This window comes from Mesoplodon densirostris, chromosome 1 (assembly GCF_025265405.1).
Source record: "Mesoplodon densirostris isolate mMesDen1 chromosome 1, mMesDen1 primary haplotype, whole genome shotgun sequence".
Taxonomy (NCBI): Eukaryota; Metazoa; Chordata; class Mammalia; order Artiodactyla; family Ziphiidae; genus Mesoplodon; species Mesoplodon densirostris.
The window spans coordinates 320,566-386,462 of NC_082661.1; the positions used below are offsets into that span (position 1 = coordinate 320,566).

A 65,897-nucleotide genomic window follows, 5' to 3' on the forward strand; every position below is an offset into this window, starting at 1 on the left:
GATACCAGACACTACTGTAGAGTTCTTATACTGTGCACAAAGCAGGATGATATCACTAGAGGTACGTTGTGCTAAACTGAAGATGTATACTGTCAACCCTAAAGTAGCAAAAAAAAAAAAATAATAATAATAATAAAACGTTATAGCTAGGGCTTCCCTGGTGGCGCAGTGGTTGAGAGTCCGCCTACTGATGCAGGGGACACGGGTTTGTGCCCTGGTCTGGGAAGATCCCACATGCCGTGGAGCGGCTAGGCCCGTGAGCCACGGCCGCTGAGCCTGTGCGTCCGGAGCCTGTGCTCCGCAACGGGAGAGGCCACAACAGTGAGAGGCCCGCATACCGCAAAAAAAAAAAAAAAAAAAAAAAGTTATAGCTAATAAGCCAACAAAGGAGATATGCTGGAATACTTTTTAAAATATTCAATTGATCAAAAAAAGAAACAGAACAAAAAACAGATGGGAAGTTATAAAATAATTAGTAAGATGATGGATTTAAACCTAACCTACCAGGACTTCCCTGGTGGTGCAGTGGTTAAGAATATGCCTGACAACGCAGGGGACATGGGTTCGATCCTTGGTCTGGGAAGATCCCACATGCCGTGGACCAACTAAGCCTGCGCGCCACAGCTACTGAGCCTGTGCTCTAGAGCCCACGAGCCACAACTACTGAGCCCATGTGCTGCAGCTACTGAAGCCCACTCACGTAGAGCCCATGCTCCGCAACAGGAGAAGCTACCGTGATGAGAAGCCCACGCACCACAACAAAGAGTATCCCGTGCTTGCCACAACTAGAGAAAAGCCTGCATGCAGCAATGAAGACCCAAAACAGCCCCCCCCAAAAAATGTAATTAAGCTATAAAAAAATTAAAAATAAACCTAACCTATCAATAAGTACACCAAATGTAATTGGTCTAAATACCAAATTAAGAGTCAGAGGCTGACAATGTGGATAAAAGAGCCAGACCCACATGCACGGAGCCTACACAAAGCACTCTTTAAAGATAAATACACAACTATGTTGAAAGTAAAAGCATGGAAAAGTGAAAACCATGCTAACACTAGTCAAAAAAACCCTGGAGTCTTTACACTAACATTAGACAAAGTTGACTTTAGAGCCAAGAAATTACAGAAATGAAAATCATTTCAAATTGATAAAAGCATCAATTTGTCAAAAGCATATAACAATCTTAAACATTTGTGGACCTAATAAGACAGCTTCAAAATAGGTGAAAACTGGTAGAATCACAAAGAGAAATAGACAAACTCACAATCACCACTGAAGTTTTCGATACCCCTTTCTCTATAATTGACCGAACAAGTAGGCAGAATATGAGCCTATAACTCTACAGTACCAAACAATAAATACAGTAGGTAGGTGCTTATCAACCAATTGACTCAATTGATTTTTACTGACCACCCCACCCAGCAACAGAAAAGTTCATATTCTTTTCAGGGACAACAGAAAACATTGACCAAGATAGACCATATTTGGGGCTGTAACACGTCTCAATAAATATAAAAGGACACATGTCAAAGTGTGTTCTACCAAATGAATGTAAAATGAAAACCAATACAGAAACATCCCTAAAAAATCCTGAAATACTTGGAAACTCAGTAACACACTGAGTGACCCTGGGTCAAAGAAGAAATCAAAAGGGAATTATTATTTTGAACTAAGATTGAAAACATATCAAAATTGTAGGATGCACCAAAGCAGTACTTAGAGGAAAATTCATAGCACTGAGGGCTGTATTAGAAAAGAAGAAAGGTTTAAAAAATCAATGACAGCTTCTACATTAAGAAACCTGAAAAAGTAGACCAAAGACAACCCAAACTAAGTAGAAGAAAGGAAACAATGAAGATCACAGTAGAAATCAATGAAATAAAAACCAGGAAACAATAAAGGCAATGAATCTGAGAGCTGGTTGCTAGATATCAGTGGCATTGGTAAGCCTCAGGCTGCCCAAAGAGCTGACACCAAGGGACTCTTGTGGGCTTCTTAGTTCACTTCCGAGCCATGGTCCTACCCTGTCCAGCCTGCCCTAGAGCACAGGCCAGAAGCCCTGGGTCTAATTACTGTCCCGTCTGGGGCCTTGGAGCCGAGGGGCGTCAAGCTTGGAGCGGCTGCTTGGTTCCTCCTGTTTCTAAAACCATCCTACACTCATTCCCGTCTTTTCCTGCATGGTGTCGTTTCCCCTCCCCCACCCCCCGCCTGTTTTTCAAGCATCTCCAAAGAAAAGTTGTTAACCCTCAAAATAAAACAAGTATTTACAACTCAATAATTCCAAAATAGCATTCTCTCTGCAGAGCTTCATGGATTCTTCCAGCTGTCCTACACTCGTGCCCGCACCTGTGGCTGCACGGTGAGCCCTTCTTTAGGACCCCACTGTTTCTGCACATGGTGGCTTCACTGGCCCACTGCTGTCCTGTGCCCACCGAGGCCCCCAGCTCTGCCTGTTCTCTGTAGTCAGACGCCCAACAGCCAGTTCCCCCAGGAGAGAGCGACACCCCCACCGCACACAGGCAGTCTGACTCTCAGCTCTGCCAGCAGAGGGGACTTGAGCACATCCCACCTGGGGGCTTGGAGATGGGCTGGGCAGGCAGAGCGAGGGAGGCAGCAAGGAGGCTCCAGGATGTGCCGGGGGGCCTGGGCTCTGGGAGAGCTGGCACCAGAGCAAAGGTCCCAGGTGCCATGGAGCCCTGGCTCCCTGCTGCCTCTGACCCATGGAGAGTGCTAGGCCCACCACCCCAGGCAGAGCACGGACTTGAGAGTCACTCAGGGCTGGGCCCATCCTGCCTGACCCCCACTGCCAAATCGTCTGTCTCTCTGAGCCTATTTCCTCTCCCACAAAAGCGGGGGTGACAAGAGGTGCCTCAGAGGGGAGACCAGCTCCCTGCTGTTGCCGTAACAACTGACTGCAAACAGCCCAGATTTACTGCTGCACAGTTCTGGGGCCAGAAGCCCAAGTGGGTCTCCCTGGGCTAAATCAAGTGTCAGCGGCCTGGGCTGATCCTGCTGGAGGCTCTGGGGGACCCCAGGCCTTAGAGGCTGCCCACCAAAGCCAGCTATGGCTAGCTCATTCCTTCCCACGCTGCCATGTCTCTGGGCCCTCGAGGACCCTCATGATTAGATTGGGTCTACCTGGATGCGCCAGGATGGTCCATCCCAAGGGCAGCTGATGAACAATCTCAATCCCCTTTGCCACTTACACTGACATATTGCCAGGTCCCAGGGACTAGGCTGCAGACATCCTGGGGGGGTGGGCTCCTGTCCACACAACATGCCTGGCTGGCCTGCTCCTGGGCCGCTGGGAAGCTGGGTCCCTGCAGGCGTCTTCATCCCTCCTGGTGGCTAGAGACGGTGCCCAGGCTCCCCTACACACGGGGTCCAGGTTTCTGCGCCCAAAGCCCCTACGTTGACAGAAGGGGGATCCCTTCCTTCTCACCGCCACCATCCCCTGCCCCATCTCCCATGCCAGGGCCAGCGGGGCTGGAGATGACACAGTGCTGGGGGCCTGCTTGTGCTCGGTGTTGGGGTCTGGGTTTTGATATCCAAGCCCAGGGGCTCTCCCCCAGCCCCACATCCTCCCTCCCTCCTTCCTCTAGCCCCCCTGCTGGAGCCAGTGCCAGTCAGGGGCCTGGTCAGCACTGGCCCAGCCTTGCTGGGAACTAGAGACACCAGTCCAACACCCTCAGGGAGCCGGTCCTGAAGGTCGGCCCCTGCGCCTGGCCCCATGGCCCCATCCCACCCCCAGGCTAGCCAGGCCGCAGCCAGGCCCCCACTTCATCCACCCAGAGGCCACCTCCGGAGTGTCCTATGTGGACATGGGGCAGGCTGAGGCAGCTGGCTGTCATCCTCATTAAAATTCTTTTTCAAACGCTCCCAGGAGTGGCCTGCTAAAGATAAGCTATCAGGAGAGAGGCCTTCAAAAAAAGTGCTCTAATGATGCAATTATCTTCAATCAACTCAGAACATCTTTCTTACATTAGAAAGGGGCAATCCATCTTGGAATGCAGAAAGAACTGATGTAACCACAGACGCAGGCCTGGCCTGGAGGGGTCTGAGGGCCCCTTTCAGTCATGCTTCTAAGTTTGCATGGAGAGAAACTTTCTAATTGAATTTCTCTAGCTGAACTGGATAAAGTGTCACCCAAAGCTAGATTTCATTAAACATCTTTGGTTTTTCAAAAATAAACATGTACGGATTTAGGTTGCTGTTTCCGTGTTCTGGGATATTAATCGGACATAAAGGCGTTACCTGCAAACCAATCTCATGATTTATTCTAAAACGCAGTCGGGGTTTCTTCCGTTCCGGGAGAGGCTGCAGAGCGGTGCCTCGTCTGCAGCACCCCAGAAGGTTTTTAAACCAAAGATTGGTTCAGTTTTGGAAAAATAATCCGAGTAAGTGCAAATCTCTGTCGGGCCTTGGCTCCACCTTCTACGAGCCGGGTCGGGGATCCCTCTCCGCCTGATCCGCGGGGGCCCCGTGGACAGCCCGGCCCCGTCTGGCCGGGTCGGTCGGAAGCCCGCGACGCAGGGCTTTTCCCAGGTCCCAGGTCCCGCGACTCCGGACGATTCGGCCGAGCAAGTGCGGAGCGGGAGAGGCTGACGGTGAATCCAACACCCAGCGACTGACCTCGCACCCCGGGGGCCCGAGGCGCCCTGCCTGTGCCCCAAGCCCTGCGTCGCAGGCGGGTGAGAGGTCGGCCCCTCCACCGTCTCCGCGGCTCCGGGCCCTGCCCGGGGACCTTCGACGTGCCCCGCCAGCCGCTCCTGGGGCCAGGCCGTGGGACGCCAGGGAGAGCGCTCGGCAGCTACAGGTGCCTAAAAAGCCATTCAGCGTCAGGGCACCTGAGGCCCGACTACAAGGCGACAGAAGCAGGGTCCTCGGTCCGGGCGCAGGGTCAGTCAAAAGCAGCCCCCAGGGTTCGGAGGGAACGCCTGGGCCACAGCAGGCACGCGCCGAGGGCTCAGGCTCCGGGCTGGGCGCAGCGGGAAGAGCAGCCGGCGAGCGACAGAGGGATGACACTACGGGAGGCGCCGGCGCCGCCCCTCTGATGGCGCCGAGCTCTCCGCGTCTCAGGATCCGCGCGCGGTCCCGACCTGTGCCCGGACCGCCGCTCAACCAGGTCGCGCCCACTGTGGGCTCCTGCGCGTGGGGAGGCTGGGGCCAGCGCCTCGTGCTCCCCGGGTGTACCAGCCACCTCCCAGCCGGGCCGCAGCACTCTGGGAGAGCACAGCCGGGCTCTGGGAAGCCCACAGGGGTGCGCCAGGCAAGCCCGGGCTGGGGCGCACGAGTCCCAGTCGGCCGTCCCGCCCTCCCGGGTCAGCGAGACCAATGGACGCCTGGGCCCACGCGGCAGCGACAGCGGCGATTGGAGAGCTGGGCATGAAAGGGGCGCCGCCTTTTTATAGGGCTCTGAGGGCGGGGGCGCAGTGGAGCCCCCGGCAGTGTTGCGGCGCGCTGGCCCCACGTCTCGCCTGCTGGGCCGCGCCAGCCCCGCGCCCGCCGGCCAGCGCATGGCCCCGGGGTCGCTCGGCATGAACCCTGCTGGGCTCAGGACGTACAGCGGGGACCGTGCGGGGCCCGGGCCGTTGCCCTTCAGCGTCAAGTCGCTGCTGCAGGCAGAGCACTGGCTGGGCGCGGAGCCCGCGGAACCCCGGGAGGAGAGGCCGCGGGGCGCCGCGGAACCCCGGGCCTGGGTCCCGGCGGCCGCCCCCTTGTCCTCCCCACGTAAGTGCCCTGTCGCACGGTTCTGGGCTGCGAGAGGAGCCCGCCCGGCCCGGGCTCGGAGGACTAGGGCGGGAAGGACGCTGTCTCTCGTAACTTTGGAAAGTAATTAGCCACTAACGCGCCGGCCTGGGCGCAGAGAAAGAAACCAGCCCACACGACCCCACCCGACCCCTCCCGCGCGCGCGCGAACCCCACGGCGGCTCCCCGGCCCCACGCCAAACAGGCTTCTGCTCTACCCTGGGGCGGAGCTCGCAACCCAAGACCCGGGGCTTCTTGTCTCGGAGTCTCTCTGGCCGAGCACCCCTTTTGCCGTCACTCCCCGCGATGGTTGACTTCTGCTTGGCCTCTGCGCTCACCGCTCAGTTCTTGCGGCGGCTTCCCGCCCAAGTTTTTCGCTTCTCCAAGTGGGCAGAGTTCCCCTCCTCCCGAGGGACGCAGGGCCACCGATCTGGGGAGCAGAGCCCGAGTCCACAACGGCCCCCCTCTCCGCGCGCCGTCTCCCCGGTGCCTCGCTTCTATTACCCCGGAGGTTTGGGGGGATCTTGTCTCAACTGAGGTCCGCGGTCTCAGCCGGGACACGCATCCGGAGCCGTCCTTGGCGCGCACTGCTGGCGTCTGAGCGCACGCGTTGTGCTTTCTCTCCCCCTAGGCGCCCCCAGCCCTCCACCCTGCACCCTCAGGAAACACAAGAACAACCGCAAGCCGCGGACGCCCTTCACCACCGCGCAGCTGCTGGCGCTGGAGGGCAAGTTCCGCCAGAAGCAGTACCTGTCCATCGCGGAGCGCGCCGAGTTCTCCAGCAGCCTGAGCCTCTCCGAGACGCAGGTCAAGATCTGGTTTCAGAACCGCCGGGCCAAGGCCAAGCGACTGCAGGAGGCCGAGCTGGAGAAGCTGAAGCTGGCGGCCAAGCCGCTGCTGCCCTCGTTCGCCCTGCCCTTCCCGCTGGGCGCCCACCTTCACGGCTCCCCGGCTGTGTACGGCAGCGCGGCGGGCTCCCTGCCGCAGGTGCGGGGACTCCTCGCCGCGCCCGTGGCCGCCTACGGCATGTATTACCTGTCCTAGGGCTGCGAGGCCGTGGGCCCTGGGGGTCCGCTGGGGAGGAAGGGCACGCGCGGTGGGGGGGTGTTGTCTTCCGCCACAGGGGCCACCCCTTCCCAGGGCCGGAGACGGGTCCCCGCGGGCGAGCGGCGCCCCGGCCGGGTCCTTGCTCCTGGTGCGCAGCGGGCGTCTCGGGGTTCTCTTGTCTCGTTTTTCAGGTTTTTGTTTTTGTTGTTGTTAATACTGTGTTAAACTGGATGCCTCAAGACTATCTGTGGGTATCTTACGGATATTTAAGAACTGTTTTTTAAAAGTTATGTTAGTGCAAACTTTCCTGAAAGACAGTGAACCTAGTTTTATAGTGTCCTCGAAATGGACAAAATAGGGCTTTCCAATGTATACAAAGCAGCCAATAAAGTATTCTGAGGTTTACTCTGTGGACCTATCTCGGTAACCGCGGCGGCTCGGAAGCACTTAGTAGATTGTTTCTGGCTGCGGCGGCAGGAAACTGATTCGGAACAAAGAAACGACAGCAACAGTTTGGTGCCGGAACTGCTAAAGAGAAACTTACCAACTACTTTCACTAACTAGGTTTCTCAGCGTTGTGAGCGAGTGGAAACTTTCACGCTTATTTTAAGGAATTTTTCCCGCGTTCATTTATTTATTTAGTTATTTTACTAGAGAACGTCCGGGAGCCTGAGGCGCAGTGCTCTCTCTGTGGGATCATGTGCGTGAGGGTACGTGTGGTGAGTGTGCGCGGGGCGTCCACGCGTGGGCCCGGCGGCCTCGGAACCGCGGCCTCGTGGAGCGCGGACCGCACCGCGGGCCTGGCGCGGTCGCTTGGCTTCCGCGGGGACAGAGCTGGAGCGGGACAGCGGTCGGCGTTGTCCGGCGGAAAGAGAAGGAATGGCCGCACGCCCACAGCGGGACCAGCGGTGCCGGCGGCCAGCTACGTCCTGCCGACTCGCCGGGGTCGCCGGTGGCCGGGGACCTGCTGCTCACCCTTCCGCTGCCTCCTGACAACGTGCTGACATGACTTAGGAATCTTGCGCCCAGGCGCCAAGACAGAGGACGGTCCGACCCGCTTCCCTCTCCGAGGGTCTGCCCTGCCGCCCCCAGTGCTCCGACTCAGGGCTGGGGCCGTGGCGGGCGATCTTGGGGTTAGCTCACCTCCCCTCCCTCACCCGCCGGGCCGGAGGGGGCACCTGGGCGGCAGACCGCCTCTGCCGCGTGGGCGTAGGGACACGCAGTGACCACGCGAGAGGCCAATTCCCGTCTCTCCCTGTAATGACTGCAGGGCTGGGGGTCCTGCCGCCTGAGAGGGGAAGCACTGACTTTTACCGGGCAGGCAGCGGAGGTGCCGCCCCACGGGAAGCAAGGATAATACTGCGTTAATTTGCATGTCGGAGCCATCATTCTCCCTCGGTTTCCTGGAAAAATGCAAGCTCAGGATGAATTTGAAAGAGAAACTAACGCAGTTCTTGAAGTGCAGCTGCTGAGAACGAAGGCCTGGGGATGGGCAGGGGGAGGAGGCCAGATGCGTCCAGTCCCTCCTGGGGTGTGGGCCAGCGAGTCCTGAGCCTGTGCTGCTTAAGCTCAGAACCCAGCCCCAGTCACGATTTTCAAGGGGCCAGACCCGTCCGTGGTCTGGAAAGTGCCAGAGAAGGCAGGTGGGGGCCACTGCACCAAGGGAGCTGCACGAGGGGCCCAGGGGCCCTGAGAGCGACCACCCGCCTTCTGTGTGTGCCCAGGCACCTGCAGGACCACATTTGCGGCTTTTTAAGGCCCGTCAATACTTTGATCCTCTTCACACCCCAGAGCGCTGGACAGCCCGGGGCTGGCGGAGGAATCGGCTGCATCAATTTGCTACGGGTCTGCATAACCGGTTCTGACCAAGACACCTCCCCAGGGAGCCTCTCCTCTCAGGACCCCACGGAGCAGCTCGACCATCCTTTGTCTGACTCAGGGCTTGGCACCCAGACCACTGGAGGGTGAGCGAGGCTCTGTGGAGGCCCAGAGCCCACCAGCTGGGTGCCCTTGCTGGGAAAGGCGGAAGCAAACTTATCAAGACCAAGACTTTTCCATTGTTCTAGACCAGGCTCCCGCCCAGGGCAGGAGCATTGTGGACTTCTACTGCCTGTCCACCTTCTCATAGACAACTCGAGCCCCTGAATGCCCTGGGCCAGGTCCTGGGGCCGGGGGACACTGCTGGCCATCTCCTCAGCCTCTGTGTCTCCAAGGCCTTGAGGCTGCCCAGCTGGCCGGAGCCAACGCGGGAGGACTCGCCCATCAGGACCCTGCATGGAGGGGTCCGAGCTCCAGAGTCCTGCTCCCCGCAACCCCGCTGGTTCCCAGTCACCTGCCTCATGCTCGGCTGCTGGATTTGGAGACAGAAGCCCTGCCCTTGGGAGACCACCTGGACAGGGGGACAGGAGAGCAGTTCAGGGCAGAACATGCCTCTCTGGAGGTGCAGGGGTCACCTGATCTGGGGACAAGGAGTGGGCCAAGTTATGCAAAGGTGTGGACTGTGGTGACCTCGGTAGTGCCAGAGTGGGGAAGGTGGGACTAAGGAGGACCCTAGACTGTGACCCACCCAGCAAGCCCGGGTCTCAGGAAGACTGCCCTGAGGCTCCCACGTCAGGGTCACCTCTGGTTCCTGGGTGGGGATCAGGCTGGACCCCAGGGTCCCTTCCTGGCACCCAGTCAGCTCTATGGTCCCTGCTGGCCCCCAAACCAACCTTGCCTACTGTGTGTCTGGGGGTGCTGCTCTTGGCTCGCCCCAGGCATGGACCCCAGCCTGCAGGTCTTGCGCCTGTGGACCACTCAGAGGGTTGGGCCAGGTCAGTTCTGCTTCAGTACTTCTGGGGGAGGGACTCCCGCAATCTGACCATAGGTCTTGAACGATCATAAAGAAGCAGTTGCCGGGAGGGTAGAGGCCGTCTCAAGGGACTCCTAAAAGTAAACACTGGGTGCTTCTTAAGCTGGGTTGTGGGGCTGTGGTATCTACTGTCCTTGCCAGAACGTGTGATTTTATTTTTATAAATTTATTTATTTATTATTTTTGGCTGCATTGGGTCCTCGTTGCTGCGCGTGGCTTTCTCTAGTTGCGGTGCGCAGGGGCTACTCTTCGTTGCGGTGCGCAGGCTTCTTATTGCGGTGGCTTCTCTTGTTGCAGAGCACGGGCTCTAGGCGCGCAGGCTTCAGTAGTTGTGGCTCGCGGGCTCAGTAGTTGTGGCTTGCAGGCTCATTAGTTGTGGCGCACAGGCTTAGTTGCTCCACGGCATGTGGGATCTTCCCGGACCAGGGCTCGAACCCGTGTCCCCTGCATTGGCAGGCAGATTCCTAACCACTGCGCCACCAGGGAAGCCCAGACGTGTGATTTTACATTTGCTTTTGTGCGTTTAAAACATTTCATAACAAGAAAACACTACTTAGGCAGTACTTCCTCCCAACAGACTGTAAAGGTAAAATGATTGGCATGTTAAGAAAAATGCCATTTCTGCATCACCAGAGATGCCATGCTTCATGGACACAGCCAGGGGCGGGCAAAGGGCAGGGTTCTCTGCTGGCCTTGCTCGTCCCAAATCTGTGCACGCCCTCAGGAAGTATTTCTGAATCACTGTACTGCACTGTGTTTCCCTGGTGTGATAATGCATAATGCTATCCAGACAGCCTGAAGCTCTGGTACTTTCATTTGACTTTTAAAAAAGTGTTGCCTCATTAACTAAATATACACGGTTTTTGCTATTTCTTTTTTTTTTTTTTTTTCTTTTCTTTTTTTTGCGGTATGCGGGCCTCTCACTGTTGTGGCCTCTCCCGTTGCGGAGCACAAGCTCCGGATGCGCAGGCCCAGCGGCCATGGCTCACGGGCCCAGCCGCTCCGCGGCATATGGGATCCTCCCAGACCGGGGCACGAACCCGTATCCCCTGCATCGGCAGGCGGACTCTTAACCACTGCGCCACCAGGGAGGCCCTGTTTTTGCTATTTCTGATATTCCATACATTATGCTGTATTTCCATTGATTAGACCATTAAGAAAAATAACCATATAGCAAATTAACCAACATGGCCATGATGATAAGATGCTAAATTTCAGAGGCAGTAAAATGTGGGCAGGAAATGTCTCAGCATGTTATGAAGCACCTGTTTTTAAAAACCACACCAAACAGCTGCATTGTTCCTGTACGCATCCAAGGGGTGTTACCGTTCTTCCAGGTTGACTTTGAAAATCTGTAGAACGAGGAGCCAGGTACTCACCCCTACCCTCGGCGAGCCCCTGTTTCCACAACTTGGGGCGGAGAATGCTGCACTCAGAGGCCCAGAGGCAGCACCCCCGGACCCTGCAGAAGGCTGGGGAGGCCTCGGGGGCCAGAGAGGATTGCGTTCCTACCCGTGTGAGCAATTGTTTGGGTTTTCTGTTAAATGGAACTGAAACAAAGCACAGTGGTACCCATCTCTTACCTCTTTCTCCTGTCTTACTGGGCTGGCTAGAGCCTGCAGTGTGAGTGTGGCTAGAAGTTTCCAGAAGGAGCATTTTGTCTTATTCTTGCTTTTTAAAGGAAATACTTTTAACATTTCACCATAAGCATGATAGGTGCAGGGGGGTTTTCAAAATACCTTTTCCAGGTGACCTACATTTCCTTCTGCAACTAGTTAATAGGACGTTTTATCATCAGTGAGTGTTGTACTTTACCAAATGCTTTTTCTGAATATATTGAGATGATCAGTTGATTCCCCTATTCAATCTGTTAACGTGGTAAATTACAGTGGAAAGTTCGAGTTCTCCATATTCTTTCCAACACTTGCTATTATCTGACGTTTTGATTCCAGCCAGCCTAGTGGGTGTGAAGTCTCAGGCTTTAATTTGTGTTTCCCTGATGGCTAGAGATACAGACTATCTTCTCATGTGCTCACTGGCCATTTATATATCTTCTTCAGAGAAACATCTATTTAAGTCCTTTGCCCATTTTTCAGTTGGGTTGTTTTTTGTGTTGAGTTGTAGGAATTCTTTATACATTCAGGATATTTTTTTTTTTTTTTTTTTTTTTTTGCGGTACGCGGGCTTCTCACTGTTGTGGCCTCTCCCGTTGCGGAGCACAGGCTCCGGACGCGCAGGCTCAGCAGCCATGGTTCACGGGCCCAGCCGCTCCGCGGCATGTGGGATCTTCCCGGACCGGGGCACGAACCTGTGTCCCCTGCATCGGCAGGCGGACTCTCAACCACTGCGCCACCAGGGAAGCCCTACATTCAGGATATTAAATCCTCATCAGATACAGGATTTGCAAATATGTTCTTCCATTATGTGGGTTGTCTTTCCACTTTCTTTTTTTTTTTTTTTTTTTTTTTTTCGGTACGCGGGCCTCTCACTGTTATGGCCTCTTCCATTGCGGAGCACAGGCTCCGGACGCACAGGCTCAGCGGCCATGGCTCACGGGCCCAGCCGCTCCGCGGCATGTGGGATCCTCCTGGACCAGGACACGAACCCATGTCCCCTGCATCGGCAGGCGGACTCTCAACCACTGCGCCACCAGGGAAGCCCCTCCACTTTCTTGATTGTGTCATTTGAAGCACAAACTATTTTAATTTTGATGAAATACAATTTATCTATTTTTAATTTTGTCGCTCATGCTTTTGGTGTCATACCTAAGAATCCTTTGCCAAATCCAAGATCATTAAGATTCACTCTATGTTTTTTCCTAAGTGTTTTATAGTTTCGTCTCCTACATTTAGGTCTTTGATGCATTTTGAAATAATTTTTGAATATTTTGTGAGGTAAGGGTCCAACTTGATTCCTTCTCGTGTGGTCATCCAGTTATCCCACACCATTTGTTGAAAAGACTACTCTTTCCCCATTGGATGGTCTTTTTATGCTGTCAAATATCACTTGACTATAGGGGTATGCGTTTATTTCTGGACCCTCAGTTCTATTCCATTGATCTATATATCTATCCTCCTGCCAGTACCACAGTGTCTTGACTACTGTTGCTTTGTAGTAAGTTTTGAAACCTTCTTTTGTTCTTCTTTCAAGAATGTTTAGGCTCTTCTGGGTTCCTTGCAGTTCCATATTAGAATTAGATTGTCGGGCTTCCTTGGTGGCGCAGTGGTTGAAAGTCCGCCTGCCGATGCAGCGGACGCGGGTTCGTGCCCCGGTCCGGGAAGATCCCACATGCCGCGGAGCGACTGGGCCCGTGAGCCATGGCCGCCGAGCCTGCGCGTCCAGAGCCTGTGCTCCGCAACGGGAGAGGCCACAACAGTGAGAGGCCCGTGTACCACACACACACACAAAAAAAAGAATTAGGTTGTCAGTTTCCACAAGGACGTCCACTGGGATTCTGATAGAGATTGCATCGAATCTGTAGATAAGGGACTGTTTCAGGAAATATTGACATTTTAACGATGTTAAGTCTTCCAGTCATGAGCGTGAGATGTTTTTCCAATTATTTAGATCCTCTTTAATTTCTGTGAACAATGTTCTATAGCTTTCAGGGTATAAGTTTTGCATTTTTTTGTTAAATTTATTCCTAAGCATTTTGTTCTTTTTGATACTATTGCAATTGGAATTGTTTTCTTAAGTCCATTTTTGGATTGTTCATTGCAAGGGTATAGAAAGATAATTGATTTTGTACATTGATCTTTTATCCTGCAACCTTGCTGAGTTCTTTTATCAGTTCTTATCATTTTTCAGTGAGCTCCTTAGCATTTTCTACATACAATATCATGTCATCTGTGAATAGAAATAGTTTACTTCTTCCTTTACAATCTGGATGCTCTTCCTTTCTTTCTTTCTTTCCTTTCTTTCATTCTTTTCTTTTTCTTTTTTGCCTAATTACTCTGGCCAGAGCCTCCAGTACAATGTTGGATAGAAGTGGCCAGACAGGTATCCTTGCCTTGTTTCTGAAAGCATCCAGTCTTTCACCATTGAGTATGATGTGAGCTGTGGGGTTACCATAGATGCCATTATCAGATTAAAGAAGTTCCCTTCTATCCTTTGTTGGATTTTGTCAAATGACTTTTCTGCATCAGTTGAGATGATCGTGTGGTTTTTATTTTTTATTCTGTTGATATGATACATTACACTAAATGTTTTTCTGATGTTAAAAACCAACCTAGCATTCCTGGGATAAATCCCACTTAGTCATGGTGTATAATCCCTTTTTAAAAAAAAATATTTATTTATTTATTTGGTTGCACCGGGTCTTAGTTGCAGCAGGTGGGCTCCTCTTAGTTGCGGCTCACAGGCTCCTTAGTTTCGGCAAGTGGGCTCCTTAGTTGTGGCATGTGAACTCTTAGTTGCGGCATGTGGGATCTAGTTCCCTGACCAGGGATCGAACCTGGGCCCCCTGCATTGGGAGCATGGAGTCTTAACCACTGCACCACCAGGGAAGTCCCATGGTGTATAATTCTTTTTATATGTTGCTGGATTTGGTTTGCTAAAGTTTGTTGAGGATTTTTGCATCATAGTCACAAGAGATATTGGACTGTGCCTTCCTTGTGATGTCTTTGGTTCTGGTAACACACTAATACTGGACTATAAAAGGAGTTGGAAAGTGTTCCCTCCTCTTCTGTTTTTAGGAAGTTTTTGAAAATTTTGTATTAATTCTTCTTTAACTATTTGGTAGAATTGGTGAAACTATCTGGTCCTGAACTTGTCTTTAGGGGTAGTTTTGTTTGTGTGTGTGTGTTTTTAACTAATTTAATCTTTTCAGCTGTTATAGGTCTATTCAGATTGTCTGTTTCTTCTCGAGTCAGTTTTATGACTCTGTGTCTTTCTAGAAATGTGCCCATTTCATCTAAGTTATGTAATTTGTTGGGATACAATTGTTTCATAATATTCCTTCATAGTCTTTTTTTTTTTACATCTTTATTGGAGTATAATTGCTTTACAATGGTGTGTTAGTTTCTGCTTTATAACAAAGTGAATCAGTTATACATATACATATGTTCCCATATCTCTTCCCTCTTGCGTCTCCCTCCATAGTCTTTTTTATATCTGTATGGTATGTGGTGATGCCTCCACTTTCATTCTGATTACTGGATGTAGGATTCTTGACAATTTTTTTTTTTCTTTTTGGCTGTGCCTCAAGGCACATGGGATCTTAGTTCCCCAACCAGGGATGACCCATGCTCCCTGTATTGGAAGTGTGGAGTCTTAACCACGGAACTGCCAGGGAAGTCCCCTTGACAGTTTTTTAATAGCATAAGAGCACTTTGAATATGTTATCTCACTTCTTTCTGGCGTTTGTTATGTCTGATGAGAAGTCAGCTGCTACTTTTATTATGATGTGTCTGGACTCCCTTTGCATTTATCCTACTTGGAATTCATTGAGATTCCTAGATGTATAGGTTATTTGTTTTTCAATAAATTTGGGAAGCTTTCAGCCATTATTTCTTCAAGTTTTTTTGCTCCTCTTTCTGTCTTCTCCCCCTGGTACTCCCATTACATGCATGTTGGTGGTATCTCAAGTTCCACTGAGGCTCTCCTCATGTTCCTTATTTTTTCTCAAATGTTTTTTGGCTTACGTAATCTCAATCAATCTATCTTCAAACTCATTATTCTTTCTTCTGCTAGTTCAGCTCTACTGTTGGGTCCCTTTAGTGAGTTTTTAGAATTTTTCAGTTTTTGTACTTTTCAACTCCAGAATTTCCATTTTGTTCTCTTTAAAAAAATATTTTCTATCTCTTTATCCATAGTCCCTATTAGATGAGACATTGTCATCAACCCTTCTTTTCATTCTTTAATCATAGTTTCCTTTAGTCCTGTGAACATGTCTATAACATGCTTATAATGGCTACTTTGAAGACTTTTCTCCCCCTCCCCACCCCGGTTTTCTTATCACTTGTTTCCCTCCTGTGAACCAGCCTCCAACTTAGCCTGTACCTTGACCATCCTCCTGAGTGCCCACCACTACCTCACTGTTCTTGAGAACTTGGGCTTGAACTTCTCCACAGTCTGTTGCAAACAGAGTCAGTTCCTTTGGGAAGAAATTGGGAGTGATCTGTTTTTCCGACTTGCTCATCACACCCCCCCATCCCCCCAATCTCTGCGCCGTGGCTCTGGAACTGAGGTGAGGACAAGGGAAGACTTCTCTCTGTGTGACACCCCTGCTCCAGGAGCTCCACGGGAGGGGCACCAGCCTGGTGTCCTCTCAGCCGCCTCTCCTGGTGAGAACCACTGCCCCACAGCCAGGGAAGGTGACCAGGGCCTCAGCACCCTCAGTGGTGCCAAGGTAGAGCCTCCGCTCCAAGAGCTGGGCTGGGCAGGAGGGAGCCCCTGCTCTCAACCAGCCTCACCCGCACTTAGCCTCAGCAGCAGGCACTGGGCAAATAGAAACACCTAGGCCTGCTGCTCAGGGAAGGAAGCCCTTCCACACGGAGCCAGGGGACAGGAAGTCTTGTGTTCTCAACTGTAGCCTCCGGCGCACGGTCCCTGCATCCCCGAGCTGAGTGGGGAGGAGGGAGTGGTCTTGGGTCAGATACACCACTCTCCTTTCTTACCAAATTTTCATAGATTTTCTTGGATAGATGCTTCTCTATTTGCTGTTTGCCTGTAGGACCATTCCCAGAGGTTGTAGGTATTGTTGTTTTTGTTGTTATAGTTTTCACCAGTTTCATTGGGAATGGGTTGTGGAGCGCCTCACACTGCCTTCATGTAAGTTAACCCGCAGGTAGTCTTGGTTTGGTTTTTTCAGTTTGTTTATTTGAACCTGGATCTCACTAAGGTCCACACACTGCCGTTGACTGGTGTGTGTCTTAGGGATTTGGTGTCTGGGTCTTGCTCCCTGCGTCCTGGTTGTGGCTCATGTGTTCTGTGTCTGGAAGCTTGACCAGGGCCCCGGTGCCTCTGTGCCCGCCTCACATCTCTCAGGCCACCTGAGAAATGAGCAACAACTCCTCCCAAGATGCCTGGGCCTGCCGACAGCATCTCCCACCGGCCGCTCTGAGGCTCCCCGCCCTGCGGCTTCTCTGACCACACTGACCCTTCACACCGCAGACCTGGAAGCGTGAGGGAGTTCATGGCCGTGGGGACGCCGGTGGACGAATCCTCTGCTCTCGGGTCTCCAGTGGGACGGAGCCTCAACTGCCCACAGTGGGGACCACTCCAATAATGCCCCCCTAGGGTGGGCTTTCCCTCTTCCCTTGTTTCACCCTCCCAGCCCCCCACTCCTGTCCCTCAGGATCATCTCTCAAAATAAACCACCTCCATGCAACCCCTTACCTCAGGCTCTGCCTTGATGTTTTGGCAAGACTATGCAATAGGTTGTGTGGTGAACGTCTATCAGGAAACAGCCAGTGTCTGGTTCACCCTTTTTGTTATGTCCGCAGACGCTGACATCAACCTCGTTACCCAGAGGTGTAGTTCTTTCAGAAAAGGTAGGGGAAGTCCTTGACTTTCCCTTGATTTACCAGTTTTCAGAAGATGTCAATTCCTGATATCCTCCCAAAGGTAGTCAATGAGGTTTCGTTTTTAAAGAAAGATTATGAACTCATGGATTTAAGTATATTTCATGTGCTTCATTTAATTGTAGTTATTGATCTCAGTGCCACTCAAGCTGGCCTGTTCTTGGCCAGCAGGACCTTTTTAAGGTGGCTCCTGACTCCCAGCTTGGCATTCCTCAATAACTTCCTTGATTTCAAAAAACTAGTCCAGGCTTTCAGTAAAGTTATTGATTTAATAAGTATGGTATATACATTATGGGTTTATAGCAATACTTCTAATTCAAATTCAGGACTATGGGGGTTTTATTAACTTCAATGATCCTAAACCTGTAACTTCTTTTTCCCAAGCCAAAAAATTTCAGTTCTCAACACTACTCAGATCATTTGGTACTTGGGACATTTGAATTGTTCTCAGTAATTGGCTATTAAAAATTTCACTGAATAGTGAAATACCTTTAGGGTAGATATTTTGAATTTTTGCCAATGTGAGTTCAGGATGTATCCCCAGAGGTAGGACTGCTAGGTCAAAGGGTAAGGGCAGAAGTGATTTTGTTAGGCATTGGTAAACTCCACTTCGTAGGTAGCTGCAGCATTCAGCATCCCACTGACAACGTGTGAGAGTATGAGATGCGTGTCCCCCCACCCCCTGCACAGGGTGTGCCATCAAACCTTTGGGTTTTGTCAACTGGATGTGTAAGAAAGGGTCTGTGTATTTTTATTTCTATTTCTCTTGCTATAAGTGAAATGAGGGGTCTGTTTCTGTTACCCAGGTGTTCTATTTTGGCTAAGGTTGTGTAAAGACAACACAGAAAAGGCATTTGCGGAAAAGTGAATTGGGGGTGAAAACTCATACCTAATAATTTTTATTTATTTATTTATTTTATAAATTTATTTAATTATTTTTGGCTGCGTTGGTCTTCATTGCTGCGCGTGGGCTTTCTCTAGTTGCAGCGAGCGGGGGCTACTGTGTGTTGTGGTGCGCGGGCTTCTCATTGCGGTGGCTTCTCTTGCTGCGGAGCATGGGCTCTAGGCGCGTGGGCTTCAGTAGCTGTGGCACGTGGGCTCAGTAGCCGTGGCTCCCGGGCTCTAGAGCTCAGGCTCAGTAGTTGCGGCGCATGGGCTTAGTTGCACTGTGGCATGTGGGATCTTCCCAGGCCAGGGCTCGAACCTGTGTCCCCTGCATTGGCAGGTGGATTTTTTTTTTTTTTTTTTGCGGTATGTGGGCCTCTCACTGTTCTGGCCTCTCCCATTGCAGAGCACAGGCTCCGGACGCGCAGGCTTAGCGGCCATGGCTCACGGGCCTAGTCTCTCCGCGGCATGTGGGATCTTCCCAGACCGGGGCACGAACCCATGTCCCATGCATCAGCAGGCAGACTCTCAACCACTGCGCCACCAGGGAAGCCCTGGCAGGCGGATTCTTAACCACTGTGCCGCCAGGGAAGACCTTTTATTTTATTTTAAATTTTATTTTCTTTTTTATTTTATTTTTTTTTGGCTGTATCGGGTCTTAGTTGCGGCATGAGGGATCTTCATTGAGGCACGCGGGATCTTTTCGTTGAGGTGCAGGCTCTTCGTTGTGATGCGCAGGCTTTTCTCTAGTTGTGGTGTGGGTTTTTTTTTTTTTCCTCTCTAGTTAAGGTGCATGGGCTCCAGGGCGTGTGGGCTCCGTAGTTTGTGGCGCGCAAGCTCAGTAGTTGTGGCATGTGGGCTTAGTTGCCCCACGGTATGTGGGATCTTAGTTCCCCGACCAGGGATTGAACCCACGTCCCCTGCATTGGAAGGCGGATTCTTTACCACTGGACCACCAGGGAAATCCCTCTTTTTTTTCTAATAATTTATTTTAAAGTTAAAGTGGTCCTAGATCATAGCTCCCCAGTCACATGGCAGAAGCAGATACTAATTTTTTCAGGAAGAACCCAGACATGTCAGAGAAACTCCAGAGGTAAAGTTCCAAGAAGTACAAACTCACAGCCAAAAATCACAGAATTCACCAGGAAACAAGGCACCATGAGTGAGTCAACAGAAAAAATGGACAGAAGAATCAGACCCACAGAGTCTTCAAACATTGATATTATCAATCACAGAATGTACAATAAGGTTAACATGTTAAAAAAGAAAAGAATGAGTTGAAAATGTGATTAAAAAAAAAAGCTATAAAGTCCAGCAAATTAGAAAAACAACATAGAACTTGAAGAATTGAAAATCGTAACTATGGAAATTAAACACTGAATGAGTTCAACAGCACATTTGATACAGCTGATTGGAAAATTAGTGAACTGAAAAGTGGATATTAAGAAATTATCCAGAATGTAGCAAAGACAGATAAGGAACGGGAAATACGGAAGGGCTGTTAGAAGACAGAGGGAGGGTGTCTGACGTACATTTGGTTGGGGTTTTAGCAGGAGAAGGAACAGAGATTGGAGTAAAGACAATATTTGAAGAGATAAAACCCAGATTCAAAACATTCAACAATGAGCAGGTAAGGCAATGAGTACCTTCCCCTGACATCTTAGTGGAACCACAACAGACAACAAGGAGACAAGTAATCTTCCAAAGAACAACTTCAAACTGACAACCACCCGCCCCGACCCGTGTCTGCAGAGCTGTGCACAGGGCTCGGCGGGGGCGGTTGCAGGCCAGCACCCGCTGCCACCACCAGACTGGAGCCCAGAGTGGGAGCAGGCCGGGTGAGATGGGCCGAGCGGGGCCTCGGGCGGGCACGGCAGAGCCGGGCACCACAGGGGGACAGCTGGCTGGTGGGTCCCCACTCCCCAGGTCCAGCCTGGGGGCCCTGATGTCATCAAATCAGAGCCAAGCCAGCTGCCCGCCTAGGTCTGCGCTCCGCCCGCCCCGGCCCGGGTCCCTCCCGGCTCCCCAGCCCCACCCGAGGCTTCTACTCACCTTGCCAAGTGCGGGCGCGAGGACCACGGGCATCTGCCTTGAAGCCCTGATGAGCTGCGCAAGCCAGTCACCCCCTCTGAGAAGCGGCCGCTGAACACAGAGTCCTTGCCAGTAACTACTGCTGATCTCCCGCCCCCAACACAGAACGACCAGAGACCATCAATGATGACCATTTACTCCACGTGCTTCACAAGGACATTGGGGGGCGGGGGCTGCTCCCCACACCCGTCACTGCACGAGGGGGGCCCTTCCCGCAATCCGCGGTTCCCCCACAGCTTCCCGCATAGACACTGGCCTCGTTCAGTCGGTCACAGGCCCGCGACATGAAGGGCGGCACGGGCCAGGGTCCTGGGGCCCCCACGGGGGTGGGGGGGAGGAAAAGCCTGGCAACACCGCCGCAGGGCCACAGAGGAACCGCCATTACTGGTGCTTATTTCTCTTCTTGGCGCTTTTAAATCCTCGTGAGGCACCTTGACCAAAACAGATGGTAGATGGTATCCTGAAATGAAAGATACCTTCAGGCTAAACTGCTACGCTTTTGCTCACAAACAACCCAATTCATGCTGGCAGTCTCGTGGGCTCGCGGGGGTCTGATTCTTGCTCTGGACACTCCCTCTTCCCCTGCGAACCATGCAGGGTGTCCGCTCGCTCTCACCCAGACTCTCCCCTTCCCGGCTGCAGCAGGCCAGCTGCTCCAAACCTGCTTCTGGTGGGAGACGCTCCCCGCCACTGACCACCTGCCGCCCGACCACCTGCCTCCGACCACCCACCCAGGAGAATGTGTCCGGGCTCCAGCTCAGGCTCCCTGTGACCCGCCCTCCAGGTGGCACCTGGGACTCACTCTCAGGCCAAATTCTGGGCAACTGCGCGAGGGCAGCTGAAGGACACGAGTTCATCTCCCTGTCGGTTTGAATTTATTGGCGATTTTTTCCATTTCTCCAACATTTACCCCCAAATTAGATTTGAAATCAACTTTATCCCCGATAAAAGCACAGTTAATACTAGAAACACAGACTCGAAGGTTGTAACTCGAGCAATTACACCCTGGGTCTCTCCATCCCAGCTTAGGCCACAGTCAAAGGGGGTGGTGCTTTGCAGTCCTGTGCTGCTGGGGCTCCAGGTCGTCCGAGGGCAGCAGGATGGTTGGCTTTCACCTCCCTCTGAAGCCAACGCTCCAACCCAGGGGCAGTTCCTCTCAGAGGGAACTGGGCCGGCCCAGGGTCAAACCCAGAATTCTCCAGAAGCACAGATTCAGAACCTGCTTCAGAAAGGTGCCCAGGTACTGACCTGTGGCTGTAGGCCCGCCTCTCTCCCGCGGGTTCTGGTGGGGGCTCCACGTGTTCAGAGCAGACTTCCATGGCGTCGCCTTCCGACGGCACCCCGTCATCCCCCAGGGCTTCTGCCAACACCTGCTCAGCAGCACCAGGCATGACTGGGCTGGGGAAGACAGGTGGTGAGGGCGCTCCCAGGTGTCAGTGCCTGCAGCCCCAGCTTCCCCCAGGACTGAATTCGCAAAGCTATTTTATGACTGTTTTATCAGAGAGTAATTTTCAGGCTACCAGAATGTGGAGAAGTGAATGTTCATATAACGTAAGCCATGTTCTATGAATTTAAGTATGATAGTCACACTCTGTCTTTTAAAAATAGTATTTTTCTGGTGTCACATGGTAAATGACTACTAACGGTGCCAAACGCCTCTCCATTACAATTACTGAGAAATTTACTAAAAGCAACCATCTAATACTGAGCGTCTCCTCCTTAACACCAGTGTCTCAATCCAGCATCGTAGGGTTCTTCTCCTTCAAATGATCCCTTGGAAAGGAAGGAGTTACCTTATACTCAAAGCCTTATAAAAATCTCCCATATTGAAGTCGGTTCTCCAGATTATTCTACTGTGAACAGCAAAGTTCTGTCTGGGGACAACAATTTAGTCTGAAACGACTTCAATCAATGCAACTTTTAGATGGTGATGAAGCTTCACCTGAGGAAATCAGTTAATGAAAAGGCAAGGTAATGTAACCCGCACTTACGGGCTACTCCTAGAGGTACTTCCCACAGTGCGTTCTGAACAGTAACATGTAACACGTGGCTGTGTTGTCAAGTTTGTAAACATATACTGACGGGACAAGGGAAAAACCAGATGGCCCCACGTGAGGTGAGGGGCTCACGGCCTGGGACAAATTCCCCAAGGCCCACATGAGGATGGAAGGGAGGTGATGAGCGGGGTGGAGGTGAAGCGTGAATGCAGAGGGACGCGGTGGTGTTCCTGCACGCCCGGCAGACCCCAAGATGGTACCCCAGCCACTCCCAGCACAGGCCCGGGGAAGACAGGCTCTCCCCTTCCCATCCTCCCTGCAGCTGGGGGGGCCACACACAGAACCACCCCATCTGCTTAACCCCTCTCGGTTAACGACTCCCGACTTGTCAGGGCTTCTGTAACCTGCAGCTAAATGTAACGTTAGCGGCAAGGATGCTGAACGCGGGCATCTGCGCCCTCAAAGTCTATGTGCACAAAGGCTTTCTAGGCTTGGGAGGTGGCTTCGCAGCGCACCGCCACGCACCCTCTGCTCTTCCTTGGTTTATCGAAGCGGAAGTCCGCAGGGTAGAGATGACGCATCACCAGGTGCTCCTTCCGGTCTCTGCTTGTTCTGAACTTCTCCGTGCAGCCCTCCACCAGGCACTGATACTGAAATGGAAAGAGCATCACCCCACCCTGACCCCAGGGCTGCCCAGCTCACCGTACCCTGACCCCAGGGCTGCCCAGCTCACCGCGCCCTGACCCCAGGGCTGCCCGGCTCACTGCGCCCTGACCCCAGGGCTGCCCGGCTCACCGCGCTCTGACCCTAGGCTCTAGCACCACGAGGCACACAGCTCAGGGATGAGCCCCCTTGGCCTCAGCGAGCGAGCCGTCACCCACCATGTCCTGCCGCTCGGCCAGAATCTGGAAGAGGGAGTCATGCCACTCCAGGATGTGGGTGTCCAGCAGGTGTCCAGAAGGGAAGGCCCGCTTGCAAAAGGAGCAGACGTTTCTGTGCAGAGTGTGGTAGTGGTGCTCATAATCCTCCAGGGCGTCGAACACCTGGCAGCAGCCGGCCACCTGACAGGTGAACTCAGGCACCCTGGCAGAGGAACGCCTGGTGGGGATGCCATTCCACGGTGGACAGAACGTCAGGCTCCCTGTCACCACTCCCCTTTAAGTGGACTGATAAAGCTTCGGATTTTCTCTTGCAAGCCCAAATCCTACTTTCACAACAATTACACTTTTACAGACAAGCTAGACGGTGGTGAGGCCACACACGCAGGCTTCGCAGGCTTCCGTGGTGCGGGCACCAGGGGCGGGGCATGCAGAGTGAGGGGCCCAGAGAGGGCAAGAAGGGCCCCTTGCTGGGCCACAGCACTCACCTGGGCCTCTCGGGCGCCCCGCCCACCTGCGTGAGCACATCCTGGAGGTAGAGGTGCCGCTGCACATCCCCGTCCTGCGGGAGACAGCGTCCTGGGTTCTGACCTGGCTCCACCCCGGGCCCCGCCCCTAGGACCCCGGCCCCACCCACCGGGAGTCTGCCCCCGGCCCACCCAGGCCCGGCCCACCCAGGCCCCGCCCCGGGCATTTCCCCCGCCCCATCCAAGCCCTGCCCCCATGGTGCCGGCTCCGCCCCCACCCACAACCGCTCTCTCCTTCCTCCGCTCACGCACCTCGAAGAAGTCGTGTTCCCGTGGGAAGCGCACCAGGCGCGGCGCGAAGCGGAAGGGCGCGGCCCCGGCTGCGGGGTCCCGCTCCACGGGTAGAGGCTCGGCCGACCCGGGTGGCCCCGCCAGGCGTGCGTGCAGCGCGGGTGACAGCTGCATCGCCCTGAGCGCCAGCGGCGCCACGGCCTGTCGGCCACCGTCCGCGAGCCGGCCGGGGCGGGGCCGGACGTGACGTAGAGCGCCATTTCCGCCGCCGGCGGGGCTGCCCTGCGGGCTTGGCGGGCTTGGCGGGCTTGGGCCGGGCGCGCCCCTGCGGTGAGTCCCGGAGCGGAGGGGCCTGAGCCTGGGGGCGGCTTGTATGCGGAGCTGGTCTCGCGCGTCCCGCCGATGGTTCGGGTCCCTTTCCCGGCCCCGAGCAGCGCAGGCTACCGGCTGTAGAGGCTCCCTCCCTCCCTCCTCCCTCCTCCCTCCCGTCCTCTTTGCCATCACCCTCGGCCTCCCCCCCGCCCCCCGCCTTGTCTCCCACCTGAAGGGCTGCCGCGGCCTCTGGACCATCCTTGTCTCCAGACCAGTCCGCAGACTGGAGCCCGAGTGGTCTTCGGGAAATTCGCGATTTGTTGTGCCGGTCCCGCGGCCCCACGGCAGCTCACACTCAGTCACCGGGGTCTGTGGGTCCGTTGGTGGCGACCAGTAGGGTGAAGCCCTCGGGAGCATTAAAAAGATCAGCCGAACTGTTGTAGTTAAATGTTCCTCAGAGTTGTCTTGGGTGCGGACGCCCTTGGCAGTTTTGGTGGGAGGATTGTGTTGGTGTTTCGCTCCCCTGGCCTCTCGCCCCGGGAAGTATCAGGAGCACCATTACAGTGAGGTGACAACCAAAGGTCCTGCACGCATTTCCAGGTCCCCTCAGGGGAGGTGCTACCTGCAGGTTAGAGCCACAGATCTTGCAGGAATTGTTCCCCAAATCCACGTGGAACAGCAGGCTCCGTGTAGAATTAATACTTGTGATGTGGAATGTCTGCTCTCTTGTTTCTACCTCAAATGTCAAGGTTCACGAAGATAGTTTCTAAATAAACATTTACTTAAATGATCTTTCTTCTGAAGAGCCCTGTCCACCCACTTGTGACTGGTGGAGAGATGGCAAATGCAGTGTCCATGCCGTCTAGGTGGCCAAAGTGGTCCTCAGTCCAGCTGTTAGAGAACACCCCGCGGTCCTTGGAAACCTCGTAGAATGTGGGTAAAAGTAGTTGCCCTTGGATGGAAGAGGCCATCAGTGGGAGAGCTCCGTGCTGTCTTTTCTGTTTGGCTTGTAGTTCGCAGTGCCCCATTCAGCGCTCTGTAACTAATTAGAAGGTGATGGTTGAGGATGCTGGCAGTGATTCAGTTCCAGTTTTCCATTTCTCCGGTAACAGCGGGTGTTTCCAGGTGGTTGGCCACGTGTAGCAATAGCAATGTTTGTTTCTGCTTTTCTGATAACAACAGTGCAGGCCCTTAGGTGCTGTATTTAATCTCCGCAACAGCTTCGTGGGCAGGATCTAGTACTCACCCCTTTTCAGAGGAAGCTTACAGAGGACAGGCTCCTTGTCCAGGGCCCTACAGCCTGGAAGCACCAAGTCAGGGCTCAGGCTGCCTGGGATCCCGCAGCCCAGGCCCCGTGCCCATGACTGTGGTCACTGTGAGTGCCTCCTGGTGTAAAATGTATGCATGCTGGCGAGTTCCACACCAGCTCACACTTACTGTTCTGCTTTCGTGTTTGGAGACACCCTGCCTCTGGCCGGTATTTGACGTTTATGTAGGTGACTGTGATATTTGTATGTGGGGAACTTGTTTTCCATCACTCAGGATTAGAGTCTCTGGATGTAGAGGTACAAATTAATATCCACGTTGTGGGCGTGTGTGCCGAGCCTTCCCCACCTGCTGTTAACTCATGGCTTCTCTTCACTGGAGCTGTTGACACAGCCGTTCTAACCTTTTTAGGGTCACAGCCTTGGCGAATCTGTTGAAAGACCCTTTCCTCAGAAAAATCACAGGCACAGGTGACTTTGCCTGTAATTTCCAACAGACTTTTGTTGTTCATGATCCCAGATTATGAACCCTGCGTAGCCACGTTGAAACGTTTATGTGAAGCATGTAAAGTTTGCTCATGTTTATTTGTTGAATCTATGATTAATTGCCTGTGTTTGTCTGTCTTACTCTTAATAATAATGGCTAATTGGACCAGTCATCAGTGGGAGAACAGAAGTCCCCCTGCAGGCCAGTACTGTCCCTTTGGGGACATCTGCATAGAAGTCCCCTTGCAGGCTACCACTGTCTTCTTGATGGGATCTCATTTATGGTTTTGACCATAAATGAGATCCAGTGGGGAGACCCTAGGACATCTGATCGACAGGCAGACTGAGCTGAAGGGGAAGCCCACCCAGCTCCAGTACATAGATGTGTAGCAGTCTTCGCAAAGCCCAGCCTGGGCGGGCAGCGTCCTGGTTACCAGAGTGCACAGAGAACACACAGCTGGAGGCAACTGGAGCTGCAGGTGTGGGCCTCACAGGGGGAGCCGCGAGGGGCAGTGCCTTAGGCCTGTGCAGAGCTCCCTGTATAGATCAGGATCCCTGAAGGGCTGGGACCACTGTATCTGCACAGCTGGGACTAGAAAGTGCTGTCTGCCACCTGAGGGGAGCAGCTCCCTGCTGGCCCAGGGCCACGTGTGGTTGGGGTCACCCAGGAGGAAGGGGGGCCCGGGCCTTAGGGCCACGTCCACTCTGTGTGCACGTGCCAGCCCCCCCCCAAGCTGAGGAGTGAGCCTGGAACTTGGCTGGAGCTGATGGGGCTCAGCACTGATTCCCATGGGAGCTGCCCACTGAGACGGTGCCCAGTGACAATGACAGACCCCAGAGGAGGGCGAGGAGGAGTCTCCCCAGGAAGGGCCCCACGTGCTGGTCGGAGCAGGCTGTGGTGGTATCTTCACGGGGAACCTTCGGGCCAGGATGGGCCCTGTGACAATTTGGCTTCTCAAAGACCTGACATTGGCCAATTCAAGTGCTTTAAAACTTTTTAATTTATAGCCTCTTGATTTATCAGTGGCTCTCCTCTTACCTTTAGGAGAACACAGAACCAAAATCATGAGTGAATTTCGGATTCACCACGACGTCAATGAGCTGCTCAGCCTGCTGCGAGTGCACGGAGGGGACGGGGCCGAGGTCTACATCGACCTGCTGCAGAAGAACAGGACCCCGTACGTCACAACCACTGTGTCTGCACACAGTGCCAAAGTGAGTGCCTGTCCCCGGTGCCGCACTGGGCACAAAGTTCACCTTTCTGACAAGCAGCCACAGCGGTGCCGGTACGCTGGCAGACAGCACTTGTCAGATGCTTTTCGTGGACCGTGCTCTCTGCTCCGCTCTGCTTCTGTTGGCTCCTCCCCGTCACCCGTTGCACAGATGAGTAAATGAAGGCTCGGGGAGAGTGTTGGACTGGCAGCCTGACCTGGGAACCCAGACTCTTAGCCACGCCCTCCCTGCGCCCCATGAGGAGGGAGGCCCAGATGGTCCTGATTTCTGTTCACATCGTGACACAGATTCTCCTCTGGGTGAAAAAGGAAGCTCCTGGCGTTAGCCACATTGAAATCCCTTCAAAGTGGATTTTTTTTTTAATTCAAATAACGTAAAATTCAAAATTATAGGTTTTCAGTAAAGACAATTTTGAAATCTATTTTAAAAACACATTTTGAGGCTTCGTTTATTTTAACAGCCTAATGATGGCACAAGGATAATTCAGAAAACTTACTGAGCAGAATAGAGAGTTTAGGACACGCAGTTATGTCTAATTTATTTTAAGGGGAGCGTTTTAATCAGTGAGAAAGCATAGCCCCTGAACGTGTGTGTAATAATGAATTCCAGAGGGAAAAGAGCTAAGTGTATGGAATGAATCCATAAACTACTAGGAAAAACGTAAGTGGTTATTGTCTGATCTAAGGCTTAGGAAGCATAACATGGGAGAAACCACAGAAGAGAACATGGGTAAGTTTAACAAAGCATTTTGATGAGTTTTCTTCGTTTTAGTTCAGAGACACATGACTATTCCATCTACCTAACTTCACTCTTTTTTTTTTTTTTGCTGTACGCGGGCCTCTTACTGCTGTGGCCTCTCCCGTTGCGGAGCACAGGCTCCGGACACACAGGCCCCGCGGCCATGGCTCGCGGGCCCAGCCGCTCCGCGGCATGTGGGATCCTCCGGGATCGGGGCACGAACCCGTGTCCCCTGCATCGGCAGGCGGACTCTCAACCACTGCGCCACCAGGGAGGCCCCACTCTTCTTTTGAGTTTAGTTTTTGCAAGGCTTTTTAAAGTTCCTAGTTATCGTCTCTAAATCATTCTGTCTGTGCTTTTGAGGTTAAAATAGCAGAATTTTCTCGTACTCCTGAGGACTTTCTGAAGAAATATGATGAACTGAAATCTAAGAACACGAGGAACCTTGACCCCCTGGTGTACCTGCTGTCGAAGCTCACAGAGGACCGGGAGGTGGGTGCCGGGCTCGGGGGTGTGGCTGCGTGAGGAAGAGAGCCTCTCTGCGTCCTAGGGGGTGACGGACGGGGGTCCCGCCTGGCCCCCAAGGTCTGTCCTTGCCTGGGTGGCCCCTTGTTAACCTCCCCGGCCTCGCACCTGTAGCACTGAGGTACACGCACCCAAACGGAAGTGACGCGGTGGAGATCAGCACGAGGCGCGTTAGCAGCGAGCTCTGGGGCGGAGGGCCTTTATCCTTCATCGTCCAGGCCATGTTCTTGTCTGTTCTAAATTGAGCGTGTGTTACCTGTGATACTGAGGGAAGTGTGTGCCGTCTGAGGAGCCGTGGCCCAGGGCATCCAGGGCATCCAGGGCTGGTCGGCGCTTCCCTTCGCGTCACGAGGCCCAGGGTCCATTCAGCGGGGAAGCGTGTGGCCGGGTGCGTGGTGGCCACCGCGCTGGGACAGATAAAGGGACGTGGTCTCGAGCAGCAAGGGAGTCCGGTCTCGTGTGGAGAAAAGGCCGAGCCACTGGGAACAGGGTCTGGGATCCCGACCTCCCGTGATCTGGGGGCGTGGCGCCTCGTGGCGGGCAGCGTCGGGAGAGCAGGCTGCCGCTCCAGGACGAGCGGGGCCCCTGCTCTCGGCCTCCGCGTGGAGGCTGCAGCTGGGGGCAGTGGGGCGGGGTGGTGGTGCCCGGTGGAGGGCACGAGCGTGAGGCCCGCGTGACGCCGGGGCCGTGTGCTTCCAGACCCTGCAGTATTTACAGCAGAATGCCAAGGAGAGAGCGGAGCTTGCGGCCGGCGCCGCAGCCAGCAGCACTGGCAGCTCCGGCGCCCCCGCCGCAGCCTCCAGGATCTCCGTGCAGGAGCTGGAGGAGCTGAGGAAGCAGCTGGGCAGCGTGGCCACGGGCCCCACGTGGCAGCAGGTACCGTGTGGCGGAGGCGTCTGGGTGTGGATTCTGCCCCGGTGGGGGCCTGGCTCTGGGACACGAGCTCCGGGCCCCGGGCGGGGGTTCTGACTCACCTGGGGGCCAGCGCCTGCTGCCCGCCCATTCTGTAGGCTTGGCCAGTGCGAGTCCCGGCTCCCCTCACTGATGCTGGGCCATTGGTTTGAGGTGATACTTCATCTCCCTCACCTGCTGCTTTTCTTGCCTTTGACTTGGTATCCAGCCCGGGTCTCCTGCCGTCCTTCCGTGTTCCCACAGTCTTGCCTCTGGTTCTCGAGCCACTCAGAGCTGCCTCCTGAGGTCTGAGCTGCAGGCCAGTGTGGGTTGGGCATGTCCTGTGTCCCCACCTCATGTGGTCCTCCCACCACTGCCCCTCTCCTCGATGCCCCCTCGCCCCCTGCCAGTGCTCTGAAAGCTGGGCACCCGTGGGGACCACGGCTCCCTGCCCGAGCCAGAGTGGCCATCTCCCTCTGTCCCTCAGCCCCGAGGGGCTCAGGTAGGGGCGCCCCTTCTCCGGCCAACTCTCACTGGGCCTTCCTTTCACCTGGCAGCTCTGGTCTAGACCTCGTGCCACCGGGAAAAGCGGTGAGCTGTGCCCGGAGGTCCCGAGAGTGGGCCTGCACCGTGCGAAAGCTCCTGCTTTACCCGTGGGCCCTGTGCAGACCAGACCCTGATGAGGGGCTAGGCCCCGTCTGCCTTGTCCCGGCCCCTTGCACTGCGATGGGCTCAGACGTGGGTTTCCGTTCCACACATGTGCTCAGGAATCTGCTGTTTCATACTGTGGACGTGTCGGTTTTAAGTGTTTGTACTGAAGGCGTATCTTTCTTTTTTTCTAAAAACCTCCCCACCAGTCTCTGGAGCTCACGAGAAAGATGCTTCGAGACAAGCAGAACAAAAAAAACTTGGGCCAGCGCCTCCCTGTCTTCCCATCGTGGGTGTACGAGAGGCCCATGCTGCTCGGGGACTTCCTGACAGGCTCAGGCACGAGCATGGACGCGGCTGTGCCCATCGGTAGGTGACGCGCCAACTTCTGACCGCAGGGGCCTCGCCGCGGCAGGGAGGGCTGAGCCCTGCGGAGGCGGCGGGCCGGCACTGTGCCATCACCCGGGCCCTCTGCTGCCCTTGGCCACGCGGCAAGGAGCAGTGCCCGCCGGACACCGTCCTTCATGTTCCCATCCCCGGTCAGCAGTGGGTGGTGATGTGCCAGTGTCTGGGTTGGCTCTTGCCCAGCTTTCAGGAGCGCCTGCATCCTGGGGCTCGGGCAGCCCTGGGACGGCGGGATCACCGGGTCGGCCTTCCCAACAGTGAGTCATGCTGCTGCACGGGTGATACGGCTTTGGCCGCACAGGCCTTTGTGTGTCGCATTCAGACGGACTGTGGGGCATCTGGGGACGTGGGTTTGACCACCATCTCACCCTCTGGCTCCCGGGGCACACGGGAAGCAGGGGCAGCAGGGAACACTCGGTGCTCACAGAGAGGCGCTTGCAGAGCCCGCGTGGGGAGGGGAGCGTGGCCGCGCCCGCTCTGTGGCCATCAGAGGAGCCTGGGCCCCAGGGCCATGTCCAAGGGCGAGAAGCAGGGCAGGCGGGGGCCCGGGTGCTGCAGGCCTGGGGCCTGGCATTCCCAGGGTCTGGCTGGGCAGGCAGATGAGACACCTCGGGCTCCGCTGCACATACGGCAGAACCTGGAGGACTTTGGCAGTAGAACCGCTGAGGGAGTCTGTTCCCCGCGGCCGTGGCGTCTCTGTGTTGCGCTTGCAGGCTTGGACCAGTTAGAAGCCACAGAGGCTCCAGGTCTGCATGAGGCGCCTTCGGGGTAGGCTCGGCCAGAGCGGAGGTGGCCAGGCACTGGCTCTCCAGGGCAGGACGTGCTTACGGTGTTTGACGTGCAAGGTTTCCCGTGCAGGTTTCCTGTGTGGCTGCTCGCACACACCAGCCACAGCGGGCGGGCCTCGCATGGGGGTGGCTCCGAGGCTGCCTTGCGTGATACCGTTCCTGGGGAGAACTCTGTCCGGATGGGCAGCCTGGCCCGTGTCCCTTCTGCAGCCGCACCCCGTGGGCTCCGGAGGCAGGATTGATGCCCATCCCGCAGGCCTCTTGTCACCCTACTACCCTCTGTCACCCCCTGGCCCAGCGCCTTAGGCCCTGACGCAGCCTCCACGGCCCCCTGGCCCCATCTATGCTCAGGTGCCTGTGGTCAGCGTGGTCATCCTCGGCCCTGCCTTGGCCTCCCCCTGGCAGAGCCTCACCCGGGAGGGACCTGCCTCTGCAGGTGACGTGCAGCGGCCCTGTGGGACACCCCCCACCAGTTGCGCGGTGTCCCCCCCACCAGCCGTCCCTAGTCGTCTTGCCGTCTGAGTCCCTGTTGAGGCAGGTCCCCCCCAACCCACTTGCCCGCCACCCACCCACAGCCAGGCTGACCCTCCTCGTGCTGGCCTCCAGCTCCCTGTGCCCACCTGGGCCAGCCCGTCCACGGCCAGATGGCGTGGTGCCTCCCGCCCTCACGGGTCCTGCCCTGACCCAGGGCCTTGTCCCCAAGGTCACGAGCGCAGGCGTCTTCTAACCGCGTGTGCAGGCTCCCGCGCAGCAGCCTCTGATGGGTCCCCGAGCCTCGGGCTCAGGTCTTGCAGACGCAGTCGGTCTTCTGGACGTTTGGGCAGCACAGGCACTGTCCTGCGCCACACACCCCGGCACCCCGGGGGACCCCTCCCCCCACCTCGTCTCGCATCCTCCGGCCGTGCTCCTGGTTCTCGTCAAATGTCCCCTTCCCGGGTGACCACATCAGTTTGAAGGAATCCAACGTCCCAGTGCGACCCCAGCTGTGTCCCTGGCGCCGCTCTCCTGAACTCCGGGAGAATCTGTGCTGAGCGTGTCCACGACAGGCTCCGACCTTCCCCAGCATCTCCTCCTCGCCGTGTGGTGTTTGCGTCCCTCCCACTGCGCCAGCCTGGCCCCAGCCCCACCTCCACCTGCCCTTTCAGCCTGAGGGCATTTGTCCATTCCCAACAGCTGGGGTCTCAGCACGTCCCACAGAACTTTGTCTCATCCAGTGCATGTACCAGCCACACGCAGCTGGTGGGCATTGGATGGCTGGCGTGGCTGAGAATTGGATTTTTGGTTTTCTTTAACTTGGCCTTGGTGGTCAGTGGCCCTACACGAGGGTACAGACCTGAGCCCTGTCCTGCCCTGCCCCCAGTGCTCATCTCTGTTGTCCCAGAGCTGGCTTCAAGTGTCCGGCCTGTGCCCTGCACCCTGGTGAGTTGCGGAGACCCCGGCGGCTCATGGGGCCTCCCATCCCAGCCCCTGCGCTGTGTCCCTCAGAGCTAGGCCTCAAGCTGGCCATGCCTCCTGAAGGTCCTGTACGTAGTCTCTAGGCCCGCATCACAATAACACAGCCCACGACACTCTGCTCTACACGCTGGCGGGGAGAGGGGTTGGGGCCCGGGTGGCATCTGCCCCCAGGACCCAAGGTGCCCACCCGGGGCCTGCACCCCAAGAGCCTCAGCCAGGCCTTGTCCAGGGAGACGCCAAGGTTGGCGGTAAGCAGTGCAGAGGTCAGCAGCCCTGCACTCGGGGGTCAGGCAGCCGGACCTGCCTCCCTCAGGGGTCCTGAGGTCGGAGTCAGACCTGCCAGAGCCGTGGAGGAAAACCACCTGAAGTTCAGGGGCAGCTCTGAGTCCAGAGTGACCCATGCCTGGACAGGGGGCCACTGGCTCAGACCCGTCCTGCTTCCACCGGCAGGTGTGCTCCTGCAGACGTGCAAGGCTAACGGGGCTTCTGTAAGCGTGGGTGTGTGGTGCGCCCCATCCCAAGCTGCCAGGCCCCAGTTCTGGGTGCCCTGGGGCTGACACAGGCGCCCACAGGGTGCCAGCGGTCTCTTGGACGCCTCTCTCCCGGTTCTGCCTCTGGCCCAGCAGTGTCAGGAGGGTGCCAAAGGCCATCTGGGCTGAGAACCAAGAGGTGGGGAGCCACTGGGGCTGCGAGGCTTTTGGGGGGCAGCCCTGGTCCGTGGCCTGTGACTGTCCTGAGTCCATCGGGGTCAAAGGGAACCATCTTGCACTGTGAGAGAGAAATCATCAGCGTTTTAGAGCGTTCAGAGGAAACCTTTTTCTCCCCGAGTGACGCAGGCTTACCAGGTTGTAGTGAGTGTTATGAGCACGACACGTATCAGAAGCGCTCTGTCATTCCCGACTTTGTCCTTTTGAGTGCAAGCGGGTTATTTGTGTGTGGAGGGCTTTACTTGCTTTAAGGCTCCGATAGGCCAATCCAGGCTGTGTAATCTCAGCCTCTGGCGCCCCGACGGGATCAGTTAAGCCGAGGGATCGCCTTGGCTTTCACGTCCACCAGCACCGGGGGGAGGCACCCAGGGGCGGCGGAGGGGGGTCTGGGCAAGGCAAGGCCAGCTGGCATCTGTGCCCACAGGCACACTGCCCCTGGCTGCCCAGGAGGCGGCCGTCGTGGAGGACCTGCTGTACGTGCTGGTGGGTGTGGATGGCAGGTACATCACCGCCCAGCCCCTCACGGGGAGGCAGAGCCGCACGTTCCTCGTGGACCCCAGCCTCGACCTGTCCATCCGGGAGCTGGTGAGCAGGGTCCTCCCGGCAGCCTCCAGCTACTCCACCGTGACCAGGTAGGCACCCAGCAAAGCGCACTCAGCCCCTTGCAGGGACAGTGGCGGCCTCACTTCTGGGCCTGGAAGAGGGAGGGAGGTGTTGCCCACCGTGCCCTCTGGGGTTGGGGAAGAGGCTCCGACCATCCCTTCTGAGACACAGCTCTCACCCGCCCGGTGCTCAGCGCTGCCTTCCTCGCAGGTTCGTCGAGGAAAAGTCCTCCTTCGAGTACGGGCAGGTGAACCACGCCTTGGCGGCCGCCATGAGAACACTAGTGAAAGAGTACCTGATCCTGGTCACGCAGCTGGAGCAGCTGCAGAGGCAGGGCCTCCTGTCCCTGCAGAAGCTCTGGTTCCACATCCAGCCGGCCATGCGCACCGTGGACATTCTGGCTTCCCTGGGTGCGCGGGCCTGGCGGGAGGGACACCCTGGGCCAGGGCACTCGTCCTCCGATTCTTACTTTTGTGAGGCGAAAGCCAGGCAGCTTTGTGTTTTATTAGTTTGCGGGAGGAAGACTCTGGGAGCTTCCAAAAACCACAGCTTTATAGTTGGAGTTTATTCCAAAAGGAAGGCCTGTCCCCTGAGGAGGGGCTCTAGCCCGTCGTGGCCCGGTGGCCCTCTCAGCACTGAGCGCCGTCGTCTCCCCTGGCAGCCACCTCGGTGGACAAAGGCGAGTGTGTCGGGGGGTCGACCCTGAGCCTGCTGCACGACCGGAGCTTCAGCTACACGGGCGACAGCCAGGCACAGGAGCTGTGTCTGTACCTCACCACGGCCGCCAGCGTGCCCTACTTCGAGATCCTGGAGAAGTGGATCTACAGGGGCATCATCGACGACCCGTACAGGTAGGGGCCGCGGAGGCAGCGGGGTGGGGTGGGGGCCTGCGGGCCCTTCTCAGCTGACGCCACGTTCAGCGCACAGCGTGAAGCACAGCTCACGGAGAATTCTATGCTGACGTGTATCTGTTGTACACGTCGGAACATTAAAAAAGTGAACCTGTTGTCTAGACATAATTTATTAATGACCCAGATGACAAAATCTAGCATGAGGGCCTGGCGAGGAGGCCCTTCCATGGTAAGCGTAGGTGGCGTCAGGGTGTCTGGCTCTGCTGGTGACAGGAACATGGGCCCCAACGGGAGTGTCGTCTTGTTGCCCGCGTTCGAGATGGAAGAACACGTGAGGTTCCCGTGGGGGCGTGGGTGGAGTAAAGCGGAGTCAGCGTCCTGTCCAGCTCTGTAGACCTCAGTCCCCTCTGCGCCCGGGTAATGAGCACTTCGCCCCAGAGGGCGTCGGCGGGTGTATCTTCACTCGCGGCTGAGAATTAAGGGCGGCGAGGCTGTCCATGGCCCCCGTGGACTCCTGTTGTTCGCGGCGGCCTGTGCGGCGGGCTCTGCCCGTCACTGGCGCCCGTGCCTTTCAGCGAGTTCATGGTGGAGGAGCGTGAGCTGCGCAAGGAGAAGATCCAGGAGGACTACAACGACAGGTACTGGGAGCAGCGCTACACCGTGGTGCAGCGGCAGATCCCGTCCTTCCTGCAGAAGATGGCGGGCAAGGTGCTCAGCACAGGTGACCGTGGGGGAGGCCGGGCGGGGTGTCTCGTGTCCCCACCCGCCCAGGGTAGGCGCCCGCAGTGCCGGCACCCGGTGGACTCACTCTGTCCCCTGCCCCTGAGCTCTGCTCACTGTCCTTTTGTGATTCTTAAAGCTCTGCGGCCACTTAAAGGAAGACTGTTTTCTCTCCCAGCGCTTCTGACCGCAGGTGTGTGGGTTTCCGCACAACAACCACACAACAATCAGCTCCCCGTGGACACCAGCTGGGTGACCCCCCCCGCCATTTAACTCAGTTCTGGCACTACGTGCCAGGGTCAGTGCAGGCCCCACAGGGTCAGGGCTCCGTCCCTCGAGGCCGCCCCCACCAGGCGCCAGTCACAAGTGTCGGGTCCCCCGGCCACTGCCCTCCGTGCAGCGTGGCCATGAATCGGGTTCCCACGACGCCCTCCTCAGGTTCGATGTTTGCCACGACAGCTCCCAGACTCAGGAAAACGCTTGACTTAACTAGATCGCTGGTCTGTTACAGAGGATGTTGTAAAGGATGCAGATGAACAGCCCGATGAGGAGGTCCGTGGGGCAGGTGTGGCAGGGTTCCGAGCACAGGAGAGCCTGTCCCCGTGGAGCTGGGGTGTGCCGGGCGCCACCCTCCTGGCAGGTGGACACGTTTACCAGCCCAGAAGCTCTCCAGACCCCTTCCCGCAGGGTTTCCATGCAGGTTCCGGGACAGGGCACGGCTGATGGGCTCACGGGCCGTTGGGAATTAACTCAGCCTCCAGCCCCTCCCCTCCCCAGATATCGGGACGGGGCTGAGGGTTTCACTCTCCCGTCCCGTGGTTGGTTCCTCCGGCCGCCAGACCCCATCCTGAAGCTCTGTAGGGATGGCCAGGAGTCACCTTGCGAGTGTAAACTCAGGTGTGGGTGAAAGGGGCTTGTGAACCACAAAATCCCAAGGGTTTTAGGAGCTCAGTGCCAGGAACCAAGAACAAAGGCCAGAGGTGTGTGTCCTGTTTCTCAGTCTCACAGGCTGGCACAGGAAAAGCAGTAAAGGACACGTGCCCCGCTGGGCTGGCAGGGTTCTTAGTCATCTCCTTGTGGTCAGGAATGTGATTTAGAGACATGTGGGATGTTACCTGGAGACACGCTCCAGCCAGGGCCTCACACTTTGGTTCTGAGATCTGGGCTGAGGAAAGGGACTGGGAGGTGGTGTAGCATCTGGTTCTTGTGAGGCTCTCTGAGGTTATTCCTGTGCCCTTGATGAGGCGAGCGCAGGTGTGAAGTCACAGGAGGTTGCAGCCCTTTGTGGCGACAGCTGTGCTGCTCTGCTCGGGGCGAGGGGTTAGGGACTGTGCTCAGCTGGCTGGTTCTCTTGCCTGCCTCTGGCCAGCACTGGGGCTGCGATGTCTGGGCCTCAGGCCTGTGAGTTATCACGTATACAGCAAGCATGGTAATCTGACTTTTTCCATCCCTTTCCAGGAAAATATCTGAATGTGGTCAGAGAGTGTGGCCATGACGTCACCTGCCCTGTGGCCAAAGAGGTCATCTACACGCTGAAGGAGCGCGCGTACGTGGAGCAGATCGAGAAGGCCTTCAACTACGCCAGCAAGGTGCTGCTGGACTTCCTCATGGAGGAGAAGGAGCTCGTGGCCCGCCTGAGGTGCGCCCGCCCCCAGAGGCCGACAGAGGGCCGTGTGTGCCCGCGTCCCCTCGTCTGTGGTGACACAGCTCCCTCCTTGCGGCTGCCAGCCCCCTCCTTGGCCCCCTGCCCTCCCAGGGACCTGTTTGCGGTCCCCAGTGCCTTTCTGGCAGCATGTCCTGCACAGTGCTGTGACCCCGCTGTTCGTTTCAGCACATTTGGAGCCGACCCCTGGTCCCCCTGTAAATGTATTTCTTGGCGTGGGCGCCCGCGGGCGTGGGAACCTCCTCCCGGTCTCCACCCAGCTCCGCCCATCACCCCAGCACCCCTCGTGGGGAGCACTCTGCGGGTCTGGGCTGTCCTCGTGTCCACGGCCTCTCACCTCTCCTGCCCGTAGGTCCATCAAGCGCTACTTCCTGATGGACCAGGGCGACTTTTTCGTGCACTTCATGGACCTCACGGAGGAGGAGCTGAAGAAGCCGGTGGACGACATCACGCCCACCCGCCTGGAGGCGCTGCTGGAGCTGGCCCTGCGCATGAGCACCGCCAACACCGACCCCTTCAAAGATGACCTCAAGGTGAGTAGGCACCCCCCAGGGACCTTGGAGAGAGAAACAGCAGAAGCCAGCTTTTGACGAGTGCTTTTCCTGCCTCGGTTGAAATGCTCACAGGGTTTTCCTTGGCCTGCTAGGGACGCATCTCGGGGTCGTGGTGTGTGAGCCTCTCCATGGGCTGCTGAACCGGGGGATTGGGGTCTCTGGGGGACTCTGCATCCGTGTCTGGCAGGGATGTTGGCTTTAGTCTTCTGTAGCATCTCTGGCCTCGTAGACTGATCTGGAAGGGTTCCCTCTTGCGGATTTCTGGAAGAGTTTTGAGAGGGTTGGTGTCAGCTCTTCCTGGAGTGTTTGGTAGAATTCACCAGTGAAGCTTTCCTTGTTGTGAAAGTTTCGCTGTTTCTTCCATCTCCTCTCTGGTTACAGGTCTGTTCCAATTTTCTGTTTCTTCTTGAGTCAGTTTTGGTAGTTTGTGTGTGCTTAAGAATTTGTGTAGGAATGAGTTCTCATAATCCTGTTTATTTCTGTAAGGTTGACGGTAATGTCCCCATTTCCATTTCTGATTTTAGTAATAGGAGTCTTCTCTCTTTTTTTAGTCAAACGTAACTAAAAGCTTATCAATTTTGCTGATCTTTCAGAGAGCTAACTTGGTTTCATCCATTTTCTCTGTTGTTTCTCTGTTCTGTGTTTTGTTTATTTCTTATCTAATCTTTGTTATCTTCCTCTTTCTGCTGACTTCGGGTTTAGTTTGCTGTTTTTCTAGTTTCTTAAGTTGTAAGTAAAGTTAGGTTGTTGACTTGAGATTGTTCTTTTTTTTTTTTTTTTTTTTGCGGTACGCAGGCCTCTCACTGTTGTGGCCTCTCCCATTGCGGAGCACAGGCTCCAGATGCACAGGCTCAGCGGCCATGGCTCACGGGCCCAGCCGCTCCATGGCATGTGGGATCTTCCCGGACCAGGGCACGAACCCATGTCCCCTGCATCGGCAGGCGGACTCTCAACCACTGCGCCACCCGGGAAGCCCCTAGATTGTTCTTTTTTAACGCGGGCATTTGCTGCTGTGAGTTTCTCTCTGAGCTCTGCTTTTACTGCATCCCATCAGTTTTGGTTATAGTGTTTTCATTTCCCTTCGTATCAAGATGTTTTTGAATTTCTCTTGTGATTCTTCCTTGACCCATTTGTTTTTAAGAGCATATTTTATTTTCACTATTTGTGAATTTTCTCATTTTATCCTATTACTGATTTGTAACTTCATCCTGTTATAATCAGAGGGCCTGTTATGATATCAGTTTTGTTAACTTTGTTAAGTCTTGCTTTGTGGCCTCACATATGGTCTGTCCTGGGGAGTGTTCTGTGTGCACTAGCTGTTTGGGGCCGTGTCCCGTGGGGGTCAGTCAGCTCACTGTGCTCACGTCCTGTCTCTGACCTGCCTGGTTGTCTCTGTTGTTGACAGCAGGTGTCAGGCCTCCCACTGTCATCGTAGACCGTTCTCAGTTCTGTCAGCTCGCACTTCATATGTTTTGGGGTCTCTTGTGAGGTGCAGGAGTGTTCTTATAGGATAAGATCCAGGAAGTCAGATTCCTTTGGGTCAAAGCACACGGCCAGTGCTCCACTGGACTGACATCACTGATGCTCAGTCCCGGGGCCCCGGGCTGCCTGCTGAGTCGGCCGTGGCCCTGGTGGGAGGGAGCACAGCCATTCAGGGTCCACTGCTGCAGCAGGTGACGTGAGTTCTCATCTGTGGATTCCTGTTCATTTCTTCATCCTTCCTTGTTTGTCTTTCATTGTGGTTCTGTCATTCTCTATCCTCCCAGTTTCTTATCAGTTTACAGGAATTGTCCCACGTCTCTGGCACGTAGGTGGCACCGTGTAAGGGTGTGAATGAGGCAGTGTGTGGACCGCATTCCCTGCCCAGAACCGCTGTGCCGTCCTCACCACGTGCCCCCTCCGCCTGGCCTGTGCATGTGGTGGAGAAGGGCTAAGTCTCACGGGACTCAGGGTTTCTCACTTGCCCTTGTTTCTCCTTGTTACCATCACGGATGTTTTTAAAGTAATTTCTCTGTACTCTTCTTTTTTTGTTTTGACTGAAAGCAGTTTTGTTTTCTTAATTAAGGTTTATCAGTAGATGTTTGGTGTTTTAAGCCAGCCTCCCAGACTTAGAATCCATGTCTGGAGGAGATTCCTCAGCCCTGGACTCGCTTTTCCATTTCGTGATGTAGGGGCAGGGTGGGGTTGGGACCTGATGCTTTTCTGTTTCTCTTTCCCCAGATCGACCTGATGCCTCATGACCTCATCACCCAGCTTCTGCGTGTCCTCGCCATCGAGACCAAGCAGGAGAAGGCGATGGTCCACGCTGACCCCACCGAACTCACGCTGAGCGGCCTGGAGGCCTTCTCCTTCGACTACGTGGTGAAGTGGCCCCTGTCTCTGATCATTAACAGGTAAGCATCAGGCTCTCGCGCCTGCTTAGGCCCCTGGGGGTTACTGGCTGCTCAGGTCATGCTCCGCCCCATGAGCCTCGCGTTTGACGTCTGGTGCCAGCAACAACCCCCAGGCGTCCGTCGGAATCCGCCTTGTTCCTTCTTCGCAGGAAAGCCCTGACCCGCTATCAGATGCTCTTCAGACACATGTTCTACTGCAAGCACGTGGAACGGCAGCTCTGCAATGTTTGGATCAGCAACAAGACTGCCAAGCAGTACTCCCTGCACTCGGCCAAGTGGTACGTCCTTCGGGGCTCCCGTGGAGCAGGGTGGTTCCTCTCCACACCCCGAAAACGGAGACCCAGGAGCTGGCATGTGCAGCCTCCATGTCTCTGATGTTCCATGCTGCCGTTAGACTGTGGGATGGTGGGGCGTGTCTGAGCCAGAGCCTTTCATGGACCTCCGGCTCCTCCAGGGCTGGTAGCACCTGCGGGCCCCAGGGTGCTCGGCACATCGCAAGTGCTGGGGGCCCGCCGGCGCCCTGTGTATCTGACGCCTTTGCCTGGTGCAGGTTCGCGGGCGCTTTCACCCTGCGGCAGCGGATGCTCAACTTCGTCCAGAACATCCAGTACTACATGATGTTCGAGGTGCTGGAGCCGACCTGGCACGTCCTGGAGAAGAGCCTGAGATCTGTGAGTTTAGCCCAGCTGGTCACGATGTCTGATCAGAGGTCAGGGAGGCAGAGGTGGGGCACGGACCCTACAGCTCCCCCGATGGCTCCCCCGACGCCGCCAGAGCCGTGTTAGCAGTGGAGGGCAGGGCACGCGGGACCGCGTGGCCCAGGCTCAGGCTGCCGGAAGAGTGTGCAGTTCCCTTGGAGCCTCGGTGCTGGGTCAGCGCCCCATCCAGGCCCATCCCAGGGCCCCTGGGGGCTGTCAGCCAAAAAGTTCACGTCACCAAATTCCAGGAGTGGGAAGTGCGAGGGGGCAGTGTTTCCTCCTCGTTTTCTGTCTTTAAAAACGAAAACCTTGGATCTTTGGGGGCACATTCAGTGTGTTCTTTTAGTGATATTTTGAAGTTTTCCCCCAAAAGACCACAGGATTGTTTAAAGCATGGAAACAACACAGAGCATACAAAGCAGCCCAGTCAGGGCCTTGGTACGGTCGTCTCAGCAGAGCGGCTCTGACAGTGTCTCCCGCCCAGGCCTGCAACATCGATGACGTGCTGGGACACCACACCAGCTTCCTGGACAACTGCCTGAAGGACTGCATGCTGACCAACCCCGAGCTGCTGCGCGTCTTCTCCAAGCTCATGTCCGTGTGCGTCATGTTCACCAACTGCATGCAGGTTCGCCACCGGGGCTCTGGGTGGCGGGGAGCCCGTCCTGCAGACCGTCCCAGCCACGTGGGGGCCGCGTTTCCTCGAGTGGGCTGGTCGTGGCTGATGAGTATTTCCTCCCGACCCTGCAGAGATTCACGCAGAGCATGAAACTGGACAGCGAGCTGGGCCACCTGACCCTGGAGCACGGCACGATGCGGGGGCCGCCCACGGAGGCCGAGCGTGCCGAGGAGCGTGCCCGCAAGGAGCGTGCCCGCAAGGTGGGTGGGTGGCCAGGCGGGCGTCCCCGTGGCCCTCCTTTCTCCTGCTGCGATTTGATACAGCATTAGGGTCACAGCACTCAGAAACCACACCTGCTCCAGCCTGCCATTCCTGTCTTCCCTTTGATTGATTAAAAAAAACTCTTAAATTTATGTTCCAAATATAAGCCACAGAGAATTTCCCTTCCCGACTGCCCACAGTGAGGCCGCGTTGTTCAGGGCGGGTGTGGTAAGGCCGAGCCATGGGGATGCCCCGCAGGGACCTGCGGTCACTGTGATTAAAGTCTGTCCGTAACTGGAAGGGCCAGGCGGCTCGGCGGCTGCAGGTGTGTGTCCTGTAGGGTGGGGTGCGGTGGGGCAGGGTGAGCCCAGGCAGGCGCTCCCAGGTTCCCCGCTTGCTGAGCGGCGGTCAAGAGAAAACAGTGTCAGCTGGAAAATCTGAACCACACACGGAAACCCTGAGGTTCGCGTCCTTCCTGGTTCCGTGTGGTGGGGCCGCGGGGCCGGCTGCCTGGGGTGTCTCTAGGTCCTGCCATCTCAGGGGTTTTCACAGTGCCTGACGTTTTACCTTTCATCACGTGAAGAATTCCCGAGACACATTTTTCTATTTAAAAAAAGAAGAGAGAAGGGGGCTGAGTTGCTGGCAGGCGGCCGAGTCACTACAGCCGTGTCTTGCAGTGCCTGGCCGAGCACGTGGACGCTCCGCAGCTGGCCTCCAGCTTCGAGGCCACCATCAGTAAGTTCGATAAGAATTTCTCAGCCCACCTGCTCGACCTCCTGGCCCGGCTGAGCATCTACAGCACCAGCGACTGCGAGCACGGCATGGCCAGCGTCATCTCCAGGTGGGTGCTCCGCCCCCCGCCAGCCCACGCGCCCTCCCGCCACTCGGGGCAGGTGTGACTGAGGCCGCATGTGTTCAGCCGAGGCTGCCCTTGGCCGCCGTGTGCTGCCGCTGGTCACTTGCTGGAGGAGTGGCATCTGGGCGTTCACACGTGTGCGGGTGTTCGTGTGCGTGCTCACCTGCGTGCACGCGTTGACCGGTACACGTCAGGCCGCCCCATCAGTCCCCTCCCCGTTTCTCTGTGTTCCGAGGGCCAGGCCTGGGTCAGCTGCACTGGCCGCTGTGCCCCAAGCCGGGACCCAGGACACTGGAAGGGCCCTTTGGCCCCAGCCGCGGGCCGTCGCACAGTCTCCCGATGAGCGGTGAGGAGGCGCTGCCTTCCCGCTGGCGGCAGGTCAGGAGACCTCGGGGAACGCACGGAAGGTCAGGGCCGCGCTCGCCCGGCCTGCCGTGTTGGCATGTGGGGCCGGCCGCGCCTCGAGGGCCACGTTGGTGCCCCCCTGGGGTCCACCTCCCGTGACCCCGGGAGCAGCGAGTGTGCAGGTCTGACGCGAGCAGGAGTCCGCGGAATCTGGGGGGCCGTGGGGAGGACTGTGCAGAAACGGTGAGGACGGGCGCGCGGGGCCCGAGGGCCTGTCGGTGGGGTCTGTGGACCTGGGGCTGGCGGCTTCCTGCTCCTCAGGGGGCACGTGGTGGGCCTGCTCACTTTGGGGGCGGGTTCAGGTGAGGAGGGGGCTGTCCTTGCCCTGGAAAGCCTCCTGTTGGGTAGCCTCAGGCTCAGCCAAACATTGGGCTGCCCTGTTCTGCCCACAGGCGTTCCAGTGTCCTGGGCTCCGGGGTTCGGAGAGCCCCAACGTCCAGGGGCTGGAGACGTTTGTCTCACTTCACCTGTGTCTTTTTTTTTTGTGGCTGCGTTGGGTCCTCGTTGCTGCGCGCGGGCTTTTTCTAGTTGTGGCGAGCGGGGTCTACTCTTCATTGCAGTGCATGGGCTTCTCATCACGGTGGCTTCTCTTGTTGTGGAGCTCGGGCTCTAGGCGCGTGGGCTTCAGTAGTTGTGGCTTGCGGGCCCTAGAGCGCAGGCTCAGTATTTGTGGTGCACGGACTTAGTTGCTCCGCGGCATGTGGGACCTTCCCAAGCCAGGGCTTGAACCCATGTCTCCTGCATTGGCAGGCGGACTCTTAACCACTGCGCCACCAGGGAAGCCCTCACCTGTGTCTTTAAGCTTTATTCTGTGTTCCCTGGGGCCTGTGTGTGTGTCCGCGTGCGCGTGTGCTGGCGACTTGAGTGCCTCCCATGCCCTTCACCGTGGGGTGGTAAGGGGGTCGCCAGCATGGCCACGGAGGCATCTGCAGGGACCCTGCCCACTTCCCCTGCAGGCTCGACTTCAACGGCTTCTACACAGAGCGGCTGGAGCGCCTGTCTGCAGAGAGGAGCCAGAAGGCGGCCCCCCCAGTGCCCAGCCCGCGGGGGCCCCCAGCTCCAGCGCCCAGGGTCACCGTCACTGCGCAGTGAGGCCAGCCGCTCCTGCCACAGCTGGAGCCTCAGGTGGATGAGTTCAGAGGTTTCTCACCAGATGTTTCCAGAACACTTGTGCTGTGTGTCCTGTTTAAACATAAAGTTGAATTGCCTGCACTCAGCTCCTCTCGTTTCTCGGGGCTCGTGCACTCAGACCAGAGGGTCTGCTTGTCTGCGCGCTTTCCTGAAGCGAGCAGAGTCCCTTTAAAGAGTTTTCTGGTTTCAAGTCAGACAAAGTGAGGACACATGGCCTCTGAACAATGTCAGGACAGTCACCAAGGTGCCAGGCGGGGGCGAGGTCTGGGCCTGATGTCCACACCTGTCCCTGTGAAGTGGGGCTGGGCTCCCTGGGGTCAGCAGGAACCCCTCACACCGCAGGCAGGGGATTGCTCCAGGCAGCAGGGGGCAGCACAGCCCCTTGTCCCGAAGCTGGAGCAGCTTGTGGGGTGAGTCACCGACACGCCCACTGAGGATGGAAGAGCTGCCTGGGGCCGGTGGCTGAGGCTGTGGCCTCTGTCCTGTCAGGCCCAGCCTCGTCCGGCCCCTCCCGACGGGCAGTGGGTGGCACTGCCAGCCCCAGGGGTGGCCTGCGGGGCTGCTCTGCTCGCCTCCCAGCCACCCTACCCTTTCCTGCAGAGTTCCACGTGGGTCGTGGACCGCCTGCTCCAAGTGACCCCCCCCCCACACCGGCAGATGAGGAACGACAGGTTTCCCCTAGGGGCCGGGGTCGGGCAGCTCCCAGCCCCGCTGTTGCCCTGCGGAGGGGGCACCCTGAGCTGGGGGTCTGGACTCAAGCCACAGACTGCTTCCTCTTCTAAGCTGCAGTGCGTGCAGGTGCACCCAAAATGCCACAGTCCGGGCTTCTGCAACACAGGCTCTGAGCAGAGGCCCCCACTGGCCCTCCCACCTGGCCCGAGGCCCAGAAGCCCTGCGTCCCTGTCCTTGGCTCTGGGCATTGGGCTTTCCTGGAGGAGACACCTCTGGGTCGCAGGTGTTGACGGTGGGAGGGGAGCGCCCTGTGGGCTTGGGGAGGGGTTCTCTGTGGTAGGGGGGCTCTGTGGGGCCACGTTGGTCCTGTAGGTGGGATGGGGGGTGCCAGTGCTGAGCCCCTGTTGCCGAGTTCCCTGTTGAGGTCTGGTCAGCAGGGTGTGTAGTCCTGGCAGCTGGGGTTTTTGCCCAAATAGGGACACGAAGCCTTTGAACTTCTGCTATCAGATAACACGCAATACCAAAAAAGAGAAATAAAATGGCCAGGAGGATTTGGGGTGGTTCACACGCATCGTTGTGTGAAACACGGTCATGTTTGGGCTCAGGGACACAAGCTGCCTGTGCCCCTTGCTCACTTTGGCCCTGGGGGCTTCTGTCACCCACGCCCGAGATACCCCAAAGCGTGTGCAAACCCATCCTGCCTTGTTTTCCTTTTTCTGCTGTTCACTTTGGGGGAAATCATGGTCCGTTGAACTTTGACCTCTGGTCTGGACCCACTGTGGGCACCACACCCTTTCACCTGAGGCCTTGATATGCTCTGATGTCCTGCCTTCCCAGGGGCACGTCCAGAATGAGGCTGGGGTGCCACCGGCCGGCTCAGCTGCAAGAAGCCTGGGTCCCCAGGTACCAGGCCAGAGTGGGGTGGCCCCAGCCTGCAGGGCAGGTCAGGGCGGGCAGAAACTGGGGGCCGGGGGCAGCAGCGGGCAGGCAGCTGCAGACTTTGGCCCATAGCGACCACATCCCAGGGCTGTCCACTGGGCCTCCACATCTGCCCTCTCCACAGAGCAGGGTCTGCTCCCTGAGCCAGGCGGCTGCCCGGCACCTGGCCAGCAGCCCCACCTGTGTGCTCCCCGTGCCCAGTCTCCCCAGTGAGGCCTCAGGAGCCCGGGCTGCTGGAGCTTGCGCATGCCTCACACGCAGCAGGGCCTCTACCCCCACCCCCACCCCCAGCGGGGCCCCGGCAGCCCCAGCCTGTTTCCTCACCTGCATGGGGGATGCAATTGCAGGCGTGGCCCAGGTTAGTCTGTCCACCTGCCCTGCTTAATTCAGTCCACGTTGATAAAACTTCTGTGTGCTGAACACTGGATACGGGACGCTGTCCAGGAGCCCCAGGGGACCAGAAGGAGACCGGGGAGGCGGGGTGGGGGCGGGGCGGGACGCGCCCTCAGGTGCCCAGGCCCGGCCCCGAGGGGCTGATTGGCCGTTCGGGCAGGGGGCTGGTCGCTAGGGCAGGGCGGGGCGCGAGGGCATGAGCCTCAAGAGGCGAGGGCAGGTCCAGAGCCGGCCTGAGCACGGAGCACCTTCTCCCCGGCCCCCCCGGAACCGTGGGTTCGGATCCGGACCCCGCCTGCGCCGCCCGCCATGCACGGCCTCGGGCTCCTGCTGCTTGCTGCGCTGTGGCTACGGGGTGAGTGAGTGCTAGGCGTCTGGCTCTGGCTGGTCCGGTCGCCTGGCCCCCTGCTCCCTGCGGAGGGCTCTGGGCCGGTCTCTGGGATTCGGCGGCGCAGAGGGCGGCGCAGAGGGGGGCCAGTCGGCGGGGATGCCCCGGGCGGTGCACACACAGAACCTTCAAAAGGGAAGTGCGTGGGGAAACGGCCACCTGGGCGTTTCCTGTGCTGGAGGTGGGGACCGGCTGGGACAGAGCAGGGTGGAGGACCTGGCTGCTTCGGCTCCATTCCGGGGCCTCGCGGGGATTGCCCACCTCCACGGGGACCCCCCAGCCTGGCAGGGAGGGGAGGGCCGAGGAGCAGTGGCCTGGAGCCGAGGGGTTGGGGGCACCCCAGGGGGTTGTTTGCCACATGGGGACCTGCCTCTCCTCTGGGGGGACTGACTGTGCTGCTGGCCTTGGCCCCACCCTCGCTCCTGAGAGCCTCCTGGGGTTCGGGGGGGAGGGTGCTTACGGGGGAGGCCCTCCGCATGGCCTTCACTCCGGGAGGTTTGCCAGATAGCGGTTACGGAGACACAACAACCATTAACACCTTGAAAGAAGGAGAAGAGAGTCACCTGGGGAGTACGTCTCCACCTCTGGGCCTGGGCTGGGTCCGTGCTGTCTGTTGTTGGATACGGGGCAGCTTCTAGATCTGGGCTGGGTGAACTCTGCGGAAGAGGGCTACCAGTTCCCCGTTAGATGCAGTCACGTGATTAGTTGGGATGAAAAATGTCAGCTCTAAGCACTGGACGGGCAGACCCGTCCCCCCGCGCCCCCGCCCAGGGCCGGTGTGTGTCCTCGTTCTGAGGGGGAGGGGGCATCCGGGTCACCCCAGGGTCTGGGAGGCAGCCTGGTGGGCTCCTTGGAAGGGCAGGCGCTGAGTGGGGTCTCTGGGCACTGCCAGGCGCAAGTCTGCCCGACCCCACCCAGGGCGGGGGTCCTGTGGCCTTTTTCACGCAGAACCCCACTTGGGCTGGGCAGCCAGGCCTCAGAGTCTGCGGTCCCCACGCTGCCAGGCGATTCCCCAAGAGGAGGTGCCGGCGCACAGCAGGCTGGGAAGGGACCCCCAGGGTGGGAGGGTGCCCTGTGCGCCTGCTGACACCCCTCTCCTGCAGAGGTCGCCCCCAGGGCCACCCTGCCCCACGTGGAGCAGTACGAGGTGGTGAGGCCCCGGCGCCTGCCAGCACCCCGCACCCGCCGAGCCCTGCCCTCCCACTTGGTAAGCCTGGGCAGGAGGCTGGCCTGGGGGTCCCTCCCCGGCCCCTCAGAGCCCGTTTCTGTCTGTGAGCAGGGTGATAGCTCCCCGTGTGCCCAGCGAGTTGTGAGGGGCCGCCTTTGGGGCTGAGGGCCAGGCGGGCTTCTGGGCTTTCGGGCAGGCCCCTGGGGAGCTCAAAACCCACCTGGGCCGTCTCTGCCTGGGCCGCCTTCCTCCTCCCCCCAGGCCTCACCTTCTTCTTCCGTCCCGCCCACCCTTGGGCAGGGCCGCAGCCGCCCCGCCTCGGGCCGCCCCCGTCTTCTTTTCAGGAGCTCCGCCAGCTGCGGCCACTCCCCAGTTTCATTCCAGCGATTAGTCAGGCTCCTCCGAGACCGAGACCGGAGGGGATGGCTCAGCAGGGCGCGTAGCTTACGCCTCGCGGGCGTTTGGGGCCGGGCTGGGATTCCCCGGGGCGCCTGGGGGCATTCCTGGGACCTGCAGCGTGTGCGCCTGCACGTGCCCAAGTGTGTGTCAAGGACAGCCCCGTCCTGACCTCGGGGTGCGGGCACAGCGCACGGTGTCCTAGGGGTCGGCTGCAGGCTGGGGCGCCCCGCCAGTCGGGCCCTGGGCTGGAGGGGGCGGGGCCTCACAGGGGCGGGTCACCTCCGCCGCCTGGGTTCTAAGGCTGCCTGTCAGGGGCTGTGTCCCCCCTCCCCTTGCTTCCTGGTAAGGGGCATCCTCCTTCTCCCTGTGTGGACTTGTGAGGAAACCGAGGCCTGAGGCACCCGAGGCGGTTCCGGGTGGAGCTCCCCACCTGCCCACTGCCTCCAGTTCGGCCCAAGGCCCCGCTTTCCCCTACTGGCCCGGTGCTACCCACCCCCAGGTTTGAGGTGGGCGTGGCTGGGGCAGGGCCCCTCTGTCTGGACCCCTCCCTTTTCTCCCGGCTCAGGGCCTGTACCCGGAGAGTGTGAGCTACGTCCTGGGGGCCCGAGGGCACACCTTCACCCTGCACCTTCGGAAGAACAGGTGAGCAGGGACCTCAGCCTGCAGCCTGCTCCTGCCCCTGCCCCCAGCACACCTGTGTCCTGGGCATCCAGCTCCCTGGCCCAGCCTCTCCTCCACGCCAGAGGTGGCTGCGGTGGCTGGCAGGCGGGGCCCAGAGCATCACGGGGCTCTTCTCCAGGGACCTGGTGGGCTCGGGCTACGTGGAGACCTACACGGCCGCCGATGGCTCCCAGGTGACAGAGCAGCTGCGGAGCCAGGTGTGGCCCCCGGGTGACCCCCCACCAAGGCCGGCAGCGGCAGTGCGGGGCGCGTGGGCACTGGCAGCGGAGCCCTCACACTCTCCTCCTGCAGGACCACTGCTTCTACCAGGGCAACGTGGAGGGGCACCAGGGCTCCGCTGCCAGCCTCAGCACCTGCGCCGGCCTCAGGTGGGTGCTGCCGACCCGGCAGGGTGCGTCAGGACTTCAGGGCCCAGCACTGCCTCACTCTCCAGTGAAGTGAACTGAGGCCAAGGAGAGGGGGTGGGGCTGGGGGCACCTGCTGCCCTGGGGCCCCTCACTAACCCAGAGCCGTGGCCTTCGCTCTGCCGCAGGGGCTTCTTCCAGGCCGGCTCCACCGTCCACCTGATCGAGCCCCTGGATGGGGGCGGGGAAGAGGGGCAACACGCGCTGTACCAGGCGCAGCACCTGCAGCAGAAGGCCGGCACCTGCGGGGTCAACGACAGCACCCTGGAGACCATCCTGGGGCCGCGGGTCTCAGCGGCCCTCAGGCCCCGGGTGAGGGGAGGCCCTGCCGGCTGCTTCCCCGTCCGCTTGGCCCCGTGCATCCCCAGACTCCTGGGTGCCCAGCCAAGCGGCGGGTGCTGCCTGCCGCCCCCGTGGCTGGGGTGGGCCTGGGCCTGGCTGCGCGCTGGCTGCAGAGCCAGCTCCTTAGTCTGCGCCAGAGCCCCACCCCCAGCTCCCACCAAGGCTCCCCCAGCACTGTGGGGCCAGCTCCGGGGCCTGGGGATGCTCAGTGTGCGCAAACGGGCTGAGGACAGGCGGGCTGTGGCTGCGTGGCTGACCGGCTTCTTGTCCCCACTCCTCAGAACTGGCCAGTGCCCCGAGAGACCCGCTACGTGGAGCTGTTCGTGGTCACGGACAGCACAGAGGTACCTGGGGCGGGGGCGGGGACAGGGGGCTGGTGGGTGCAGGCGGGCCAACAGGCTGCACCTGAGGGTCTGCTGTCCTCCAGTTCCAGCGGTGGGGGAGCAGAGAGGCTGTGCGCCAGCGGGTGCTGGAGGTGGTCAACCACGTGGACAAGGTGGGGGCCGCTTCGCCCTGGGGGCTTCTTCTCAGCAGGGCCTGCCGGGACCCCGCGGCAGCACACACCCAGCCCAACAGAAACCCTGGCCGTAGAGGCCTGTTGGGGCACCTGGAGAGGAGGAGAGGGCTGGCCGTGGGGGGCGCCCGGCTGCCAGTAGAACCGTCCGCCAGGTGATGGGGGGGCGAGGACTCTGCCCCAGCCCTCGTGACCTGTCCCATCGCAGCGGACGCTGGGGGACCTCTGGCCCTTCGCTGGCCTCACCGTTGGAACCTGACCCTCGGGGCTCCCTGCCCTCTGGCAGCTTTATCAGGAGCTCGGTTTCCGCGTGGTGCTCGTGGGCCTGGAGATGTGGAACAGTGGGGACAAGATTCACGTCAGCACCCAGGCTGACACCACGCTGAACAACTTCCTGTCCTGGCGGGTGCAGGACCTGGCAGGGCGGCACCTGCACGACAACGCGCAGTTCATCACGTGAGTGGGCGGAGAGCTGCGCTGGCGCCAAGACGAGGGCGCCCCCGGGGGAGGCGGGTTCCGGGGTGTCCACGTGCAGACACTGTTCTCCTTCCCAGCGGGGTCAACTTCGCAGGGACCACCGTGGGACTGGCCAAGGTGTTCACCATGTGCTCCCAGCACTCGGGAGCTGTGAACCAGGTGCGGGGGATCCAGCTGGGTTTGCTGGCCACTGGGGGTGGGGGGAAAGGGAGTGGGGATCGGAGCTTGAGCTGGGGCCTGCGAGGGGGGACCTCAGGACCCAGGTCCACCTGCTGGTCCCTACGCTGTCCCACGGACACCTGAGCAGCTGCCTCTTCCGAAGGATACACTGACGCTTTAGGTTTGAAAAAGTGATGTTGGCAGGAGGCACCGCCGAGCCCCTCAGCTTGCTGGGGGCGGGCGGGGGACTGGCCACCAGAGTGGCCCCAGCCAGCACGGCCCCTCCTGTAGGACCACAGCCCGAACCCCATCGGCGTGGCGAGCACCATGGCCCACGAGATGGGCCACAACCTGGGCATGGACCACGACGAGAACATCCAGGACTGCTACTGCCCGGTGCCGCGGGACGGCGGCGGCTGCGTGATGGCGGCCAGCCTCGGGTGAGGCTTGGCCCCAGCCAGCCCGCCCGAGGGCCTACCGCCCAGCAGGGGGGTCCCAGGACGCGGGCGGCGGGCCCCCACCCACCCACCCACCCACCCACCCTTCTGATGACAGGGACTCCCCTCCCCACAGCTCCAACTTCCCCAGAAAGTTCAGCCACTGCAGCCGGGCTGACCTGGAGTCGCTCGTGGAGAAGCCCCAGACGGCCTGCCTGGTGGGCGCCCCGGACCCCAACCGCCTGGTGGGCGGCCCCGTGTGTGGGAACCGGTTCGTGGAGCGTGGGGAGCAGTGCGACTGCGGCGCCCCCCAGGTACAGGGCCGGGCCCCGCCGCCACCCTCTGCTTCCTGCCCGCCCACATGGGGGGCTGGTCCCCATCCACAGGCTGGGGTGACCGTTCCTGCCCCCCGGGCGCCCTGCGCATGCACAGCGACACCTCCTGTCCTCTGGCACCGAAACGACTGGCAGGGCTCGTGGGTGGGAGTGACCAGACCACCCGAGGGAAGGGCCTGGGGCCGGCCCAGTGTGCAGCCCGCTCAGACCTTTGCCGTTGCCCCCGCCCCCCAGGACTGTCAGAACCCCTGCTGCAATGCCAGCACCTGCCTGCTGGCCCAGGGGGCCGAGTGTGCCCACGGCACCTGCTGCCACGAGTGCAGGGTGAGCTTGGGGTTCTGGGGCACAGCAGCAGGCGTGGGTGTTTGGGGACCTCCTGTTCCCGCGGTGAGCTTGGCTCTGCTGAACCAGGTGAAGCCAGCCGGAGAGCTGTGCCGCCCTGCAAAGGACCAGTGTGACCTCGGGGAGTATTGCGACGGCCGGCAGCCCGCGTGTCCCGAGGATGCCTTCTGGGAGAACGGCACGCCCTGCCCGGGGGGCTACTGCTACAACGGGGCCTGCCCCACGGTGGCCCAGAGGTGCCGGGACTTGTGGGGGCCAGGTGAGGCGGGCATGGGCCCCGGTCATGGGACCCTCAGGCCTGCCAGGGTGGCTGCCGGTCCTGAGCCGGAGCGCTGACCACCTCCTGCCCCGCAGGCGCTCGGGTTGCCGTGGAGACGTGCTACAGCTACAGCATCTCCGCAGGCTGCAGGAGCGGGATCCCCCTGGACTTCGGCAGGTGAGCGTCCCCCCGTGGCCCGACTCCCCTGGGTCCAGGGCACAGAATGTTTCCACCAAGAGAGCCCTCTGCACAAAGGAGTCCGGGAGCTGAGTCAGGGGCCTCTCCGGGGGCCTACCTGGCCCTGCAGGACCCCCAGGCCAGAGCATGCTGCCCTTTGGGAGAGCGGGTCACTGTGGCTGGGCCGTGGACCCCTGCTGGTGGACCCAGGGCCTCACCCACAGCTCCTGGTGCGCTGAGCACGGTTGTGAGCACCGAGCCGGAGTCCCCGCGGAGCTGGCTCCACGCACGCCCCTCTGTCCTCAGGGTCAACAGGTGTGGCACTCTGTTCTGTGCGGGGGGGCAGAAGCCCCCGGAGCGGGGTTCCTGCACCCTCACCTCCTCCTCAGGTGGTTGCCAGGCTCTTGTCCAGGACAGCAGCAGCGCGTACGAGCCAGTGCCAGAAGGCACCAAGTGTGGCAAGGAGCAGGTGGGCCAGCCGTGCCTCTCGGTCGGGCTGCTGGACCCCAGGGCAAGCTGACGGGGCCCAGAGCAGGGCGGTGGTGGCTGGAGGAGGGCTCTGTTCTGGGGAGAAACTCGGAAGGCGCTTGGGGGGTGCGGGAGAAGACCCTTCTCAGTTAATGGGTTTGAAGACTATTTGTCCTGCAAGCCCTCTGGGGATGGGTGGGGCCAGTCCTCTGTGGCCCTGGTGGCAGCAGAGGGCTGGCCAAGCAGTGCCTCCCCCTGTGGCCAAGGCCGGCCAGCAGATGGGCTGCGGGCGAGGCCACCGGGGGAGTGAAGGCTGTGGCCTGGCCCTCCGAAGCCCAGACACAGGTTTTGGGCCCGCTCTGGTTGATGGTGGAGAGCGGGGGTGCTTCAAGCAGGGGTCTAGACTGGCTGCCTATGGAGACCCCCACTGCCCTCCAGGTTTGCTGGAAAGGCTTCTGCCAGGACCTCCGTGTCTACAGATCCAAAAACTGCTCTGCCCGGTGTAGCAACCATGGGGTACGTGGGCCCAGGGGATAGCCTGCCACCAGCCCTTTGGGCTTGAAAGATGTGCAGGCCGTGCTGAGGATAGCCCAGACAAACAGAGGGCAGAGGCTGGTGCCCTGGGACTGTGCCAGGAGCCTGCTGAGGCCTCCCGAGGCTGGAACTGACAGGGATCTGGGCGTCCCGTGTAGACACGGAAGCCCGGGGTAGTCACGGTGCCGGTGGACACGTGGGCCAGGCCGGTCTGATGTGAAGTGTCCTATTCTGAGCTCTTAGTAACCTGTGCTGTGACGTTGGGGAGGTCAGAGCTCTGAGGGCTTGAAACCGGGGGGCCTGGGGCAGTGCCCTCCTGTGCCCCCAGCTCAGGAGGACAGCCTGCCCCGAAGTTGCCCTGCCCGTCCTGCGGCGATGCCTGCTTTGCTCAGAAAGCCCACGGCGGCCCGCCGGAGCCATCCTCCCTCACCCGGGGAGGGGCTGCCGCTGTCAGCACATCTGACGAAACCTGGGTGGTGGCGATCCTGGACCCCTAGCTTGTCCTCTGTCCGTAGGGGCCCCAGCAGAGCAGACGGCGCCTCAGTGGGCACTGGGCGGTGCGGCAGGTGGGGGTCTGGAGGCCCTGATGCCTGGTCGTCCCCCAGGTGTGCAATCACAAGGACCAGTGCCACTGCCACCCGGGCTGGGCCCCGCCCTACTGCGCAGAGCTGCTGTCTAACGTGCGCACAGGTAGGCAGGGCCCTCCCCGCCCTGCGCCTTCACACACCTTCACAAGCCCAGGGGGATCTGGCTGCGGGTCCTACCTTTTCTCAGGCCACCTGGGAGGGGCCGAGAAGGAGGCCGTGTGTGTGCCCCTAAACCGTGAGGGGCATGTTGAAGATTTGGCCTTGCAGCCCCCGGCATCCGGACCCCACAGGTCCGGGCCGGGGACCAGGATCCCGAGTCCCCGCCTCGGCGCTACAGGAGAAGGGGGGCCCGTCCCAGAGGGAGGGCTGCAGGGGCAACGTGGGACAGCGCCAGCTCCTTGCTGGGTGCTCCGCCCGATTCCGGGCCCGGGAACCTCGGGGCCTCCCACCCCCACAAGTGTCTTCCTCCCCAGTGGTCAGGCCTACAGGGCCTGGCCTGGCTGCACCCATGTCACTGAGGGCCTGGGGCCGCCCACCGCCAAGCCCTCCAACTGGTCCCCCGAGAGCCCAGAGCGCTGGCGTTATGTACCGGTTCTCAGGGCCAAGGGTCCTCAGATGGCCCTGGCCTTCGCAGGGGGCCCAGGGCTCGGGGCTGTTGGCGTGGCCAAGGAGGGGGCACCTTCCTCAGGCCCCTCCTTGGCCCCAGGCTGGCCTGGACGGGCGCTGAGCCGCCCGAGGGCCCTCCCAGCCCCTGCTGCCTCGAGGCACGTCCGGCCCTGGTGGCACCTGGCCCCTCCTGTCCCCACAGCGTCCGGGAGCCTCCTGGTGGGTGTGCTGGTGCCTCTGGCGCTCCTGGTGCCTCTGGCGCTGGCCCTAGCAGGCGTGGTCATCCACCGCAAAGCCCGGAGCCCCGTCCGAAGGAGGTGAGCGAGCTCTGGGCTTGCCGAGCGTCAGCACGTGTGTGCAGAGCGAGTCGCCTGCTCGCCCTGCTGGAGGGGGGAACGCGCTCCGGGCCCCCTGCCTTCGCTGACACGGGAGCAGGTGTGGGTTGTGGTGACAGGTTGGTGATGTGGAAACTCAGGGGACCCCGTCTCCCCCTTGCACCCCAGCGGGCGCTGGCCCACCGCCGTCGGTGGACACTGCACTCTGAGCCTGCCCTGGGCTCTGGGTGTCCCAGGTGCCCACTCTGGGGAGACCTTGACCCCCACGCTGGCCGCAGCAGGACACACTTACCCAGTGGCCTCCAAGTACCTCCTGCGGGCCCACCTGGAGCCCAGAGCCAATGGGACCAGGACACCTGGGGCTGCCTCTCCCTCTGCGCGCGGCTGTCACTGGCGCACCCCGACAGGCAGCTGCAGCTGAGTGGGCCTCTGGCCAGGCCAGAGTTCCCATGCCCAGTAGCCCCAAGTCCCTGGGCTGAATCCTGAGGCCAGGAAGCACTGACCCATCTTATTTCTCCCCAGGAATGTGGCGCCCAAGACGGCCATGGGGCTCTCCAACCCTCTGTTCCACAAAGGGCACAGGACGCCGGTTCCCGCCAAGGGGCCCCCAGAGCCAGGCCTTTCCTCCCACCCCAGCCAGCCGCCCAAACCCACGGCTTCCGCAGTGACCCCCAAGTGGCCACCCCCTGCTGTAAGCACCAGGCATCCCCAACGGGCTCCCCAGGCCACCCCAAAGCTCAGACCAGGATGCGGTCCCCTGGGGCTTAGAGTGGCCACCACGACCGCCGTTTAGAGGCGAAACGAGGCTTTAGGACGAGTGGTCCGAGGATGCGCAGCAGCTGGTGACAGAATTGAATCTGAGGCCCGAGGCCTCTGCAAGGTCCACCTCGGGGCGGTTTTGAGGCCCAGACGCCCTTGCTGCCATGCAGCACCTCTGTGCATCCCCAGGGTTGTGGGAAGGGAGCATAACTCAGGGCCTTGCCCAGCGGTGGGGCAGGATGGCGCCCCCTGTGCACACACGGGGCTTCGTTCTTCCCACTCTGGGAGGGGCCGGAACCTTGGGTCCTCAGCTGGGTGGGGGCAGCTCCGAAGCCAGGGCTCCCTGGAGGTGGCCGCCCTGAGACCCAGGCTCACGGCCGGCTTCCTGCAGCCTCCAGCCGCTACGTCCAGCTCACCGTCCCCAGTTCCTGTGTACACCTGGCAGGCCCCGGGCCAGGTGAGTGGGGGGCTGGCAGAGGGGCCGTCGAGGTGGCATAAAGCAGATCCTGGGAGGCGGAGGGTCTGGGGCTGGATTTGGTGGGCCAGGGACCCTGGGGTGGTGGCCACTGCACCCTCAGGGGGCCGACATGAACTGAACCCAGGGGAACTGGGGTCCTGACCGCTCCTCCCCGCCCAGCAGCTCAGACCTGCTCCGCCCACCAAGCCCCTCCCGGTGCTGAAGGCCAAGCAGGTGAGAGGACCCCCGGGGGAGGGGCACGGGGGTGTGCGGGGCTGTGGGCTCCATCGTAGTGCTCCCTTTGGTTTGAGGCTTCAGGGGTTTGGGAAGGGTCTCTCCCAAATGTGAGTCACTGGCGCCCCAGCAAGCCCCCTGCCTTTGGGCTCGCTCGGGAGGCCCTCCTGCCTGTCCTGAGGTCTGGTCCTGGCGGGTCCCCTCCTTTGCTGGTAGCCCCGTGGGTACTGCTGAGGGTCCTGCGCACCTCTGGACAGGCACACGCACCTCCCGGCCGGCGAGGAGGTCACCTGCTCTGGCGAATTGTGAGGCAGGGAGACCCAGGCTCCACTCTCCGCCCACCAGGAGCCTGGGGGGCCCCGCGGCAGCCTGTCCGCCGGGTGGTGTGGAGTCATCACTTGGTTGCAGTGGTGTCTGCAGGGCTCTAAACCTCTGTAGGGCCCGTCCTCCCTTAGTAGTTAATGTTGTGGGGATACTTGGAGCGATGCCCGGCTGGTTACTTCCTAAACTGACCCGCGGTGCCTCCATGGGTGGATCTCGCCTACCACAACCATTACTGTGGCGTTTGCTTAACGGACATTCTCTATTTTTTGGTTTTTAGTTTGAATTAATTTTAGAGTTACAGTGAAGTTACAAAAATAGTCCGTAAAAAAGTCTTAGGAGGGGTTTTGACAGGCCAAACAGGGAAGGGGGGTTGGGCAGAGAGATTTCTGGCCAAGGAAATGGTGGCAGCCAGGGAATTGTGCTGGGGGAGAAAAGTGCAGGCGACTTCTCCCCCTCTGCTCAGCAGGGCCCTTCTCCGTGTGCTGGGCCCACCCTGTCCCTCTGGCGCTGGAATGAGCTGCCTGGGCTGAGCAGGGGCCCTGCCGGAGGCCTTCCTTTCCACTCCAGCCCTGGCCCCGGGAAAGCTGAGATGCAAACAAATGCAAATTACAGTAGTGGACCCTTTGCTTTAGAGCTTCCAAAGACCCACATTCTGGCAATTTAAGAGCTTTTCCTGGGTAATGTTGGGGGAGCGGGGAGGGGGGAGATGAGGGAAGAGGGCGGGGCAGTGAGATAAGCCGATGGGCCCAGGAATGGGGGCCCTGCCACATTTGGGTTCCATTCGGGGCAGTGGCAGCTGTGGGTGGGGAGGGGGTTGGGGCACTTTTCTGTGGAGAGCTCAGCGAAGAGGAACGTGCAGGCTGGTCTGGAGCAGAGCAGAGGACCCAGGGAACTTTCTAGAAGGTGCTGGGAAGCCGGTGCCCTGGCCCCGCTGGCCATCAGCTGTGTCTGCCTCCTTCCAGGTCGTCAGGCCAACCTGCACTCCACCGATGCCACCCGTCAAGCCCAGGGCCGGAGGGGCCCAGCCTGGACCCACTCAGGTGAGGCCCTCACACCCAGGGCAGTGCCCTCCTGGCCGGGCAGAGCGAGCTGTCTTTCCCCAGCTGGCTGCCTGGGGCCCAGCCCTGAGAGGGTATAACATCCGCCCTCTACTCCGTCAGATGACTTTTCAGGGCTTGCTGCTGCTTCTAGCTGTTACGGTGTCTTTTTCTCCACTAGTGTAAGTACAGACGTCTATTCTTGATAAAGCATCAGCTGTTAATACCCGGGCTGTCTCCACTCACTCAGCTCTGAGCGCAGTCATATCATTGGATGAACTGAGGATCCAAATTTTAAGAAAAGTAAAAGGAAATTAGATTCAGTTGTGCTCTTTGTAGCAGATGGTTTTTAATGTCAGTTCTTTCTTCCTTTTCCAAGGGAGTTGTTGGCCCAAAGGTTGCTCTGAAACCCCCAGTCCAGAGGAGGTGATGGGGCCCGACCTCAAAGCACCCTGGGGGGCATCTGTGCACCTGTCTGGACGTTGCCTGTGGTCATGTGACCTCGCCACCAGCACCAACAGACCAGCTGCCTGGCCCCAGGCCCTCCGTCCCCCTCCCTGAGGGCTGGGTCCACTGTGAAAAGTCCTAGCGGAAGAGCCAACTCCTCATGGCCAGCACCCCACGGTCACAGCCCAGGCCCTCTCCACCCAGGACTCCGCGGTCGGGCCCTTGGCTGCTGTCCTGACCTCAGGAACGGGGGCCAGGCCACTGCCTCCTCACCCACGTGTGTCTCCAGACTGCCACTGGTATCCTGTCTGGGTCTCTGGAAACCTCAGATGCACATTCAGTAGGGCTGAAAACTTTAATGAAGTTTCTGTATTCTACAATTAAATTATTGATCAAATTCTAAATGACGGGAGGTCGGTGGAAAATGTTGCATATGCGAAACAATGTGGAATTTATAAGATTTATGGGTCCAACCCTTGTTAAAATAAAAGTCTACTGTAAATCGGTACGGTCAAACTTTCCCCTTCTCTTCTTCTCAGACTTTATCGTAAGCCCTTCTCTGCTTAAACTAAGCAGCCCGGTCGGCCCGCGCGGAGCGGGCCGCTAGCACCCAAGGTGGCTGGCGCCCCTCCCCTTCCGACCCCGCTCCGGTCTCCCGGTAATGGCCCGACCACCCTCCCGGCTCCACGCTGGGCGCCGCCAGGCCGAGCCCCCCCGGCCCGGCCGCCGCTGCTGCCCGGTGCCCTCTGTGGCCTCTGCGCCTGGCTGGACGCACTGCCGCTCAGCTGCCACAAGCGCCACCTGGCCTGGGACTTCAGCGACGGCGGTGAGGGCGGGGCGGTGGCCACGACGGGGCCCGGGGGCCGGGGTGACCGCTGGTTGTCCAGGCCGCAGGGCCGCCGCCTGTCAGCCGGGTCCTGGCGCTCTCTGCTCGGGGGAAGAGCCCAGCGGTCATCCCTCCCAGCCAGCGAGAGCCCTGAGAGAGATGAGCCGGTAGTCGGGACGGCCAGGCAAGGGCCGCGGCCCCTGAAGGGTCCCCGCTCCCCGGACTCCCTGCAAAATGCAGAAGACCCCAGAGGCAGGGCGTGAGGGGCCTCTGGAAGGAGTGGGCAGGACGCGGGAGGGGCGCTGCCTCGATGGCCCCAGAAGGAGGAGGAATGCGGCAGAGGGGGGCCGGTTATGTGTTCGGCCTGGCCACGGGAACTCCTCCTGCCCCCGGACCCCGCGTCCCCCGGGGGAGGAGGGGGCAGACTGGGGGTCTCCTAGCAGCTCCTCTGACCCCGCCGGCTCTCACAGCCCTCTCCCCTGGGGCGCCCACACCCTGCGGGTGCTCTCCAGGACTTCTCTCTGTCCGCATCCACCTCGGAGGCCCTGGATGACGGATGACTTAAGGACTCCAAGGACTCTTAGCTCACCTCGCGCCCCTGCCTGCTCTGCCCCGGTGATGCCGGCCGAGATTGTGAAGCTCTTCCGCCCCCGGCTGTGGACCTGCACAGCTATATCCCCACCTGCAACACGGACCAGAAGCTCAACAGGCAGGGCTTCGCGGCGGGCTTTCCGCCCCCTGCCTTTTCTGCTGGGGCCCCACTCCTCACTCTCCAAGGCTGGCCTGGATGGGCAGCCTCCCCCCAGCCCCTCCCAACCCCTGGGACAACTTTTCAGGCTGTGTCCCTGCTGTGAGTCTCCCTGACACTGTCCAGTCCAACCTGGGGCTCCTGGGGGCTCCCCGCCAAGAGGACAGCACCGGTCAGCTCGAGACCTGCTCAGCAGGGCACCAGCCTTGCCCTCTGACTGCGTGTCCAGATCATGCTGACCACACTGTCGCTCACCCACCCACCTGCCAACAGTTCTGGGTGACAGGCTCTGCTCAGGCCCAGCAGACACAGCAGTACATGGGCCCCTGCCTTCGTGGGGCTGTACGTCTGTGGGGAAGACAGATAAATGAAGAGATGGGACCAGTGTCATCTGTGACAAGTCACATGAGGGACAACGAGGCAGAACCCATAAGGCAGTGACAGTGAACAGAGTGGGGCTGCAGTGGGGAGGGGATGTCACCAAGGGTCCTCGGAGGACACTGCCTGCGGGGGGGGGTCACTGCCGTGGCAGGGTTGAGGACTTATTCTGAGGAGAGAGGGGACTTTGGGGGAGGTGGAGGTGGGGTGGGCTGCCCCCGCCCCCAGAGGTGAGAGGATGGCAGCTGCAGGCAGATGTGAGAGGTCAGGCTCTGAGCACCCGGAGGTGAGGTAGCAGGACTTCCGCCCAGAACAGAGGAGACTCGGGCAAGAGGATGCGTCCTCCGCAGAGTCCCTGGGACACTTGTCGGGGAGGTGGTGGCCCAGGATGGGACTCACCTGGCCTGAAGGCACAGGGCACCATGTGTCCTGTGACCCCTGATGGGGTGGCCGGGAACGAGATGGCCACGGGTCTCTGTGGGTACCGGGGCAAGCAGGTGCCCCTGTCCCAGCCCCTCTGCACGGAGGCGAGCCAGCCCTGCTGCCCGGCTCTGCAGGGCACTCTGCTCTGAGGGCTGCACCCTGCTTCCTCTGCAGGAAAGTCCTCCACAAGCTGGGTTTGTGTGTCTCGGAGGAGGAGATCCGCAAGGTGGTGGCCAACACGCCTGGGGCCATCGAGCCGGTCTTGTGTGCAGTGAGGGATAAGGTGGAGGCTGGTGAGGACCCGCCCGGCAGGGCTGGACGTGTGGGTACCGTTGTACAGCCTTGGAACCTGCTGTGTTTTGATGTCAGCTCATTATCTGTCAGAGAGTAAAACCAGGAAATAAGTGGGGATGGAGCCCCAGGTCCCCATGGCCCTGGGGCCCAGACTGCAGTGAAGCCTTGGCTGCGCTGCTGGTGCGGCCCCAGGCCAGGGCCCCTTCCAGCCTGACCCGTCTGCTTCCCTTTTCAGAAGTGCTCAGGCCCAACACCCCCCAGCTAGCCCCTCCCCGCTCCCTGTCTGTGACTGGGAGGCCCAGGCAGGCCTGTCGGCGGTCTCCCTGCACAACGTTTGAACCCTCTGCAGGACCCAGGAGCCTCCAGTGGCGACAATGACAGACCGTGGGTGGGGCTCACCACCTCTGCACACGCTGGTAATGGCCAACCCCACCCCCGACAGGTGGGCGCCCCAGGGCCCCGTCCACAGGCCGTGCGGGGTGGCCAGTGTTCAGTGGTCACCTCTCCAAACGGGGAAGCCGCTCAGAGGCACCGAGGGCTGCGCCTGGGCACCACGTTAGGCCCGACTGTGCCCCTGTGGCGCTGTCTGTGTGGGCTCAGCCCCCCACCCCACCGCACCCCTGTGTGCCCCTCTCCCAGCCGGAGGCCCTGAGCTGGCGGTCCGCTTATCTCGCAGGCCTGCCGAGCCCCTCAGCACCCTCCGGGGCAGAGGCTCTTGGGAGTCAGAGGGCTCCAGAGGAGACGGGCTGCTGGGCACAGAGGGTGGGCCCCATCTTGAGCCCTCTGCCCGCCCAGTCCCACCTCCACTGGCCCGCGGGCCAAAGGCCCCGGGTTTGCCTTTCAGTCGGGGCCCAGCTGGCGAGCCCTGGCAGCACCTGGACCCTGGGCTGCAGCAGCTGCTGGAGGAGAAGCAGGCGCTGGGCACGCTGCAGGAGGCAGTCAAGGTACAGGCCTGGGCGCCCCTCCAAGCAGCTCGGACTGGTGTGCAGTGAGGCGGTGGGGGGCAGGCAGGGCCCCTGACCGGGGACCCACATTTAGTTTGATTATTTAAATACAGGACGCTCCGAAGATACCTAGAAGCCCCCATCCCCACAGACTGACCACCCAGCTTCACCAGTCATCAAACCCTGGGGCCCACGAGCCAGAGGCTGCAGACTCACAGGCAATGCCCCCGGATGTGCTGGACAGCAGCCCAGGGGCTGTGGGGCCGGGTCAGGGAGAAGGCACATCCCTAAGGTGCACACCTGGTCCTGGGGGCGCAGCCTGGTTCTGGGGGCGCAGCCTCTTCCCCTCTCACCAAAGGTCTCCAGCATTCCTGGGTTCAGGAGGTGCTCAGGTCCCTTCACTGCCGCACAGCGACCACTGTGTGCTCCCCCAGCCCCCTGGGAGCACAGGCTGCATCTTTGGGCCCAAGACAATGGGGGGTGGGGCGGGTGTGCAGGCCAAACATGTCGGGCCTCAGGGTCCGAGGAGTTGTGATGACAGTGCGGTTCCTGAAGGCTGCGCGGATCTTGACTCGGTTTTCTTGAGGAAGCAGGAAAGTGGTGTAATCGTGTGGTTTGCATGTGTTGGACAGCAGAGAGGAAGCCGTGGTAGGAACGAAGCTGCAGTCTCAGCAAGGCCCCTCGCAGCCCTCGCACCCATCGCCGTGGCTCTGGCCCCTGGGCTAACACAGGGGGCCCTGGCTTCCACGGGCCCTTGAATAACATGGGTTTGAATGGCGTGTGTGTTTTTCAGTGGATACGCACCACGGCGCTGCGCTGTGTGTGCTGCAGACCCAGGGTGCGGGACTGACCGTGAAGCTGTAGACGGATTATTGGCTGTGTGTGCGGGGCGGGGCTGTTGGCACCCCTAACTTCCCACCGCCACTCCACGCCGCATTGCGCAGCTGCCAACTGGGTTGTATTTTATGAAACCCAGAGGGGAAAACAGTTCACCTGACACTTAAGATGGTGACACAGTTAAGTGCCCTTCCCGTGACTGTCACTGATGTAAGATAAAGCAGGTGGGGGGAGGGCCGTGGAGGAGTAGCAGCCGCCCAGGGGCCTGGGTGTGCCGGGCCGGAGCCTCCTGCAGCGACTGAAATTAGAACTGGACACGCTCAATCGGAGCGCTGCCTCGGGACGCCCCTGCCCTTAGCAGCTTGTCACTGGGGAGAGGTGTGGCCAGGCCACATGGGGTGGTGGCACACCAGGCCTGCTGGTGCACCCTGCCCAGGGTCCTCGGAGGGGTCTGTCTGCTGAGAGGCCGACCCCCTGCCTCGGCCAGCTGGAGCCATCTGTCCTTGAACGCGGCATCGAGGGGGCGGATGAGCTTTTTGAAATCTCTTCTGTTTTTCACCTGCTTGAGGGAGGCGGGCTCTGTGTTCCCGGTAAGGGGAGGCTTGCGCCGTGGCCTCCCTTGGAAGGAGGCTCAGGAGGGCCAGCGGCTGCACTCGAGGCAGGACAGCTGAGCAGGGGCGCTGGGCGGTCCCTCCCGACCGTCAGTCTTCCCGGGAGCGTCTTCTTGGCTGTTTCCCTTCAGAAGTGACCCCTGCACGTGGCGCTGCACCATACCTCAGCAGGCGTGCTCCAAGGACCTGCCAGGGGGCCGAGCAGGGGCTGCAGAGGGGATAGGCTGGGAGTCTCCCAGTCTCAACCTGCAGCTGGCAGGACCCAGGAGTAGGCTGGAAGGGATTGGGGAGGGAAGCCAGCCCCTCCCTCTCGCATCCTGCCTTCCATCACCCTGGGTCCCTCAGGCTCATTTCGGGGACCCACGTCGTCTCCGTCCAGGGTGCCCCACTCGAGGGCCTTTGGTCTGACCGCTGGCTGTGTGGCCTTGTAGCCCGGGGCTGAAGCTGCCCGGCCCCAGAGGGTGGACACGTGTCCCTCAGGGACGTGTGTTTTCCTGCAGGTCCTGCAGATGAAGGCGGCCAGGCTGGAGCACCTGGTGAAGCTGAAGGACCAGAGAATTGGAGAGCTCGTGCAACAGAGACCAGCCCCGGTGACGGAGGGACTCCCAGGGCCAGAGGGGCCACACTCCCCGTCCACCAGACTCGGACCTTGAACCCACACGGAACTCCCCCAGACCAGGTGCTTCCGGGTGTGGCCGCACGCTGTCCAGCAGGCTCAGAGCGCCGCGGGGGCCCCGAGCGAGTGTGCCCACGAGCGTGAGGCCTGGGCCCGCCCCGGCTGCGTGTCCCAGGGCTCCCGGCCGGTGTGGCTCCCCCGCGCCTGAGACTGGTTTGGACGTGAAGACTTGGGTCCCACTCCCCGGAGGCCCTAAGCTGTCCCGTCCTCGCTGTGTCTGTGAACGTGGAGGGTCTGCGGCGTGCTGTGTGCGGTGGGGGCCCAGGGGCGGCAGCGTTGCTTGTCAGCTCACCTGAAGTCCCCGAGGACCCCGGAGAAACAGCTCACTGGAGGTCGTGTGCCTTGAAGAGAGCCTGTGGGGACCGGCAGAGCCTCGTGGTAACCACCCCGCTCTGCTCTGGAGGCCGAGGGGTCAGAGCGGAGCCAGGACCTGTGCGATGGGCCCCACCCAGGCCACGTGGGGCCCCTGGCCCTGGGCGGGGACTTCAGGGTGGTGGGCGGGTGTGGCCAGGTGCCCCAGATGCTGAGAGGGGCGGGGGGGTGGGGACAGGAGCTGCATCCTGCTGGCTTCCGTGTCCTGGCATCCAGGCTGGGGGGCACCCCGGAGCCTTGGTTCTGCTCCCCGCCCACTGACTCACGCTCCTGGGCCCCTGCAGGGTTTCAGGAAGTGGCGTCAGAAATGAAAACCTCTGTCAGGGTTTCAGGGCTGCTTCCAGCTCTGAGTCAGCCTGCATCCTCCCTGAGTCAGACTGCGCGGCCACGGCCCCACAGCCCGGGTCAGGGCCATGGTGCTCCAAGGGCGGGCTCCGAGGCCCTTGTGGAGAGAATCGGGGCTCGAGCTCCCTAGAAGCACGGCCGAGGCCGAGGACTTGCTCCCCCCGGGAGGGGCCCTGCCTCCAGGAGAGACTGGACGGGGCCATCTCTGAGGGTTGCCCTGGACACAGCCTCCAGGGGGGCAGCACGTTGCGGTGGGGGTAGCAGCCTTGCCTGTGGAGCCAGGACCGCAGGATCCGTGTGCTGGGTCTTCCAGACTGCCGGCTGCGGGGTTCCGGGCCACAAGCAGCCCCTGCTGGTTCCTAGGGTCAGGAGCTGGCAGGCCCACGGAGGTGAGCTCCAGCAGCCCGGAGCTCAGTGTCTTGCCAGCTGGGCAGGAGCCCGGGCGTGGTGCGGGCTCCCGCAGCCTCCCTCCACCTCAGGGTACAGCAAGGGGCTGCCACTGTGCTCCAGGGCCAGACACCCAGACGCGCACACGTGGGAGGCTGGCTGGCCCTTTGTTGAAGCAGGAGCCTGCTGTGCGCGTCACACACGTGCCTGTGTGTCAGGGAGTGCCCATATGCTCGCTCACCAGCGGAGGTGGCCATGGGGCTGGCCCGGAGGCTGGGCTTTGGAGACAGGGGATGGAGCTTGGGAAACACAGCCCAGGGCACAGGGCTGCCCTGACAGGGACCTGGGAGCAGGTGCAGAGCTGCAGGGGCCAGAGGCGGGCCCCAGATGGCTGGCCTGCAGACGAGCCCACAGGTGGCCCATGCAGGGGTCCCAGCCAGAACCCCCGCCCTACTCCAGCTTCGAAGGGCCTTAAGCCCAGGGCTGGGGCTGGCGGCAGGCAGGGGGCTCACCGGGGGACCCGAGGCGGGGAGCGCTCAGGAGGGGCTGTGCCACCAGCAGGGGCAGGAATGCAGAGGAGCAGGCGGGTAGGGCCGGGCTTGGGGCGCACCGGCTGGGCCTGATTCGGGGGCCCTGGAGGGAGGCCCCTGCCCTGGCTGGTGGGCCTGGGGGATGTGTGACGGGCAGTGGATCTGAGTCCTGCTGGGTCACGGGCAGAGCTGGCTCAGGCCTGGGTCCCGGGGGGAGAAGCAGAGGCGGGGCTCTCTCTGGAAGAACGTGAGGAGGCCGCCCGCTGGTCCGTCCCGTCGGCGCCGCCGTCATCGTGCTCCCACCGTTGCTGGCTGTGGACTCAAGGCCACTCTCTGGTTTGAGCGTTTTAGGTCACTCCAGCTTTCTCCGGCTGTGAACTGTGCGGCACACAGACTGCCTGGTAGTTAACGGGGAGGTTAAGGCCAGGCTGCCCTCCCCCCAGCCCAGGAAGCAGACCCCAAGGCCTGTTAAGTGTCCCCGTGGGCGCAAGGTGGACGCTTGGGTACCTGGTGCGTCGTCTGACAGATCTTTTTGCACGTGTTAAATATTTCATAATTTTAAAAACATTTTTAAGGTAAAAACCTTAGGAGGCACAGAGGTGTAAATGAGATCCTGAGGGCCCAGCAGTGACACTGTCCGCCCAGGGTGGGTCAAGGTCAGTGGGC

General features: G+C 59.3%; 5 protein-coding genes across 13 annotated transcripts; 3 read left to right on the forward strand and 2 right to left on the reverse strand.

The window, feature by feature from the left end:
- Positions 1–5,517: 5,517 nt before the first annotated feature.
- LOC132483886 (homeobox protein MSX-3-like) lies at positions 5,518–6,793 on the forward strand. Its single transcript, XM_060089783.1, has 2 exons — positions 5,518–5,731; positions 6,381–6,793. Exons 1-2 carry the CDS (start codon positions 5,518–5,520, stop codon positions 6,791–6,793), a joined length of 627 nt encoding a protein of 208 aa, XP_059945766.1.
- A 13,633-nt stretch (positions 6,794–20,426) lies between these two features.
- ZNF511 (zinc finger protein 511) lies at positions 20,427–24,011 on the reverse strand. Of its 2 annotated transcripts, none has more exons than XM_060098386.1 (6): positions 23,801–24,011; positions 23,510–23,583; positions 23,025–23,226; positions 22,669–22,793; positions 21,395–21,544; positions 20,427–20,606 (listed from the first exon to the last, which is right to left on the reverse strand). In XM_060098386.1, exons 1-6 carry the CDS (start codon positions 23,951–23,953, stop codon positions 20,528–20,530), a joined length of 783 nt encoding a protein of 260 aa, XP_059954369.1. In that variant the 5' UTR covers positions 23,954–24,011; the 3' UTR covers positions 20,427–20,527. The 2 variants fall into 2 exon arrangements, with proteins under 2 accessions (XP_059954369.1, XP_059954368.1); XM_060098385.1 differs by lacking the exon at positions 20,427–20,606 and adding an exon at positions 20,645–21,007.
- On the forward strand, positions 23,773–44,067 carry TUBGCP2 (tubulin gamma complex component 2). 3 transcript variants are annotated; one of them, XM_060098359.1, is made up of 20 exons: positions 23,773–24,109; positions 26,181–26,321; positions 26,888–27,057; positions 28,177–28,305; positions 29,038–29,214; positions 30,087–30,246; positions 33,657–33,864; positions 34,046–34,245; positions 34,497–34,686; positions 35,262–35,407; positions 35,918–36,046; positions 36,865–37,045; positions 37,422–37,602; positions 39,844–40,016; positions 40,166–40,294; positions 40,567–40,687; positions 41,199–41,342; positions 41,465–41,593; positions 42,272–42,435; positions 43,812–44,067. In XM_060098359.1, the coding sequence occupies exons 2-20, from the start codon at positions 26,225–26,227 to the stop codon at positions 43,945–43,947; spliced, it is 2,964 nt and encodes a 987-aa protein (XP_059954342.1). In that variant the 5' UTR covers positions 23,773–24,109; positions 26,181–26,224; the 3' UTR covers positions 43,948–44,067. The 3 variants fall into 3 exon arrangements, with proteins under 3 accessions (XP_059954342.1, XP_059954355.1, XP_059954348.1); XM_060098372.1 differs by lacking the exon at positions 35,918–36,046; XM_060098365.1 differs by lacking the exon at positions 26,181–26,321.
- A 1,411-nt stretch (positions 44,068–45,478) lies between these two features.
- On the forward strand, positions 45,479–58,364 carry ADAM8 (ADAM metallopeptidase domain 8). 6 transcript variants are annotated; one of them, XM_060098383.1, is made up of 25 exons: positions 45,479–45,561; positions 46,236–46,345; positions 47,482–47,585; positions 48,511–48,587; positions 48,745–48,823; positions 48,918–48,994; positions 49,159–49,342; positions 49,654–49,716; positions 49,800–49,868; positions 50,173–50,342; positions 50,441–50,522; positions 50,814–50,962; positions 51,096–51,273; positions 51,529–51,618; positions 51,706–51,895; positions 51,991–52,072; positions 52,379–52,541; positions 52,979–53,056; positions 53,680–53,764; positions 54,368–54,584; positions 55,125–55,293; positions 55,753–55,818; positions 55,999–56,052; positions 57,339–57,416; positions 57,793–58,364. In XM_060098383.1, the coding sequence occupies exons 1-25, from the start codon at positions 45,479–45,481 to the stop codon at positions 57,841–57,843; spliced, it is 2,748 nt and encodes a 915-aa protein (XP_059954366.1). In that variant the 3' UTR covers positions 57,844–58,364. The 6 variants fall into 6 exon arrangements, with proteins under 6 accessions (XP_059954366.1, XP_059954362.1, XP_059954363.1 ...); XM_060098379.1 differs by lacking the exon at positions 45,479–45,561 and having other exon boundaries at positions 46,261–46,345; positions 57,339–57,595; XM_060098380.1 differs by lacking the exon at positions 45,479–45,561 and having other exon boundaries at positions 46,261–46,345; positions 56,002–56,052; positions 57,339–57,595.
- Positions 58,365–59,121: 757 nt separating this feature from the next.
- LOC132489538 (uncharacterized) lies at positions 59,122–60,589 on the reverse strand. The gene is made up of 2 exons (XM_060098387.1): positions 60,212–60,589; positions 59,122–59,782 (listed from the first exon to the last, which is right to left on the reverse strand). The coding sequence occupies exons 1-2, from the start codon at positions 60,234–60,236 to the stop codon at positions 59,151–59,153; spliced, it is 657 nt and encodes a 218-aa protein (XP_059954370.1). The 5' UTR covers positions 60,237–60,589; the 3' UTR covers positions 59,122–59,150.
- Between the last annotated feature and the right edge of the window lie 5,308 nt (positions 60,590–65,897).

What these genes read in the sequence shown, in the direction of transcription:
- LOC132483886 (XM_060089783.1), top strand. Translation starts at nt 5,518, where the DNA reads ATGGCCCCGGGGTCGCTCGGCATGAACCCTGCTGGGCTCAGGACGTAC. An exon ending in CGCCCCCTTGTCCTCCCCAC is followed by an intron (nt 5,732 to 6,380) that starts GTAAGTGCCCTG and finishes CTCTCCCCCTAG; the next exon opens with GCGCCCCCAGCCCTCCACCC.
- ZNF511 (XM_060098385.1), bottom strand. Translation starts at nt 23,953, where the DNA reads ATGCAGCTGTCACCCGCGCTGCACGCACGCCTGGCGGGGCCACCCGGG. An exon ending in GGGGCGCCCGAGAGGCCCAG is followed by an intron (nt 23,227 to 23,509) that starts GTGAGTGCTGTG and finishes TTCCTCTGCCAG; the next exon opens with GGTGCCTGAGTTCACCTGTC. An exon ending in AAACCAAGGAAGAGCAGAGG is followed by an intron (nt 21,545 to 22,668) that starts GTGCGTGGCGGT and finishes TGTCTTCCCCAG; the next exon opens with CCCAGTCATGCCTGGTGCTG.
- LOC132489538 (XM_060098387.1), bottom strand. Translation starts at nt 60,236, where the DNA reads ATGGTGCCCTGTGCCTTCAGGCCAG. An exon ending in GCCCTGTGCCTTCAGGCCAG is followed by an intron (nt 59,783 to 60,211) that starts GTGAGTCCCATC and finishes TCTTCCCCACAG; the next exon opens with ACGTACAGCCCCACGAAGGC.
- TUBGCP2 (XM_060098359.1), top strand. Translation starts at nt 26,225, where the DNA reads ATGTGTAGCAGTCTTCGCAAAGCCCAGCCTGGGCGGGCAGCGTCCTGG. An exon ending in GAGCTCGTGGCCCGCCTGAG is followed by an intron (nt 37,046 to 37,421) that starts GTGCGCCCGCCC and finishes TCCTGCCCGTAG; the next exon opens with GTCCATCAAGCGCTACTTCC. An exon ending in TGTTCACCAACTGCATGCAG is followed by an intron (nt 41,343 to 41,464) that starts GTTCGCCACCGG and finishes CCGACCCTGCAG; the next exon opens with AGATTCACGCAGAGCATGAA.
- ADAM8 (XM_060098379.1), top strand. Translation starts at nt 46,300, where the DNA reads ATGCACGGCCTCGGGCTCCTGCTGCTTGCTGCGCTGTGGCTACGGG. An exon ending in AGCACCTGCGCCGGCCTCAG is followed by an intron (nt 48,995 to 49,158) that starts GTGGGTGCTGCC and finishes GCTCTGCCGCAG; the next exon opens with GGGCTTCTTCCAGGCCGGCT. An exon ending in CGGAGCCCCGTCCGAAGGAG is followed by an intron (nt 54,585 to 55,124) that starts GTGAGCGAGCTC and finishes ATTTCTCCCCAG; the next exon opens with GAATGTGGCGCCCAAGACGG.